Source organism: Gossypium raimondii, chromosome 7 (genome assembly GCF_025698545.1).
Source record: "Gossypium raimondii isolate GPD5lz chromosome 7, ASM2569854v1, whole genome shotgun sequence".
NCBI lineage: Eukaryota > Viridiplantae > Streptophyta > Magnoliopsida > Malvales > Malvaceae > Gossypium > Gossypium raimondii.
In genome coordinates, this window is record NC_068571.1 from 46,106,399 (window position 1) to 46,165,781 (window position 59,383).

The 59,383-nt window shown below is 31.6% G+C and overlaps 5 protein-coding genes and 1 long non-coding RNA gene across 14 annotated transcripts in view; 3 read left to right on the forward strand and 3 right to left on the reverse strand.

Annotated features, from left to right (window-relative positions):
* Positions 1-2,214, reverse strand: part of LOC105787700 (ribulose-phosphate 3-epimerase, chloroplastic) — a 5,001-nt gene extending 2,787 nt beyond the window's left edge. The window contains exons 1-4 of the mRNA XM_012614224.1: positions 1,934-2,214; positions 874-988; positions 314-454; positions 122-235 (exon numbers count right to left, since the gene is read on the reverse strand). Of these exons, the coding sequence (XP_012469678.1) occupies positions 122-235; positions 314-454; positions 874-988; positions 1,934-2,043 (480 nt within the window). The 5' untranslated portion in view covers positions 2,044-2,214. The remainder of the gene's footprint in view (positions 1-121; positions 236-313; positions 455-873; positions 989-1,933) is intronic.
* A 5,770-nt stretch (positions 2,215-7,984) lies between these two features.
* LOC105787689 (galactoside 2-alpha-L-fucosyltransferase) lies at positions 7,985-11,381 on the forward strand. Of its 2 annotated transcripts, none has more exons than XM_012614212.2 (2): positions 7,985-8,491; positions 9,807-11,381. In XM_012614212.2, exons 1-2 carry the CDS (start codon positions 8,197-8,199, stop codon positions 11,261-11,263), a joined length of 1,752 nt encoding a protein of 583 aa, XP_012469666.1. In that variant the 5' UTR covers positions 7,985-8,196; the 3' UTR covers positions 11,264-11,381. The 2 variants fall into 2 exon arrangements, with proteins under 2 accessions (XP_012469666.1, XP_012469659.1); XM_012614205.2 differs by having other exon boundaries at positions 7,987-8,491; positions 9,801-11,381.
* A 547-nt stretch (positions 11,382-11,928) lies between these two features.
* LOC105787682 (uncharacterized) lies at positions 11,929-15,002 on the reverse strand. Its single transcript, XM_012614191.2, has 5 exons — positions 14,836-15,002; positions 13,143-13,287; positions 12,932-13,041; positions 12,320-12,462; positions 11,929-12,230 (listed from the first exon to the last, which is right to left on the reverse strand). The coding sequence occupies exons 2-5, from the start codon at positions 13,276-13,278 to the stop codon at positions 12,188-12,190; spliced, it is 432 nt and encodes a 143-aa protein (XP_012469645.1). The 5' UTR covers positions 13,279-13,287; positions 14,836-15,002; the 3' UTR covers positions 11,929-12,187.
* Positions 15,003-17,537: 2,535 nt separating this feature from the next.
* On the forward strand, positions 17,538-24,478 carry LOC105787652 (protein IQ-DOMAIN 31). Of its 4 annotated transcripts, XR_008197862.1 has the most exons (9): positions 17,538-17,890; positions 18,006-18,045; positions 19,031-19,144; positions 20,737-21,033; positions 21,149-21,352; positions 21,679-21,759; positions 22,316-23,570; positions 23,637-23,721; positions 24,073-24,478. XR_008197862.1 is itself a non-coding variant. In XM_012614135.2 (8 exons), exons 3-8 carry the CDS (start codon positions 19,061-19,063, stop codon positions 24,102-24,104), a joined length of 1,953 nt encoding a protein of 650 aa, XP_012469589.1. In that variant the 5' UTR covers positions 17,538-17,890; positions 18,006-18,045; positions 19,031-19,060; the 3' UTR covers positions 24,105-24,478. The 4 variants fall into 4 exon arrangements, 3 of the variants coding, with proteins under 3 accessions (XP_012469589.1, XP_012469607.1, XP_012469616.1); XM_012614135.2 differs by lacking the exon at positions 23,637-23,721; XM_012614153.2 differs by lacking the exon at positions 23,637-23,721 and having other exon boundaries at positions 20,740-21,033.
* Positions 24,479-29,830: 5,352 nt separating this feature from the next.
* On the forward strand, positions 29,831-32,333 carry LOC128042612 (uncharacterized). Its single transcript, XR_008198115.1, has 3 exons — positions 29,831-30,187; positions 30,468-31,522; positions 31,645-32,333. It is a non-coding gene; the product is annotated as an uncharacterized LOC128042612 (long non-coding RNA).
* A 4,332-nt stretch (positions 32,334-36,665) lies between these two features.
* LOC105787642 (short-chain dehydrogenase TIC 32 B, chloroplastic) lies at positions 36,666-44,327 on the reverse strand. 5 transcript variants are annotated; one of them, XM_052634073.1, is made up of 8 exons: positions 44,051-44,327; positions 43,568-43,799; positions 43,386-43,465; positions 41,870-42,023; positions 38,418-38,496; positions 38,239-38,326; positions 38,108-38,154; positions 36,666-36,881 (listed from the first exon to the last, which is right to left on the reverse strand). In XM_052634073.1, exons 1-8 carry the CDS (start codon positions 44,256-44,258, stop codon positions 36,681-36,683), a joined length of 1,089 nt encoding a protein of 362 aa, XP_052490033.1. In that variant the 5' UTR covers positions 44,259-44,327; the 3' UTR covers positions 36,666-36,680. The 5 variants fall into 5 exon arrangements, with proteins under 5 accessions (XP_052490033.1, XP_052490031.1, XP_052490030.1 ...); XM_052634071.1 differs by lacking the exon at positions 38,418-38,496 and adding an exon at positions 41,003-41,081; XM_052634070.1 differs by lacking the exons at positions 38,108-38,154; positions 38,239-38,326; positions 38,418-38,496 and adding exons at positions 40,693-40,739; positions 40,824-40,911; positions 41,003-41,081.
* Between the last annotated feature and the right edge of the window lie 15,056 nt (positions 44,328-59,383).

Sequence of the window (59,383 nt, forward strand, 5' to 3'; positions counted from 1 at the left end):
ATATGGGTTAATAAACAGTAGGCTTTGATAAGCTGTGGTAATGACCAAGTAACTGCTAGTGGCAACCCCATTTTTATCATGGAAAATAAAGAAGGCAGGCTCAGAAAAAGAAAAATCTTACTTGATTAAGTGTCCGATGCAAATGGATGGTTGAAGATTGTTCACAGTGAACACTGACTATATCTGCTCCAGCCTTGATGAAATCTGGAACTCGTTGCTCAGGTTCCACAATCATCTGCAGACATCCATGTGAAGTTAGCAAATATTTAATACAGGCTAATTGATGATTAGGCATGAAAGAAAAGAAGCAGACCAAATGCACATCCAGCGGAAGATCCGTCACAGGTCGTAAAGCATCAACCACAAGAGGCCCAATTGTAATGTTTGGAACAAATCGGCCATCCATTACATCAACATGGATCCAATCACAGCCAGCAACTTCTACTGCTTTCACCTAGAAAATTGTGGAAGTCAAACTTTGAAAAGAAGCTCCAACTTGAGTTAAAAATATCATTGAGGTAAACAATGCAAGAGCAGCTAAAAAAGCTAACATGTTGCTACTGATATTGGCTTAAAGTCAAATACCAGAAGAATAATGCAGATTATAGTCCGTTGTCTGTGTTATAGAAATTATTGAACATTTGACAGTAATAATTTACAAGAAAATCAGAAAAAAAATTCATAGTACAAGAAATAAAAAGAGAAATAAATGACAAGGTTGACTTTGAGATCTCAAATTCAGGTTTTACCAGTGTTAACCATGTATAGGCGAGTTGGTTTGAGTTCAGTTAGTTCAATGCTTGTAATGGTTCATTCTGATGGTAACTAATGATATAATTGTAAGTTGTAACTTCAAAAAAAAGAATAACAAACCTGCTCCCCCAACTTTGCGAAATTAGCAGAGAGAATAGATGGAGAAACAATGATATCGCTTTTTGAGAATTTATCAACTCGAGATGTTGCCTTCACTACCGTAGAAATTCTCCTTCTAAAGGTTTCAGAGAAAAGGTAATATTAAAATATTGTATGAGAGTTGGAAGAACAAACTCAAATCCAATAGTTGGAAATGTGAGGGAGAATAGGAAAACATAAAGTTCCTCAAAATCATGCGAAAGTGAATTGGAACTAATGAAAACTGAATACTGTCAGTTAATTGACAATTTTCATAAGCATTAGTGTCCCTGTGAACCAATAGTTGCATTCTAAATCCTAAAACAAGATCAATAAAAAGGCGTTACAATGTCACCGGTGCACTTCCTACCATAGAAGACCAATTTTTAGGGATGAGATAACAATTTGCAATCTCTAAATCTTATGAAAAGTAAAGAATTTCAGCACTGCAAGGAAATAACTAATGACATAATTGAAGTTTTAACCATTTGGTACAAACTTTAATGGTCTTTGCTACTAATATCATGTGAATGCAACACCTTCACCTGTGTTTCAATCCGGAAAGAATAGAGGGAAACATATTAAAACATTGTAGTTTGAGAATGCAATGTCAAAATGCATAACTTGTACTGATGGTCACTATCCAAATCACAAGCCTAACTTTGAAATTAGCATAAATATGCAAACATAAGGCGAAAATCCGAAAATAAATCCACAGTTATGCTCCTAAGTAAGCACCAGACATACAAAATAAGTTTCAGCAAGTTGCATATTCAAATTTCTTATATCGAACATTAAGAAACTAATAATTTAACTATAAATAAAACCCCGAAGCTTATTTAATTCAATTGAGTTTAGCTACCTTATATTCTTGAGGTGTCCTTCACTTTCCACTGAAATTTCTAAACTGGGTTTTATTGCCAACATCCATAAATTTGCTTCTTTACCATATAAAATTCTATTTTTTTACAAAGTCTAATATAAGAATGAGCCAAAAAGAAAGGCAACCCAGAACAAGAACTCAAGAAAGAAAAAAGAATACCTTGTAAAAGAAAGTGTCTTGGGTTGAGAAACATGGGTTCTTAGAACCCCAAGTCCCCCTCCAAAGCCATTAATCTGAGTTGATGAACACAATGAAGAAGCAGTTGACATCTTTCACTTATCTTTTTTGTTTCCTAGTTGCCTATCTTTTGATCTTTAGTTTTCTAATCTACAAAGGAGGTGGGAGGGGGTTTTGAAGGTTAGGTAGTGAGAGCTTTTATTTGCTTGTTCAAAAATATCACCACCAACAAGGCTGGCAGCAAAGACTTGGAGCCCCATAGAATAAATAGTCGAGAAAAAAAGAAAGAAAAAAATCTGGGGAAAATTTAGGAATGGATTCATGTAATGAGGACACGTGTGAAGCTGGTTTGTGGGTTACTGTACTTATCCTCAACGGTTGGTTGGCGTTCTATATTGCTGATGTAAGGGAAAGAGTTAAGTTATGGGGAATTGGGTCAGCCTCTCAATTTCGTTTGCAACTCCAAATAGTGGGATGGGGCACTTAAGTTGGTAAAATATTTATTCAAAAAATAAATAAATTCATCGGTCTATCACATCATGATGTTGAACATTTTTTATCACGATATGATCAAGTTGTCATGTCAGGACGCGATCCTGAGTATTGAACGTTGCGACGAGGCCTACGTAGTATGTTGTGCCATGACATTAATCCAATGTTTTGAAACTTTTACAATTTGGTCTTGTTTTGAATCTAGGCTTAAAAAAAAGCTTTTGTAAGCTTGTATAAGACCCGAAATTAATATCATATTATATTATATGCATGATTTACCTATATTTAAATATATAGTGGCATTGGATTGAATATGATTGGTTATAGTTGCTCTGGCAATGAATGTGATAACTCATGACTAGGACCTAGCAACCGAGTCGAGAATTAGGGTGTTACATTTAGTAGTATCAGAGTTATAGGTTTACCCGATTCTCGGACTAAGTCGATATTAGAATTGAGTCTAGAGGTACATGTTAAAGTCGAGTCATGAGGTTGGTTAACCTTCTAATTAGGGATCTAAATCACTATTACTCCTAAATTAGTTCAAATTTACCTCTCGACCTCAACTTTACCAATTTCGACAAATTAGTTCGATTTATCTCTCGATCTCACCAAACTAACTCAAGATTATCAAATTGATGCTCGATAAGATCTCCTCTCGGCCTCACTTATCTTAATTTTCTCTTAGGGTTGTCAAGCATAAGTTTTTAAGTTTATTCAATTTAGTCTTTTTTTTACGATTTAGTCCTTGAACCCAAAATCAATTACTCATCACTTCCATCAACCAACCACTTGGGATTTAGCTACTCATGCTCATATTTGAACTCATTAACAATAAGAAATCAAATAAAAACTCCATTAACTTAACTTAAAAGAAAAGTGATAAAGACTCGAGCTCTTTTGCAAAAGCTTGAGGAACATAACAATAACAACAATGAAGGTAAATAAAAACACTCAAGATAAGATTTTTAACATAAGAAATGTCAAAAAATTGATTGATATTAAACTAATGATTAAAGTGCAACTACAAGGAAGTTTAAAGGGCTTAACAAGTAAATAAATCCTAACTATAGTAATAACCAACTTAACTACCAGCTAAGGAACTAAGAAAAAAATAAAACCAAAAAATGAACAATGAAAGTAAACCCTAAGCTATGGATTGGAGAAGAAAAACTAAACCGTAAAAGATGAAGAGAAAATGTAAAACTAGCTAATGATAAGTTTTTTTTCTTAGCCAATTATGACTTTTTTAGTAATTTTTCTAACCTAACATTTATATCCCAAATGCCCCTTAGCGTGTTTTTTTTTTTTTTGGTGTTGAAGTTGGATAAGTTCTGCCTCTGCGGTCATTTTTTGTCTCTTCACATAAGGGATATCACGGTACCCATGTTAGTCTTGACTTGGGGGAAACCCTTGGGAGTTGGGTATTGCGATACCACTATAGCTAGCCTTGATCCTCTTCAATTCAACACTGTCAGGGATATCACGACTTTCAAGTTTCAATATCGCGATACCCCTTCTAGATGATATTTTCGTTCACGTTTGGGCATCCAATGACTCCCTAGAACACTCAATTAACCATTATATTCTCTATAGCACATTTGGCCATTTCGGGTCAGAAACGTGGCATAAAACACATCATTTCACTTACTAAGACAAAGAATGAAAACTAAGTAAAAACACAAAAAAACATATAATTTGCTCGAAAACAAGCTCGTTAAAAGTAATGAAAAGCCTAATTTAACGTAACAAATTACGACAGATCAACTGAATGATAAACTAATTGATAGGGGGTTGCGCGCGGATCAAGATCGAGTTGCCAAGTCAAGGGAAACTCCTACGAAAACCCTAAACAATCAGATCTGAAACGAAACAGAAAATTAAAAAGATTAGAATTTTGAATTTCCAGATCTGAAATAAAATCCCCAAAACAACAAAGAATCAAATTGAGAATAGAAATAAGTGTTAATAAGGGTTCTTGAAACCCTAAAGGAGATTGCGATTCTGCCCAATTGAACACCAAGATAGTTTTCCCCAAATTTCGACAATCTAATTTCACCCAAAAATAGTATGGAAGAACCCTAGAAATTGGGGATTTTTGGGTTGATTTCTTAAGATAGAAAAAGGTGAAAACACAATAAGAACAGAAAATAAATTAGATAAAGATTCAAAGACAAGCGAAATAAAGAAAGAATTGACAAGAAGAAATTAAAAGATAAGTCCTAAGAAGCCTTGAAATCCCGAAGATCTCACAACTCCCTTCAAACGGCTCTAACTCCCTCCAAAGAATATCAATGGCAAGAAGAAGGTGAAGATGACTCCACAATCAAAAGATTGTTAAAACAACTTCTAAAGAAAACCTAAGAGAGAATTCTTGGAGAAAAAACTCAAAGAGAATTCTGCATTTAAACAAATCTGAAATTTTTGATATAATTGAGAAGTCGTTTACAAGGTGGCTAGCCATGCTTTTAAATAGGCCTTATAACTAGTCCTAATCTAATTAGAAAACTAAAATAAATAAAAAAACTCCTAATTATTTTAAAATGGAAATTCAGCCAAGGGTCTTTATTTGGGACTCTGGGACTGAATATTTACATAAAAATTAAACTAAGTAAAAATAAATAAATAAATAAATAAATAAAAATAAAACTTTACAACTTGGGCCACTTTGACAATTTGGCCTGATTTTCAACTAAGTATGGGTGGATTTCTTAATTGGGCTTGGAATCTTCTTATTGGGCCTTGCCTTTGTGACTCGTATCACTAATGAACCAAACTTGAGGGGAGATAAACTCACATGCCAAAACCACAAAATGAATATGATAAGAGAATGAAGGAAACTTGAGGTGAGTTAGCCATTATTTGACCATAATGTAATAAGTCACTAATACTAGTAATTATATGGTAATTTTCTAGTTTACCTTTTAGGTTCCTTTGGATTCCATCACCCCATGATGAGATGAGATCTTAAAGGGTATTTATTTAAACTAAGATTTTTTATTGTTTGGTTTGAAAAATTAAAAGTACTAATGATCAAAGTTTTGGATGAATGTTGAAGTTCAGGAATATAACCCTATAGTATGGGTAAAATCAAAATTATTTTTGAGAGTTCAAATTAAATTATATATACTTTCAAAGTTAAAAGGTAATTTGATCATTATATTTACTTATATCTTTATAATTTTTAAGGCTAAATTAAATAGTTTGAGAGGAGGTACAATTTCACCACTTAAAGAGTGATATTTTTCCATTTTGTTGCCCCTACTCTTGAGTGAAAGCTATTTTGACACTTTTATTCTTTATTTATATTTTAATTTCCCCTACTCTTGAGAGAAAGTTATTTTGACACTTTTATTCTTTATTTATATTTTAATTTCTAGTAAAAACATGAACATAATAAAGACACATTTCAAAATATATTTTAAAAACACATTTTATCTTAATTTTAATCGGTAAATAAAATATTATAAATTATTTTATTGCATAATGAATCTATAAAAATTATTTTTACAAAATAAATATATATTTATTATAAAATTGATATAAATTAATAAAATAAATAGGTGGCAAAAAAATTTAAAATGAGAACAGTGAGAATCAAAATGATACTAGTAATTAGATCAAAATAAATGGTTCTAAACATTAGATTTTGTATTTATTTTACTTTATTAAAATAAAACTAATAATACCCAATCTTCTCTCACCATGTAATTGAAGTTTTAGGGTGAAAAAATTTGGAGAATCTTAACTTTCAAATTTAAATTCATTTTTTAAGAAAAATATTGGAAGGAAAGCAAGAGATTGGGTTATTATAAGATTAATCAATTTGAGTATTAGGTATTTGTTTTTCTTGAATAAAAATTTAGGATTTTTTTCTTAACTAATTCAAGTACTCAAAAATTTCAAGCATAAAATTTAAAACTTACCTCGATTTTCTTGTGATTTGCTTGAAATCAATCAAGAAAAAATTCTCAAAGTTTTTAGAATAAAATAGTCGACCAAAATTTTCAATTAAGAAAACAAATGCCTAATACCCAAATTGATTAATCCCTAATCCCTAGCTTTCCATTCCAATTTGTTTGCTCCAAAAAAAGAATTTAGATCTAAAATCGTGTTACTTTAATTACACAGTGAAAAGAAGAAGAAAAAAGAGAGGAAAGATTGAATATTGTTGGTTTTATTTTAATAAGTACAAAATTTAAAATTTAGAATCATTTTTTTATCTCATTTTAAAAGGTTCTCACTATAATTGCAGCCTAATAAATATTACAAAAAGAGACTAAATAAGGCTTATAGGCTGATTTTAAAATTATTTAAGGAAATAGACTGATTTTGAAGCTGCGCGAACTTTCTATACACGTGTCAGGAAAACTCACATAGCTAGAAGTGCTTTCCCTTTAAGTTGTAATTTTTGACTTTTTTAATATAATTAATTTCTTTGGTCAGATGGTTAAATGTTGGTGATTTAATCTTTGAGTCATAGGTTTGATTCTTCTCCTGCTTATGTTTATATTTTTTTTATTTCATGTTATTTTAATAATTTCATCCTTGAAACTTAAGTTCAATTCTAATTTTCTAAGCACATTTGTAATTTTTATTTTATATTGTTTCAAGTTTGTCTCAATGATGAAATAATTATTATTTAATCATTTAACTAAGGAAGCTAAAACTAAGAAGTTTAAAACAACATAAAATAAAAAATATAAATGTGAAAAACAAAACCACCAACATTTATCCATCCGATCAAAATTAATTAAATTAAAAAAAGTAAAAAATTGCAACTTAGAGGAAAAGCTCGTCTAACTAGGTGAGTTATCCCGAGTGTATGGAAAGCTCACCCAATTGGACGTACTTTCCAAAAAACTCACCCAAGCTAGACGAGTTTTCCCTCGAAATCGACTTATTTCCCTAAATAATATTAAAATCAACCTAAAGACCTAAATAAATTTCAAAATCGGCCTATAGGCTTTATTTAGCCAAAAAAAAGTAAAATAATTTTATTAATAAAATTATTATATAAAATAAATATATTTTAATTATTTATTAATTTCATTTCAAATAATCTAAAATTTTCATTATATAAACATTAAAATTTTCATAATTAGACTGATGGTGGAACCAATAAATTATTAATTTGTTGATCTAATTGATTCAACCGTTTTGACCGATCTATCTGTTTTGATTAAATAAATTATTAAAAAAATTATAAAAATAAATAAATGTATATATACAAAAATTTTGGTTCAAACGATTTTTCTGAAATCAACTAATCTATATCGATTCTTAAATTAATCGATTTAATGAGGAACAAATTTCGATCCGATGGACGAATTCGAACCAATTCGAGCAATCTTGATACACCATTATTGCTGATTTGAATTTACGAAGATATACATCTAATCAATCTTACTGTTTTCAATTTTACGAAGTCAGTCTCAGTCATCCAAAGGGAGTCTCTAAATGGGACGATCACGATGAGGATGATGATGATGGATGACAGAGGATAGATCCATTGCCGCAAATTAATTAAAAAATTTACGTGCCAGTCAGTCACCGACAGATTTAGGTGAAAAGAAAAGACCACCTTGACAATTGCATGTGACACCACTGCACGTTTAATGTCATTCTTGTCTCAAAGTCTCTCTATTCCTATACCCTCCTATCGCACCTGATCCTAAACCCTGCCCAACTCCCCTCTTCAACTTTGCTGCTCCCCACTCTTCTTCTGCTTTCTATTACTTTGGGCTGATAATATGAAGCGGTTAAGGAGAAACCCGGATGAGAGTGACCCGGAAACCAACCCGGATCCTGACGGAGAAGGCTCTTTTTCGAAAGATCAACACGAAAGGAAATGTGGGTTGAGTTCAATGAAGATGATGGGTTTCTTTGTGGTGGCTTTAATGGTTGTGTCAGTTGTTTTCTCAGTATCTGTAGTGCTTCAAGACCCACCAAGTGATGGGGTTTTGGAATCTGGTAAAAATGTTAGATTTCTTGATGTTATGGAATCTAGTAAGGAAGAGCAAGTTCTTGAAGTCCAACCCCAGAAAGGTAACTCCAATTTTGTTTTCTTTTTCTTTGATTTAAGAAACTATCAACTTCTCTTTTTTTTGGGGGGGTAGGGGGTGGGGGGGTTATTTCTTCTGAATGAAACCCCAGAAATTAAGTTCATCTGATATGTTTGTTTTAACATTTAGGATCCCTGGAAAGTTTGAATTTTAGTGTTTCTGAATTATTTTTACTGAGACAATGTGGGAATGTTGCTATGGATTAGTTGTTAACTTTCTCGTCTAAGTGACTAGAATGGTAGGCTAATTGAACTGATTGACGGTAAAAATACCATCGCAAACCATTTTTACTATCAGAAACTAGTCTATGTACACGACATTTTAAGAGTATAAATGGATGAAATGAACCATTTGCTCTTTGATCTAACATAAAGGGACTAATTTGCCTATTTATTGAGTAAAGAGGCAAAATGCAATCTGACCCCTAGTACAGCGTCTCCGTGGTACTTTTTACCAACTTGCTTGAAGGTGCTTAATCTCATTATTTGATGATATTGGACCTGTGCAACTATTGTTGAGGAGGCTGAAATTTTAGATCCAATGTAAACTGATGCTTTAAACATGGATCATGTCTTTTGTATGCCTTGTAGGTCTACTTTACTGTTATTACCACATTGTGTTTTCCATCGCAAAGCAATGTTACCAATCACAAGTTCCTCTCTATATCAGTTTCTCTCACACAAAGTTGCTGATTGTTGTGTGTTTAGTTTGAGTTTTAGCGAAATTATTTAAGTTTGCTTGAACATCTGTTATTTCCATGCTTTTTAGCTATTGATTCTTTACATTTATGCTTGAATCTGTTGTTAGATCCCATTGTTGTTGTTCAGAGTGTTCCATGTTTCAGTGCACATTTCAAGGTTCGAGTCAAAACTTTATAATACAATGGTACTATGCTCTTTTGCCTCTTTATCCACGAAAGTAGTAGTAGGGTTCAAACCTCAGTTCTCTCAACTTACTTACTTTCTTGACCCAACCAGTCTCTCTCCCCCACAGGTCTTTTGATTGTCTTAGACAGCACGGTATTGATTGTCTAGATTATAGTTCTCAATCCATATACGCAAAATCTACTACTTTGTTTTGTAGTTTGTGCTCGCATCAAAAGTTATCACAACATTGCTGGTTTTTTAGTTAACTTTTGGCATAAGAATAGATGCATTGGCATTGCTTCCACATGGACCATGGTCCTCGGTTCTCGCCTATTTCTTTAGTTTGATTATGGCATTATTTGCTCAAATTTCAATTCCTGTTTTCTTAATTGAATTCAGATTGATCTTTGTTTTCCTCCTTTTAAGTTGTAGGTCCAGTTGATGATGATGCCCTGTCTATTGAGGTGCGAAAAGATAAACTGCTCGGTGGACTTCTTGCAGCTGGATTTGATGAAACATCTTGTGTCAGTAGGTACCAGTCGGTCTTATACCGCAAAGAATCGCAACATAAACCTTCACCTTATCTAATCTCGAGGTTACGGAGTTATGAAGCTCTCCATAAACGATGTGGGCCATATACAGAATCATATAACAAAACCTTGGAAAAGCTCAAGACCGGGCATCACCTTGAATCTACAGATTGTAATTATTTAGTATGGATTTCCTTTAGCGGATTAGGAAATAGGATACTGACCCTAGCCTCAGCATTTCTCTATGCTCTCCTTACAAATCGTGTTCTACTCGTTGACCCTGGAACTGATATGGTTGATCTTTTTTGCGAACCATTTCCAGAGGTCTCCTGGTTTCTCCCTCTGGATTTCCCCCTTAAAAATCAATTCAGCAGCTTTGATCAGAAATCTCCTCATTGTTATGGAAGAATGCTGAAGAACAACTCTTTTGCTAATTCAAGCAAATCGATATTGGCACCTTTTGTATATCTCCATCTGGTTCATAATTACGATGATCAGGATAAGCTTTTTTTCTGCGATGAAGACCAAACTTCTCTCCAGGAAGTACCGTGGTTGATCATGAAAACAGATAACTACTTTGTCCCATCGCTCTTCTTGATCCCGACTTTCGAGCAGCAACTGAGTAATCTCTTCCCAAGAAAAGAAGCAGTTTTCCACTTATTGGGTCGGTATATCTTCCACCCAACGAATCCAGTTTGGGGACTCATAACCCGATACTATCAAGCTTATTTAGCTAAAGCAGATGAAAGGATAGGCATCCAGATCAGGGTCTTTGACACTGGGACCGGTCCATTCCAACATGTTTTGGATCAGATCATTGCTTGTACCTTGAAGGAGAATCTACTGCCGGATATCAGCACGGAAAAGCCAATAATCAATCAATCTCAGAAGTCTAAAGCTGTGCTGGTTACATCTTTGAGTGGAGGTTACTTTGAGAGATTAAGGGACATGTACTGGGAACATCCAACCGTGACAGGGGAGGTCATCGGTTTTTACCAACCGAGCCACGAAGAGTATCAGCAAACAGAGAAGCAGTTTCACAATAGGAAAGCATGGGCCGAAATGTATTTATTGAGCTTGACAGATGTGCTGATCACAAGCTCATGGTCAACTTTCGGTTATGTTGCTCAAAGCCTTGGAGGATTGAAGCCGTGGATTCTGTACAAGCCGGAGAACCAGACGGCCCCAGATCCACCTTGTGGTAGAGTCATGTCAATGGAGCCATGTTTCCATGCCCCACCCTTTTATGACTGTAAAGCCAAAAGAGGCATTGACACAGGTGCAGTTGTTCCTCATGTAAGACACTGTGAGGACATGAGTTGGGGTCTTAAGCTTGTTGACAATGAGAGTGAGTTATAAGCATAGTTTCCTTTTTGTAGAAAGTAAAATATTAAATCAAATATCCCGTAAATTTTCACTCTGTAATTTTATTTTTCTTTTAGATTCGTTAATCATATTCATTCACTGGTTCAAGGGATGACTGCTATTTTTTTTTTAATAATAAATCGGGTTCACTGCCTCAGCTTGGGTAAAGGAGAAAAAAATTGGAAATTGTGGGATTGGATTGTTTAAAATTGGGTAAATAAATTTTCAAATTTCAATTTGATACTTAAATTCTTTTTTAGTCTTATTAACTACTTATATTTGGCTAACATTTATTTAGTACTAATTTGATTAAAATAATCAAGTTCAAGTAGTTAATTAAGCATCAAGTTATCACCAAAAAATATTTTTAGCTTTTAAAATTTCACCCGATGAGACACCTATAGGATTATTCGTTTTGCATCACTTTTTGGGACTTCCTGGGGAAAAAAGTTTGAATCATAAAAATAAAAAATTAAATACTTGAATTTACAATGCATCATTTTGATCAATATTAAAAATCAAATTAGTTAGATATATGATCTTCGATTTAATCAGTTGATTGGATATATTTTTTTATAGGCTACCAACTTTTGCCAAAAATCATGCAAATAATTGCCAACTAAAAGACACGAGCTATGTTCAACGCATTTTAATACCTATATATAAACTTTGTTTCTGCCTTTATTTCTCAAATCATCTTCCACCAAAAACCTTGAAATGTGAAAACATGTAAAATATCTTGGCATCAAACATTCCAAGATCAACTTACAGGCCATTTTTCAACAACAAGAAGCATTATCCCAGTTGCAAATCCGAAGAATAATCATTGGATAATATTTCAAACTGAACATACTTCATGTCTACATTAATATAGAACATAAAACTCATCTTCACTGCCTGACTGTATCTTGGCTCGCTTCAATTCTTCCTCCCTTCACATAGGATGATATGGTATCCATGTCTGCAATATTAAGAGCAAAAAAACCGAATAATAGTCAAGAGTTTGAAAATTTTTATGTATGAAGCTGAATGGATGATGAAAATACATACGTAGATTTGAAAGGTGCACTGGTAGCTCCAATGACTGTGTTAAAGGCAACTTCCTGAAACGGACCAGCCATCTTACCCCGCGGAAACCATCCTAAATCTCCACCTTTCTTCCCTGAAGGGCATTCAGAATATTCTTGAGCTACCTGGAAAAAGATATGGCACATTTTTTATGAACACCAGAAATGAGTATTTAGATAAAACGAACCTCAATGATTCGTAGCAAGGATGACAAAGTCCCAAGTAAAAGTACATAACAGCATGAACACATTTAATTGATACTACAAATGCAATCATATAAGCACATACATATGGACTTTTGTAGGCTCACTTGGTACATATCCCAAAGTTCTATCAGAAAATCAACTTCAAAGACTTTATCATGCATGTGTGCCACGTATGCCTGCATGCTCAGGCTAGAGAACGATATTAAAACAAAAATAGCACAACCTACAAACCCTTTTTCACTGATTTTCAATCAGTGATTTTCATGTGATTCGTTGATAAAATACTATGCTACTAATAACCACTTCCGATATTTAACTGTATTCCTGATAAGATGATCTGTTTTCTACCTAAGTATCTTCGAAAATTCCGAAATCCATATATGTTCACCTTTGCAAATTCAGCTGGTGGGACCTTATCACCGTTGCTAAGCCAACCATCTTGCAGTTTCTTGTACGCTTCATTGATCTTCCCTTGCTTCTCGCACAAGATGTGCCTTGCTGCACAATCAAAAGAAAATAAAGAACGAGAATTGTGTAAAAGATATGAAATGGAATAAAGTAACAATGCTTCTACGAAAAGGGTAACAGTAAAAAGAGACCTTTAACGTAAGTGCAGGTGCCAAGGCCATCTCCCTTCCCAGCTTTCCCTTTACCCTTTGAAGCACTTTCATCGCTTCCACCTCCAGCTTGTTTGCCCTTTCCCTTTGCTTCCTTTGATTTTGAGTCCTTCCCCATCACTCAAACCTAATTATAAAAGTACAAATTAGTGTAATTATTTGAGGGATCATGAACCACAAATAAAAAATCATAAGACTGAAAAAGCATTCAGCGCCAAGGAAGAAGTGACTTTCTTTAGTTCTCACTATGTTACTCCAACTCTTCATTTTCCTGAAGTAATTGTGTTAAACACACACATTCAACACTTACTAGGAAATTAGTAGTACCAATGTCCAACATGTACACCTGAGTCGAAGTAAAATAAATTTCTTGTGTTTGCTTCTTGATTATTTTTCTACTCACCGTTTTTGGACAAAAGGATTTTCTGTACTAAATTTGGCTTGTTTCTCTAGCAATTTTTAATATTACAAACAGTCCCAATACAAAAGCTTTTAAAAGTTACAAGGGACTATAATTCTATCTTCCTCTCTTGTAAAACTGTTGGCAATAAATTACATAAATTATATAATCAATGCCAGTGAACGAGAAGATCAATTTTTTGGTGAAGACGTGGAAATATTAATTCCACGAAATCAAATTGGCTAGGGTCTTCATAGATCTAACCATGTACAGTTATGTTATTTTTAATACTTAAATGGCATCAATATATAATAAATATATAGAAGTACGAGCTTGGAAAAACTTTTGAATTGAAAAAAAATAACTTCAGGGTGAGTGATAGTAACCCATAGGAGTCCGGTTCGACACACACGTGATCATTTATTCTAAAAGTTTTTAGATATATTGATCCTACCCTGGTATCTATGTTCAAATATAAGTCAAATACAAATATCGAACCAAAAGAAAATGAGTTCAAAAAACATGGTCCCGAAGAGGGGGATTCGGTGAAAAGGATAATTGTCTCCTATAATTTATCCCAAACAATAAGTTCCTATATCTTCACCCACTGTTTTCAGAACCAGCCTGGACCGGCTGATCGGACCGGGAATTGGTCCAGGTACCAGTATGGAATAAAGGGTTGGAAGGGTTGATCACAAACCAGTACAAGCCAGTTGAACCAGTTTTCTGTTTTTCTTAAATTTTATGTTTTTTCTATTAATTTATTCAATCGAACCGGACAAACCAGTTGAACGGGAACCGGTGATCTGACCAGTTCAACCACCGGTCCAGTTCTAAAAACCTTGTCTATACCTATTATATTACTTATTTTGTCCATCGGGAAAAAAACCATATGATTTTATACACTTCATTTCCAGCAAAACTCATCCAATATAAGTCATCCTAGTTATTGCGGTTAACTTCCTAATTCACTCTTACGAATCCAAAACTTTAGGGTACCCAATAACTCCAATTTCATCAACAATTTATTTACTTTTACCCTAACTCACTAACCTAATTCAATTCATCACAAGAGCAATTATATCAACATCAAAATTAAACAGTAAACAATAACAACACAAAAAACCCGCAAATTACCCAAAAAACATCTGAAGGTAAAGGAAAAGGAGAGAAATTAACAAAGGCGAAAGTTTTTATTGAAGAAGAAAGAATTAAAAATAAGAAGAAACTGAAAAGAGATAAAAGAGAGGGATGTGGGTGTTGGATATATTTTACCTTGTGTAGACTTTGAACACTATCAAAGAATCTAAGAGCACAAAAACACGAGATGATGCTTCAGATTAGTGTCTGCGCACTCAGGCTTTCATAAAGCCAGAAGGTATATGAGTTCTTTTGAGGAATTTGAGGTTGAGCCATTGGTTTTCTACGTAAATGACGTTATTACCCTCGTCAAATTTGGGCCTATGCCCAATAGGGAATCGGAAGTTCGGTTCAATTCCTTACCATTCCTACCATTTTCTTATCTCCGTCGTATTCGGTGTACAGAGCCTGTTTTATATGCGTGCACATGTTACAACTTGTAGATCAAAATTCGTAATCATTATTCACAAATTTTTTTGTAAAAGTCAAACTTATTAAATAAGATTCATTTTATCCATTTGAAATAACGAGATTCATGGAACATATGAATAAGTCTATTTGCTTGAACAGTGATCAAGTGAAATATTTCAGTAAAACTAAAATTATCAGGGTAATTAATATAAATATTAAGAGATAAAAATGTATAGAGTTTTAATTCTTTAAATCTCTATGTAAATAGGCACAAATTCTAATTGTTAATGTAACTCAATTTGTATGTTGGATTTGGAGAACATTTACTCAAACACCTTATGTGCATTGCTTTCTTGTGGTATACTTATGTTCTTTCGTTGTTCTTTTGTTTTTGAGTTGCTTTTATTTTATTTTCGATGCCTTAGAATAATTTCTGTTGAGAATTCTCACTTTCATAGGGTTAGGCTAATTTAGGCAAATTTAAACCTAAAAAATCGTCTAAGGTTACACAGATTGCGAGACTAAAGTTTTAGCCTTGTGACAGTGGACAAGTCTACAAGTCACAATGTGGGAAAGTAAGCACAGTTGTCTCTTGCAAACGAGATGTACCAAGGAGCAAAACAATTTAAATTAGGCAACGATGGAACCCGATAAAAATATACCGAGAGACGGAACTACCTGATAGAGAGATTAGTTGGGATAAATATGTATAGAGTTTAAGTCCATTAAGACTCTCATTTTGTAGATAAGTGCAAATCTTAATTGTCGATGTAACTTAATCTATACTATTAAATTTGGAGGAGCTCAACTATAGAAAATGGTCTTTCCTCTCATTTGTAATCATTCAGTTGCAATCCATTGTAATAATTGAATACTATTGAGAGCGTTTACTTAAACACATTGTGTGCAGTGTTTTTTTGTGGCATATTTCTGTTCTTTTGTTGCTATTGTGGCTTTGAGTTGCTTCCGCTTTATTTTCGGTGCTTTGAGAGAATTTCTATCGAGAATTCTCACTTTGTAAAAATTAGGCTGACTTAAGCAGATTTGAACCCAAGAATCGTCTAAGGTTATACGGATTGTGAGATTAAAGTGCTATGGCACATGCTTCTATGGATAAATTAGTTAATGTTTGAATATGTATGTATTTTTTTAAAGTAAAATTTAGTCATTATATTTTAATTTTGAGATATTGAGTTTTTATATTTTTTATTATTTGTCTAATTTTGTAATTATAAAAATATAGACTATCATTCAAAATTTTGATTCTTTGTCTAATTTTGTAATTATAAAAATATAGACTATCATTTTAGCCCTCAATGTTTACAATTTTTCGTCAAATTGATCATTATTTTTAAAATTACATAAATAATTTTAAAAATAAAATATTTCAATAAATATCCTAAAATTTTAAAAACTATACATTTTTAAAAATCATTTAAAAATTTCAAAACATTATAAAATAAAAAATTCAAAAATTATGTTCTTTACTTCTTGAATAGCAATATTTTTTTTCTAAAGTTTGAGCTATTCGTTTATTTAGAATTAAATCAATTTTAATATAATTTTCAAATTAAACTTGAGACTATAAAGTGAATTCTATAACAAGAACAATATAGTAAAATTTACTTTTAGATAATATTACATTTAAATCAACCAAACATTTAAGTATTATATTTCAACCAAATGAATCAAATAAAATAATATTATATTCCACCCACAATATTACATTTTCATACCTTCAACTTTTTGATTTAAAAGTTAAAAAAAAAAATTGATTGTTTAATGTTAGTTTTGCCATCAAAAAGCGGTTTAGACAACCAATGGCAACCAGGCCAACATTGTGTCGATTTAAGGGGGAGAAAAAGGTTGACATTTGTAATTTGTAAAATTGAGTTAATTATTTACATTAATTTAGATACTATTATCTGAATTTAAATTAATTATTTGTTGAATATTTAAATTATGAAATCCTCAAGTCAAAAATAAATATTTAAAAATAAAATCAAATATCTAAATCTCAATCCTAATCCAAACCCATTATCTTGAAATAAAGCAATTTCATATTCATTATCCAAGTTTGTATGTTGTATCTAAAAACAAAAGAGAAATCAATAATAAAGATATTAAAATTAATATATTTGCATATATTTTTGAGTTTGAGGTTAGTAATTAGTCTTGGGATTTGAAATTTTTAATCAAGTTAATCTTTAATCTGCTTTAATGTTAGAACAATTAGAAGTATAAATATTAATTGAATAAAAAATTTAAGTAATTAATTATCAAATTTAATAATTAACTTAAATATTAATTTAACCGGCAAGTATTTTAAATTTCTTGCCAGTTTCTGGTTGAAGGGTAGAAGCGTAATTTGAGTATGGGTCAGAAATGAATAAAGAAGGCTGGACACTTGTTCCCGACGTAACAGCACTTTGGGGCACCCCCAAACAACCACTGCCTCCCACAATCATTCCCTATTCCAACGTCCACATCTCCTCTCAATCCCAGCCGTCAAATTTCCACTGTCCGTCGCAATCTCAAATTTAGAATCCTTTACTAGTTAAGATCATCCTACTAAAAACCCATTACACTAAATTCGATTACACCGGATTAGATACCGTTGCTTTGATTCATAATTTCCAAATTTCTCACAGAGCAACAAAAGCAGAGAAAAAGGGAAAATCTCAGTTAGTTCATTTTTAAATTCAAATAAATAAATATTCTTCTTGATTTGCTTACAAGCCTACTCTCTCAGTCTCTCTCTTGTAGCTGCTTTCTTGTGGTACGTTTTGCTTTCTATTTTTTTCTCCATTTTCAATATAAGTTGGTGTTTCTTTCTCTAAACTTTAAAAAAAAATTCATGCTTCGGTCTTCCTTTTTGGTGGTTTTGGAAACAGGATTGCTAGATTTGAGCTGCGAAAGTATTGCATTTACAGGGTAACTATCAGATCTAGTTTAAATTTGTTAAATGTGAAATGTTTTCTTTTGTTTATTTTCCTTTTTGGCGCCATGCCTGTTACCTGTTGATTTCAATTTTCAGCAGATCAAGAAGTTTAGGGTTAATTACTTTATTTTCTTTAAGTTTTTGAAAATTGGTTTTGAATTCGTTGGGATTCTTCTTAGCTGATTCGGGTAATTCGCTTTGCTGATTTTTTTTCCTTCTTTTTTTGGGTGGGTGGGGTTGCAATTGTTTCTAAAATTTCTGTTTTACTTTTATGTTTCGCTTTTGTAATGATAATCATTTAATTTAGTATGAGATAAGTCTCAAAAACTCCACACGAATTTTGATCCGATCTGCAATTTGATACATCAACTTTGATTTGGTGCAATTATACGCATAGATTTGATTGTGGTTCAAATGTATAAAACTTTAATTTTGGTTCTACTCAGTGGGGATCTTGGCATTAAGTTTTGGGGGCCTAACTAAAATTTTAAAAACTTTGAGGGTTTTAGTGAGGATTTTCAAAAATTTTGGTAGGTCTAATTAGAACTTTCAATATTTTTAGAGGTTTTATGAATATTAAAAATTTTTTGAAGAGTCTAATTGAAATTTTTAAAAATTTCAAAGGTTTAATAACAATTTTCAAAAATTTTGGGGGGAGCCAAGACTCCCTAGGCCCTAATAAGGATCCGCCTGTGGTTCCATTGTTTAAAGGAATAAATGCCTCAATTTATTTTTATAATATAATTATTTGTATCGCAATATGTATACTTAAAATAGTGTTATATCGATGATTGTGTTAGTAATTTGCAAAAATTGAATGAAACTAATATTTTAGATGTAAAATTGCATAAAATCAAAGTTCATGTCTAGCATTTTACATTGAATCAAAGTTCATGTGTAGTTTTGAGATTTATCTCATTTAGTATTAAAGTATGCTTAAGCTATTACGACATAGAATGATGCTGAGGTCGATTACAGGTATTTGCAGTTTCGCGTGATCTTCATGTAATGGGAAAATCTCCCGGAAAATGGATTAAGACTGTGCTTTTTGGAAAGAAACCTTCCAAATCTAGTTATCCTAAAGGAAGGGAGGTAATATTTTACTGCTAATTACTACTAAACAGCAAATATAATGTTATTTATATTTGCAAGCAGTGGTAAATTCTTGTTTGCAATGCTGTTACTTAGAGTTTCCTATAAGCTAGATGGGGGACAGATCCAGAGTCGGTGCTGTTGCCACCATTGAGATCCTAATGGCCCTAGGAGAGTTGGAGTATATTTAATAAATAGCTAGATTTTACGTATACCCCACTGAAATTGAAAAGAAAAATGATATGCATATTACATGTTTATAAGTGTTGATTGATTTGCTTTGCAAAATAATAAGGTCTAATTAGAAATCCTATCACACGTATATGTATGTGGAAACCACGAAATTAAAACACAAATTACTATAAATAGTGAAAGGCATAATTTGGAACTAACTAAATTGATACAATTGTTTATCATGGATACAATTGTTAATAAATAACAAATATATAACAACTTTATATGACAAATATACTTATTAAAGTTTCATATAAAACTGAAAATTGCTTTAGTTTTGGTAAAAGAAAAGGTTTTATATGCATAGTGTTCTTGGTTCAAATTTCATTATGAACAAATTTTATTTTTTATAAAAATCAAAACACCAATAAAATCACTTAACTTACTTTGCATATAAAAGAGTTTTTTGATAAATCCCTAACCGAGTTGGTGGCGGTTGATGGGTGACACCAATTCAATAAAGGTCTTTATAAATAGTATAGATAAATAATTGATCGAGGTAATAAAATATGCCTAATACAATTAAAATGTAAATATTATATTAAAATAAAAGCTTTCGTTTAATGATAAAGTTAATATTTTATTAGGTTTTTTTTAAAGAAATAAAAAGATTAAAATACTCTCAAATACTATAACTTTTTTTAATTATGGAAGTGAATTTCCGTAATTTCATTGACTGAGTTGGTGTTTGGTTGACTCGTGGCACCAATTTAGTGAGGGACTTAAATAATAAAATAGATATACAAGTGATGGAGATAATAAATTGTGCATGTTAAAATAAAATGTATAAAATATATTAAAATGAAGCTTTGGTTGAGTGGTAAATTTTGTATTTTTGTTAATTCAATTGGATTTGGTTCAAATCTCACTATATACATATTTTATTGGTTTTGTTAAAATGAAAAGACTAAAATACTCTCGAATAATGTAATTTATTTTAATTATATAAGGGCATTTCCATAATTTCTCTAACTGAGTTAAGAGTGACACCAACTCAATAAAATACAAATAGTATAGATTTGTAAATAAATAGTTTTATAATAATTTTATTTTGAAAGACTATAAAGAATTTAGAAAATAACCAAGTAAAAATATGAGATTTAGTTTTAAACGGTGGGGTTGGGCAAACTAATACAAATTAGAAGATACATTATAAATTAATTCCCTTAAAAATATATATAAATTAATTCACTGCAAACAAAAGAAAAAAGTTTTGTTTCTACGTAAAATAACAAATTAAAAACTTGTTAACAAAAAAGGAGATAAAAAGATACTAATGGTTTGGTATCTTATTCCCATCCATCAATCAGAATATAATAACTATGCTCTATGTTTCTTCGTTGGACTGTTGTTTGCAGAAGGTTGCCAATGACAGCCAGGTATTGGTTGCAGCCAGGGCATCAGAAAGTGATTTGGCTGTGGCTCCTCCCTTCTCTTCACAGCTCAATCCTCATACTACTGAGAGAGATGAAAGGAGATTAGAATTGGAGAACAAGGAAACTGCAAATATCTCACATGATGATGAGACATCACTGCCAATGAGTCAAGACATAGATTCTCAGAAGTTCACTCTTCAGGATTCACCTTCTAATCCTGAAAGGATAAAGCAAGAACAATCGGCGACCCTGGTGCAGGCTGCTTTTAGGGGTTACCTGGTATTGTTATCCTATTCTTTGTGGATTTTTAGTATCAATTTTAAGAGTTTACATAACCAAGGAATAACCTTTAGCAGATATCATAGCCAAACTGACATCAGCTCTTTATGTGAAGGCTCGCCGAGCGTTCTGGGCACTCAAAGGGATTATAAGGCTGCAAGCACTTATTCGTGGCCACTTGGTTAGGAGACAAGCTATCTCTACTTTGTGCTGTATGATGGGAATTGTCAAGTTACAAGCTCGCGTTCGTGGACAAATGGTCAGACATTCTGATTGTGTCCACGAATTGCAGAAAAAATGCAATCAAATAAACCTTCTGGTAAATATGTTCGAGAACTCTTATCATCTGGGAACTTCTTTTAACAAATGCAGTCATCTTGGTTGCTAATCTTTTAAATTTAATTTACTATTGCTATTCTTGTCTTTCACATTTATTAGTTATACCTTATACCATTTTCGTTTACTTGGAATCTTCTACTTCCAGTAATCACTATATGCGTGATATGGTATATGTGAATTTTCAAGTGTAGATTGTTATTTCCACTTTTTTCACTCACTCTTTGTGCATTGAATTTGTATATACATTCAAAAAATAAGTAGGCTAGCTTCTTTTAATAGTTTAATCTTTTTATGGTTCTCTGGCAGGAGAGCAAGCTTGTAGTTTCTCTTGGATTTAATATGCCCTCACACATTGGAAAGTTGTCAGCACATGCTTTTGTTCGTAAGGTATCTAAGTATTTCTAATATATGAACCGGAAATAAATAGAATTATTAATACATGCATTCATATTGTCATGTTTTCTAATATTAATTTTGGGGTCAATGTCGTTTTGCTACTTGGAATCAAATTGAATGATGGAAATACATAAAACTACTATTTTGTTCCAGTTCAGCAAGCTTCAACATGCTAAATTGCCTTCTTGCTCAGACAGTTTTCCATTGCATTAATTTTAGGCAGGCACAAAAGTACTGCCTACCTTCCATAGTACCTTTAGGAAATTGGAATCTGTGCACCCAGAAATATTGTTCATAGGAGACATTTGGCAGTATGCCTGCATCTACTTTATTCAAACGTAAATCTATCATCCTTTTCTTTTCCTTTGTTTCTCCATGGCACCTACAAATGTGGGTTTTAAGAAGGGTTTGGCAAGTTGACCAATAGTTAGCTACCACCTATTGCTAGACATGATTTCTTAAATTGGAATATCATTTGAGTTGTCCCTGTCCTTTCACCTTCTTTTTCCCTATTAATTTGGGCATGTGCTTCTGTCTGTTTCTTTAGCTCATTGCTTCATCACCAACTGTAATGCCTTTGCGCCTCCGTTATGATGTTGGGGAACCAAATTCTGTCTGGATCTGGTTAGAGCGTTGGTCAGCATCCTGCTTCTGGAAACCAGTTCCTCAACCAAAGAAAACCTCCAACACTAAATTCGAGAAGAAGCGGGTTAATGGTCAAACTGTTGAAATGGATACAGGTCGAGCAAAACGTAGTGTCCGCAGGATTCCTCCCGCAAATATGGATACGTCTGTTCAAGCAACTTCTGAATTTGATAAGCCCAAGTGTAACCCGAGGAAAATTTCCGGCCACCCAGCTGAGCCCGTGCAGGAAAACCCACAAAATGAGCTTGAAAAGGTTAAACGCAATTTGAGAAAGGTTCATAATCCTGTAGTAGAACATTCATTGCAGTCAGAGTTTGAATTTGAAAAGCTAAAGAGTTTGGAAAAGGTCTCAAGTACTCCGGACCTTGATATGGTAGAAGAGAGCCTGAATAGGTCAGCTGAGAAGACTAGCAAAGAGGCGGCCATGGCAGCTAATAATTCAGCTAATAAAATGAAGAAAGAGACGGCGCTGACAGTAAATAGCTCAGTTGAGAAGAGGAAGAAAGAAATGGCAGTGGCAGTAAATAGCTCAACTGAGAAGATGAGTCGAGAGATGACAACTGTAAATATCTCAGCTGAGGGGCTGAACAAGGAGATGGCTGTGACAGTGAATGGGTCATCCGAGATCATAAAGAAACAGGTTACCACAGCAGCTTCAGAATCACCCGAGATTGAAACTATGCCGTGGCCATTAGGGATGAATGAGACAGCGGATTCATTACATGCTGATTGTGCTGCTGTTGACTCAAAGCCTTCGATAGGTATAGCTATTAAAGATGAGAATTCTCCCATAACAAATGTGGAGTTAAAGAGGAAGGACGGATCCATGAATAATGAGCCGCAGCTCCAGAAGTCCGGCAAGAAAGCTTCTAATCCTGCAAAACAAGTTGGCACAGAAAATGGACATCAGAACAGTCCTGTACTGCCAAGCTACATGGCAGCTACTGAATCTGCCAAGGCTAAGCTGAGACTACAAGGCTCTCCTCGCTCTGGCCAGGATGGAGATGACAAAAGTAACCTCAGTCGTCGCCAGTCTTTCCCATCCCCAGCCAATAGTAAACTCAGCTCACATTCACCAAGGACACAGAGACTGGTTCATTCAGGGAAAGTGGAGAACAAAAGAGACAGATCCGCTTTATCATCCCGAGATGGAAATGGTATAAACTGCTAATTATTGGTTAGAACTTATCAGTTCTACTCATAAGTTGTCTGAAATTTCACAGGTCTCAATCACTGAGTTCATAGTAAAAGTACTATGGAGCCCTTTTACTAGGAGCCAATTGCATTGTCACCTCCACCTAAAAATGGGTAAATTAATCTTTATATATTAAACCAAAGAGCAAATTGGTATTTTTGATAAAAATTCTATCCATTTTGACTGTTAAAAATTGGTCCCTTTACGTTAGCATAAGAGACACGTAATTCTCTAGTTATTTCGTTAGCTAGTTCAGTTTTTAATAGTAGAAATGGATGAAACTTTTAACAGAAAGAAATAGTTTACTTTTTAATTTAACATATTAAGATTAATTTATTCAATTTTTAAATATATAATTCCTAGTGAAAGAGTCTCCATAATAATTTTACTTTTATACTTGAGCAAGGCCAGGTATTACAATTTTTATTTTCCCAATGACATCTTTTTTATGTTGGATTTTGCAGCAAAAGCAACACAAGTGGAGTGGAGGAGGTGATCTTGTGTTGCGTTAAGGGGTTGAAGATTCATATGCTTTGCGGATATTTATATATATATATATTCTTTGATGTAGGATAAAAGAAGTATGCTATGAAACTGAAACCGGGTATTATACCCGAAGGTGTGTGCTGGCCGATTGCCTCTAAAGTTTTCCTTTTCTGGGTGTTTGTGTATAGAAATAGAATACGGTTTGAACTTTCAGCTATTAAATTTTGGGTAAAGTACCTAAGTTGTCTGTATCTGTTTTTGTGGGTTTGTTTTTACAAAACTCTAATATTCAATCAAACAAAATCAAATCAAGATTTTGTTTTTATTGAAATCTTCTAGTGCGATTTGTTGGTATTTTCGAGAATATATTATTAGCTTTGTTGATATGTTTTACAATAATTTATTTTGTATCTATATTAGCTCAATTGTTAGCCACTTGGTACGATCAAATTTGCATCACTTCTTAATTCTAATTTCATTTGCCCGGAATATCTGAAAGAAATATTTTTTTCAAATATATTACGAAATTAAAATTTACAAATAAGAGCCCAATGTTCTTAAACTTGTTGAGAATTGAGAATCCAAGAAAATTTAGATGCTTATATTATAAATTTTAGTCTTACTTCTTTTTTCATATAAAGTAAATCAAATTCAGTAAAATAAATCATTGAGAAATCATGGGTCGGGTCCATACAAAATTTTAAGCCTAAATTCCGCTTGAAAAATGAGCTTAAAATTTTGCCTTAACTCGACCCAAATTAAAAATGTTAAACCCGAGTTCATATATGTGGACATCTATATATGTACCCATCTATAAAGGTCAAGCCTGCGGAGCACATAGCATCCATGTGGATGGTATGGATGTAGTTGCCATATTTTTTCCTTGAAAATTTTAGAAATTTATAACCCTTTTATATGGAGGAATATCGGATAAAAATGCATCGAAGAGCATGTGGATCCAATTTGCTCCTATTGTGAGAATGAACATGAACAAACGCAACACACCCAAAGATTCGGGGAATAAGATTGTTTGAAGCAAAGAAGTGTGGGAAAATTTTGTGAGAATATCAATTGGACTTTTGAACCCAAGGACACGTGTCGAAAGCCTATCAATAAGATGGATAGTGGTTAATACAGCTTCAACCTAGTATTGTTTGGGAACATTCTTGTGAAACATCAATGCTCTAGTCATCTCTAGGAGATGACCATTATTTTGCTCAACCATTCCGTTTTGTTGTGGGGTGGTAACACATGAGGATTCATAAATAGTCCTTGTTTTCTGAAAGAATGGAGAAAGGATTTGATTGAAATAATCCTTTGCATTGTTCGATTGAGATCTCTTAATTAGGGAAAACAATGCTTGTCAAAACCACCTTTTGATAAAGGGGTCGACTTTTAAAACAAAATAGGAGTCGCTACCGATCTTTTGTTAAGATACGATCGGATCACCTTGAAAACGATTTTGGTCTACGAAATTTAAGAAAACGGGTTCATGAGTCGATTACGCACGAGGAAGGGTTAGCACCCTCGTAACGCCCAAAATTGGTACCTAAGCGATTAATTCATATCTTGAACTCAAACGTTGAAAACTTGAAAATACAATTCCCCTTTGCTATATATATTTAAAACAACACTTGGATAAATTTGAACGAATATAAAAGGCTTTCTCATTCCGAGGCAACAAAAGGTCATATCCCGTAAGTTAGAATACGATATTTGAATCCTCGAAAATAAGTTAGCCTTTGATTTTATTGAAATTTCGTGTATTTGAAATCTGGAAATATTTGGTCATCTTGGTTCGATGAGAAAATCGAGACCTTGTAAGTTAGGGCACAATTTCTCGAAGTTCAAACATGACATACAACTCGCCTTTAATTTTATTTTGGAATTAGAATATTTGGCCATTTTTTGGTTCGACGAGAAGATCGAAACCCCGTAAGTTGGAGCACGATTCTCGAAGTCCCAAATACGGCATATTGCATCTATAAAATGAATTCCTTTTTTCGAGTTTAAGAAAAAAATAACGTAATACTAAAACGATGTGTATAAAAAGGTTAGGTATTTTAATTTTTAAAGGATATTTGGCTATTTAGATTTATCGAGAAAATTGAAACCCCGTAAGTTAGGATACAATTTCTCGAATATCTAAAATATGAAACATTGCCTTATTTTGAGAAATTTTGAATGATAAAATGTGTATTAATTAAACATGATGTGTTTTCTTAAAAAAAAGGATGATTTATTAATAAAATGTTGGACTATCGAATGGGGATAATATGAAAATACGAATAAATAGATTACAGTGCATATGATGGCAACAACTACGAATTACACACAACCTTAATACTAATTTTAGCAATCGAGTAATGAAATAAACATCAATAAAGAAACAATAATAATAATAATAATTGTAGAAGCCCAAATTTGTTGGGCCCAGTATCTAAACCAGAGACCCAATAACAATGGCCCAAAATAACTGTGCCCAAAAAATCAACTTTCAAGAAACCCTAGTGGCCTCCACGAGCCCTAGCGCCATCGCCCAAGTCCCTTGGCACCAAGACGTTCCTCGGTCGGCCTTGGCGCCACCACCGCTCGACTCACCAATTGACGACTTTGTGTTCGCCTCGTCACATCATCGCTTGCAAAAGCAGAGAACACACGCAGCAGAGAAACAACAAAAGGAAACAACAACATGCAAAACGACAAACGAACGATCCAAGGCACAAAACGTCAAAATAGAAATCTAGGGATTTTTTAAATCGGTTATATAAACCGAAATCGGAACTGTAATGCTTCTTCTTCGATTTTCCTTGTAACGAACACACATATATTGAAATCAAAAAATCGAGATTAAGAAAAAGGTTTTTTGAACTGCTTTTCTCTTCATTTTCTTAATTTTTTTTGTGTATATATTTATTTCTTTTATTTTTATTTTATTTTTTCGCGAATCGATTCTAAACAAAAATAATCAAAAAATAAAAGGAAAGAAACCACCTGAATCGGCTGAAGCCGTTGCCGCCGTCGCCGCCCTTCACCACCGTCGACGCGAGTTTAGATAGGGGCCAAGCTTTTCTTTTTTCCGTCGTTTCCCGTTCCTTGGCCTCAATCTCGAGTGCGCTTCAACGCTGACTGAAGGCGCCTTGCATGGCTCCGCCACGGGCGGGGAAGGCGTGATTGGCCATGGCTGGAACCCTAGCGTAAAAAAGGATTTCCTTTTCATTTTTTTTTTCTTGCGTTCTTTGCAGAGAATGAAGCGCAGAAAATAAAGCAAAATTTTAGCCTTTATTGTGATTGCAATACTGGGCGCCGTTTAAGGGGAGATTAGCATTTTTGCCCGATGGGTAATTTATGCATTTAGTCCTCCGTTTTCTTGAAGCGCAATCCAACTTCGCTTCTTTTAGATTTGGGTGCAATTTTGTTTTTGTTTCAATCGGGTCCTTTGACGTGTACAAGCCTTCTTGCGCTGAAACGCTGCGTCTTGGACTGGGGAATATTTCCTGAAGGTCCTTGAGCCTTGAGCGCGTTTCATTTCGATCCGAACCATCATCTTTCATATATTTGCGATTTAAACCTCGAATTTTGGGTCCGATTTTAATTTCGTCCTATTTTGTTTAATTAATTTATTATTCTTTTTTAAAATTATTAATAATTAATTCATTCGTTATTTAAGAACTCTTCTTTATTGTTATGCATTTTAAGTTTTACATATATTATTTATTTTAAATGTTTCACCTAATATTTATTTAAAATTTTTATTTGCATTATTTGTTTTAAACTATTATATATATATATATATTGTCCTTTAACCTTTTAATTATTTTTATCTTTTATTTTTATAAAGAAAATGATACTGTTTTGTGTTTTTAGTTATTGTAGTTTATTTATTTTAAACTATATTAGTATTTTTCATTTTAGTTTCATATTTTGTTTGCTTGAGATATTTGCCATTCATTTGAATTGATCTCATATTTATTTGTTTTATAATATTAGCTATGTAAAATTGTTCTCGATTATTTCGTTTACTCGGATTATTAATATTGGCATGTAAAGTGATGCATGTGATATGATTATTATCATTATGCACGCGTAATTTGTTCATTTGTTTTCACATTATTGTCATTTACTAACGTGATATTTTATTCGTGAATTATCATTTCATGTGCTATATTATCGTTTCGTTTCATTTCATTTCATTGCTTCAAGTTATGTTTGATTTGTATATACCCATAATAATAAACCGGTTTATCTTATCACGAACAAAACAAATTCACCTCGTACAAGTGTTGCGCTTGTCATTATTCAAAAAGAAAATTTTAAAATAAGGCAATATTTCGCGTTTGGAAAATCAAGAAAACGTGCCCTAACGTGCTGGGTTTCGATTTCTTGTTCGACCAAATAGCCAAATATCCTTTTTAAACTTTTAAAATAAGGCAATATTTCGCGTTTGGAAAATCGAGGAAACGTGCCCTAACGTGTTGGGTTTCGACTTCTCGTTTGACCAAATGGCCAAATACCCTTTTAAACTTTCAATAATGAAGGCAATATTCCGTATTTAGAAATTCGAGAAGTCGTGCCCTAACTTACTGGGTTTCGATCTTTTTTCGCGTTAAACCTAAATAACCGAATATCCTTTTAAATTAAAATAAATGAGGTTTAAATAAGAAAATAAAAGGCAAACTTACTCTCAAAAATACGAGGTGTCGTGTCCTAACTTACTGGATGTGACATCTTGTTAATTTGAGAAGAATGCATTTTTCATTTTGATTTCTTCAAGTAATATTTAAAATAACACAATATAAAGAGGGATCGTATTTTTAATTCTTTTCGAGTTTTTAGTTTTCGACACCAAGACATTAAGTAATCAATTAGGTACCAATTTTGGGCGTATCGAGGGTGCTAATCCTTCCTCGTGCGTAATCGACTCCCGAACCCATTTTTCTAAATTTCGTGGACCAAAATCGTTGTTTTAATAAAAATTAAATTGTTTATTAAAAACAGCCGTTTTACGAGGTGACCCGATCACACCTCATCAAAAAAGGATTGGTGGCGACTCCCATTTTCGTTTTTATTTTCAAAACCCAAGTCGACCCCGTTTTTATCAAAAAATGGTGTCAACAATAATAACACATAGCAATAAGGTACTAAATTTAAAAGGATAACGAGATTAACAAATAAGCTCACAAGCAAAGGTTTAATTGAAAGAATTCATGAGATATTAAAAGAACAAAACAAAAAAAAGAAGATGAAATTAGGGTTATTATAATAATAATGATAATAATAATATACGAATGCAATAATAAAATAGCACCAAGTGTTCATGCAAATAGCTTCATGGATCATAATAGCAAAGAAAATGAAACAAACAATTTAATAAAAGAAATATTAAGGCCGAAAGAAGATATAAAAATAAAAAAATAAAAAAAAAGAAAGATAGAAAGACTAATAGATAGAAAATAAAATAAGTTAGTCAAAGGGTTACATTGAAAACAGAAGGAAATTCGGGGCGAAATTTATGATAAAATTAAAGATTTAAATCAAAATAGGACCAAAGTAACTTACGTGTAAATAACAGACGGTCAAATGGGAAATTTTCCCACGCTATCTAAATGGCGTCGTTCACTTCGGGATCGAATTGAAGTAAAATAAAATGCAGGGGTAAAAAAAAAAAAACTGAATCGCTAAATAATTAAAAAGGCGGAAGGGTCTAACGCACAAATAGACCCTTCCATAGAAAGCACGCGGACCTGAGGTAGAAGCGGGTCGGCTCGCGGGTTATAGGAGTGAAACGGCGTCGTTTTGGCCACTGAGGTTAAGGCCCAAAACGGCGCCGTCTAGGTCCTCTATAAAAACCAAAATTTAAAAAAAAACCCTCAATTCTTCCTTTGTTCTCCAAAAATATCAGAAAAACCTCTCCCCCATCTCCTTCAATTCCCAGAATCCAGCCTGCCCCGACGCCGGACCACCGTGGCGGCCGCCGTACACGGTGGCCGAAAACTGAAAAGGCCCCACTTTTTTTGGGGTTTTCGATTCCAAGGCCAAAAAAACACCGATTTTCATCGGAATCGGTACCTCAATCTCGCGATGGCGCAAAAGGTAAGTTTTTGAACTTTTCTCTTTTTTATTCTGTTTCTTACTTTTGGATCAAGAGGAAAAAGAAAGAAAAAAAGAAAAAAGAGACTATAAACAAAATAATCGAGAGACTACCTTCAAAAAAAAAAATTCTGAACTCGTTGTATTTTTTGATTTCTATTTTTTAATTGTATATTCGTAAAAGGAAAAAATCCTCTACACTGTTTTTTTAGGGCTCTTATAGCCACCATTTTACAACTGTTATTATCTTCATTGTTTGCTCATGTTTGGTTCATCCTTATAGGTACGGAGGGACTGTACGGCGGTGACGTGGAGGGGACGCGTGGGAGAGCAGGTGGCGGCAGAAGCTAGGGCAAGAGCGGCGGCTAGCTAGGGTTTTTTCTCTCTTTTTTTTTTTGGGGCTGTTTGGGTTTGGAATTTTAGGCCTGTTACTTTATTTTGTAATTTGGGGTAGGGTAATATGGGCTTGTAAAAAGAATTGAGTTTTGGCATTAATTATTTTTTGTGTTTTATTATTTGGGTTTGGGTCAGGCCCAAAAATGGCCTATTACAATGCTAACATCAGATTTATTTTTCAAGAGGTAAAGTCATTTCACTCGACTACAATCATCAATAAATGAAACACCAGGAATATTTGAACTGGTAGAAAAAGGAACAAAAGGTTTTTTTATTATTATTTTTTATTACTTATTGGAAAGGAAACATGTTTGTACTTGGCAAGTTCACAATCATTAAAATGAAAGGCTTCAGAAGTAAGACCTTTAAATGAAGAAGAAAACATCAACATGAACTCTAAAAGATGGATGACCTAAACAATGATGATGAAGCTAAATTTTATTTTGGTTTGACATGACAGACTCGGAAAAAAATGATATAGATATAAGATTTTCAACACGTTATACTGCTTTCTTTTTCCAGGAAGTAGAGACTGTCTCTCTAACTAGCACGTCCAATCATCTTCTTCGTGTCCAGTGGAAAAATGTTACACTGCAATTTGAATCTGTGGTTAATTGTTGAATGAAAATAAGGCTTGCAAATAGCTTTGGAACATGGAGGACATTTCTTAGTGTAAGGTTCTTGTTTATGTAAACATCCCCTTGGCCAGCTATGATGGTGATGGATTCGTCGACTATTGTGATATTTTTATGGCTACAATTTGGAGTATAAGAGATAAAATGTTTGGAGGAACAAGTCATATAGTCAGTGGCTTTGGAATCAATCACCCACATGGGAGGAGAATTTCTTTTTGAGACATTAGTACAAGAGGAAGAAGAAATACCTGAAAACATCAATGAACAAGTACCTGTCGAGGTTGACTTCTCAAACGATCCCAAAAAGGTTTTTAATTTTTCAATTTCTTCGATGTTAAATTCAGAAGCAGATTTTTTAGAATCTTCTTTGCTAGTTGACGAAGTACTCACCATATGTGCCCCGACTTCAATCATTCACACTTCGATTAGGTTTTTCATTGGGCTTGCCATGAAGTTTACAGCATCTCTCCTTGGTGTGACGATGCTTCTCGCAATATGTGCAGAATAGAAAATTTTGATTGAATGGTTTGGTTGAGTCCCCTTGAGTAACTAATGAAGGAATGTCCGTCTCTTTCAATTCTGTGGCTTTGGTAACAAGTGTAGAACCATTTCCCTGACGTCCCTTTTCAGCACGTATAATAGAGATTGTCCCATTCAAAGATGGTAAGTCCAAATTTTCCAAAATCTGCACTCTTATAGCATCAAATTCAACATTTAATCCTGCAAGAAAATCATAAATACGATTTTTCTCCACAAATCGCTTCAGAATTGCTGCATCTTCATTGTAGCGCATTTGGATGCATTGATGATGGTCCATCTTTTGCCACAAGCCTTGTAAGAAACTCGAATATTCAATGACAGTTTGTGTCCCTTGTTTAGTTGTTGAAATTTTTGTCTTAATTTCGTAGATTTTTGTAGCATCATTAACCTTGGAATATGCTTGTCAAATAGCTTCCCAAATCTCCTTGGCAGTTCTGAGAAACATGCATGCATCACTAATTTCTGGCAGCATCGAGTTCCATAACCATGACATCAGCATGGAGTCTTGTTCGTCCCACGCGCAAATTTGGGATCGTCCTGCAAAAGACCTGTGCCCATTAAATGGCTTAATGTTTCTCTGCCCTTTAGAAAAGTGCAGACCAATTGTGAGCACTTCAAGTAATTCTTCCCATTCAATTGATATGCGGCTTGCATGTTCTACAAACCTTCAATTGTAATAGTGACAATATTCTCAAATGTAGGGGCACTTATGACAGGACTGGTGATTTCGACATGATTGATTGAATGGAGAAATAGATACAAACAAGGCAATTATGAGAGCGAATGCAACAAGGAGTGAGAGGAACAGAAAAGATGGAGCTCAGTTGGGTATGACCAGAGAAAAGAACAGAAAAAATTCAGAGTTTATCAAGAAAGAGCCAATAGCTCTGATATCATGACCAAAATCATAAGAGAAGAATGAAATTTATCATCACTAAATCAGGTTACAACCTGAGTTTATATACACAATTGTGTAGCTTAAAAATAGTAATTAACTCTCTAAGAATAGGAAACTCTTAAAAATATGAAACTTCATAAGAAAATCTGTATCTAACTCTAATTCCTAGATATCAAGAAATTGAACTGCATAATCTTTCCAAATAAAGCTACATAGTTACTCTTTTGGTTTTACTTAATTTCTTATAAATTCCTTAAGGATTTGAGTAACCTTTTACAAATTAAATAACATTCCTATATATATTTTACAAATTACCTAGTTGTTTTGTTTTAATCAGCACTATAAGATTTTTGAACTTTGTTTTGGAAGCATAAAGTTATTTTGAATAGAATTTAAATATTTTTATATTATTTTATAAAAAAAGTGATTTATCATTTATTTTTGTAAATAAAATATTAATTTTGCTTCGAAAATGTCATGTTAGCGTCTCATGTTCGTACCAGCTATTAAGACGAGCGAAGGGCGTTACACGTTTCTAGTCAATTTTATAATTTATTTTAATAATTTGGTTGAATATAATTTAAGGAGCTTTGTATTTTGGGAAAGTACTAGTTGCATTAAGGATTTTGGAGCTTTTAAATAGTAGAAATGACAAGGTTTTAGGAAATCATTATCATTTGGGCGGTCAGAAATGGTAGGAAATGTGGGGTTTCTAAAAATGTTGGAAGAGCCCATGTTATACTAAATAGTTCACAAAATTTTTGCATCCAAAGCATAACCTAAAAAAATTGGAGGCAAAAAAATATTTATAAAATTTGAGTTACAACCGATACAATGTCTTGAATTTAAAGGAGTTCCTTTTATTCTCTTCTTCCATGAAGCTTCAATCGAAGGATTATCAAAGCCGTGATATTGGATGGATGTAGTCCACTTTAAAGGCCGTGAAGACTTGATCTTAAATAACAGGTCTGATTTCTTTTGTGTTGACCTAATCAGATTGGGGAGAACTTTGACATGAAGGTCTTCAATGGGTGGTTTCGCTTCAAGGACATTCTAGACTTGATATTGAAGAGGGCTTAACATCATATTTTGTTGATTGAACAAGACCCAAGAGTAACTTTTGAGAATTCTTAGGAACTATAGTAGAGTTTTTCATAATATTTCTAGTGCTTGTTCCTCTCCAAACTTCATTCTATTTTGGATAGAGTTCAGTTTACAAAATCTTCTCCTCATATGAACCTTTGAACTTGTGCTAAATGATTTATAAGTGCCATTTTTCATAGTACTAATGAGAGAGTTCTTGTAGAATATGCTCTCTTTAGATAAATGGTATACAAGGATCACCTCTTCTATTTAATCTCATGATTAATTTAAATGAATTAGGGATTGGATAATCATTGTTATTTACCTCTTGGTTCATTTAATTGGATTATAGATAATATAAACCTCAATGAACATGATCTCTTTATAAAAGGTTTCTAAAGGTTTATTTTTTATTTATATCTTAATTAATTTAATGTAATTATATATAAATAATGATGACACATTACAAAATTTGATTGGTTCGAAATTTTCATCTTTTATAAATATCAATATTTTATCTTTAAGTTAAGAATAATATATTTTTCTTATCAAGTAATAAAATCGAAATAAACAAAATTAAAAAAGAAAGAAAAACTTATCCAATGCCTCAACATTTTGACATGTCTATATATACGGGAAATGTTGCTACTTATAGTTGTTGTTTGCTTAAATATGAAAATGGTTAATGGAAGTGCTTGACTATAATGACTACCATGGCTTGGTACTGCTAAAAACTATGCAAATAAAAATACAAAAAACCAAGAATTTGTTTATGCAATTCAGTTTCCCTATGTTTGCGGAGCCTAGCTTAGTGAGTAATTCCATTATCTTTAATCCATAATACAATAAGTGAATCATGTTGGAAAAATTGTAATTTATGGAACCTTTGAGACATATTCTCAATAGGTAAAGGTGGAGAGTTGAATCATAAAATTATGGTTTCATATTCTACTCCATGAGACCTTTACAACGGTATATCATATGCTCAAAATGGTTGAGTGATGAATGAGAAATTGATGCTCAAAGTAAGCTACTTGGAAATATTTGTTGAGAAAAAGTAAAAGCTTAGATCCCACATTGGTTAAATACCAAGTGTGAGATGTGTATATATATGGGAACTCTCTTATAAAATAATTAAATGACTAAACTTGGATTCTTGCCTCGCGTGCAAGAGGGATGAAGGTTCAAACCCATTTGGGTTGGGGTGTAATTTTTTCTTTGTGGAAATTTCCAAAATTCCACCATACTGAATGCCTATAAAAGGCTATGAATTCTGTAGAATTTTTTCCTACACTCACTCTCTCACACCGAATTTATTTTACTATCAAAATTCTTCTTTTCCTCTCCATATTTTCCAATGTTCCGGTGATAGAAAAAGGAAACATTTGTTTGTTGATCGCTGCAGAGGTGCCACTGCTTTGATTATTATGTTGTTGTATCCTAGGAGACATTCGACCAACGTTTCTCCAAGTACCGTAGGAGCGGCCAAATCTGTATTAAGAAAACTATGTTAAACAGGCCTCAACGTTTAGTAAATCTCTATTTTTCTTTTCGATTTCAACTTTTTGTTACGATTTTTATTGGTTCACGTATTTGACAATTTAAATATAAATTATTCTGTTTATATTTTATTATATATAAATAATTGTTTATTTATATTTATATATTTTGTTCGCTAACGTGTTTTGTCCAACAAATCGCACTCTATCACTCCCCAAGGATAAATATCCCACATTTGCACCTAAAAACTAGAACACTCACCTTCAATCCTCTCCGTGAGAACTTGAGTAGTAAACACTCAATGTTTACAAATCAATTTGCACTTACTAAACAATTTCTCAATGAACAGATTCCAGTGCTCTTAATATGCTCTCATACATAACCTAGATAAGCCTCAAAACATATATCAATTGCGGCTTGCTAACATTGAATCTAAGTGAATACAAAATAACTCATTGGAAATAGCAATTACAACATAAACATTCAAAGCATAATTAATAGAAGATATGATCTTCAAGAATCAACAACACAATCTTGATCAAACCTCCACATTTTAATGGTTGAATTGATTCACTTGAACCAAATCCAATCTTCAATAGTCACAAATCAGTTTCCACATATAGACCATTGTATCTTCAAAATATCAACATATTTACTACTCCAAAGAGTTTGCTTCATTAAATTGCTAACACAAATATGACAAGAAATCTACACAAATATGACAAGAAATCTGATTGCCTTAGTGGCAATCTGCAGAGGACACTTACCAAGTGCCACTTAACACATTTAGATCACTTTGCCTCAATTGGAAAGAATATGAACGATGTTCATGAGAATACCAAATTATACCATCTACTACATCTAAGCATCAAAGAGCAACCTAGGTAAATCCACAACCTCCCTCCCTTTCATATTTTCTTTAGAATTTTTTTTTATTTTTTATACTTTGCTCGTAACTTATACAAAGTTTTGGTCTTTCAAGAATGTGTTCATGAATGGTACCATTTCCAACATTTGGCATTTTTCAAAGCATTATTGGTAGGAGAATGTATGTTCAAACCTGAAGATGACATTGTTGGGAGAGATAGTCATGAACCCAGAATATAAATCGTAAAACGAAAATAAAGAATACCAAAAAAAGAGAGAGGATAAGATTAAAGGTTCAACCTTCATCTATATATAGTAAAAAAACAATGTAAAAGTTATTACACAAATTTTATTAATGTTTAAGAAGATTTAAGCTGAAACATGAATACAACCTAAATTAGGGGTAAAATTAAAAAAAAACCCTTTTATCCGATATCCAAAATAATCCTACAATATATGTCATGTTCATTTTCCGGTACAAAATGCTTTTATATAAATGTAGATGAAGATAAATAAATTGGGGTATATGTACAAAGCTTCCTAATTAATCTAATTATGTTGGGTGAAACATGAGTAATTAGAATGTTCTAAGATGGTGTAGGAATTGATATTGCAATCTTCTGTGAATTAGAGCTCGAGTTTGCCTCCATAATCTTTGAGCCTCCAATTCGTCGTTGGCTAAGGCTGAGCAATTGCACTCATTGCAATCTGCAAAGTATTTCCCACTTAACCCTTGTGCTTGTGGGCTCAATGCGACATAGCAGCTAGTTGATGCACCCTGCATTTGAAATTTTGTTTTGCAATATTAGCACTAATGCTTGCCCCTACTCTATAGTTTAACATTATTCTAAAATGCAGAGAATTCGTATTAGTAATTGTTTCTGTATTGGAGTTTTTTTTTTATTCCTTTACAATTGTTTTCACATTGAGGTTTGAAATTTTTTTAAGGAAATATTATGGACAAAAGAAATTTAGTCATTAATGTGAAAACAATTGTCGCCTGACTTAAACCAAAACTAAATTTAAACCCTAATGTGAGAATAATTACTAAATCCAAACATATATTAGCCCAAATCAAAATTGTGGATAAAGGCGAGATTTTGAGGATTACTATCATTCACAAAATTAAAATAAATTTATGTCAAACAAAAGAAACAGAGCTAAATTATGTAAAATATTTTTAACTTTCCTCAAGGTATTACGAGTTTCCAGAAAGGGTGAAGAACAATGGAGGGCAGATTTAAGAAATTGAGGGGATCCATTTTGTGACCCGTGGATCTAGCAAACTCTAAATTGAATTTTAGTTTACTTAGTATTATTACTATTACAACAATTTTGAAAATGTGAGTTAAACTATATTTTATTTATTTATTTTGGGGTTAGCTAATTTCATTATACACTCATTTTAATAACTAAACTTTAGTAAATTTCATTTTGGCCGCTTAATTTTTTAAAAAAAAATGAAAACTTGAGTTTATGAGAAATTGAGTTATTTAGTTGCAAAGATGAAATTGGAGTTTTTTCCTATAACTTAATCCCTATAAACATTCAAGTTTTTCCTTGTAAAAACTCAAGTTTTCTCTTATTTATTAGAAAAACTAAAATTAATTCTAAAAAGAAAATAAAAGAAATAAAAAATAAAAATGATTTTTCGAAGTAAAAACCATGTTGTTCCTGTAAAACACAAGTTTTATACATAAAACCTACGTTTTTCCTTTTACTGAAAAAAAAATAAAATTAATTCTTTAAAAATAAAAATATATAAAGGAAATCAAAAAGATAAAATGAATGATGAAGATGAAAACGTACTAAAGCTGAGGGGACTAAAATGAAAATGGTTTGCAACGGAGATGTACCCATTTACAAATTCTAAAACTTAGGAAAGTTGCTGTGTTGTTTACTGAAATGGCATTTGCGGTTTCTGTTAACCTAAACTGAGACATTCTCCTAAATTCTTAAAATTAAGCAGGCAGGATGAAGATGTAGACAAAGACAAAGGCATACCTGAGAGGTAGACTTGAGCAACTTTGAAGCAATAAAAAATAGGGAATCTGCATTCAGATTATACACATTAATTGGCCAGCTGTTAAATTATATTTAATTGTTTTTAACATAGAAAAAGAAAAAAGAAATGCCTGTAATAAAGCCCTTGTGTGCTCTGATAATTCCAGTCTTTACAATTCCTGGATGCACTGCATTGATGGTTACTTTTGCACTTCTTGCCTGCAAAAATTTTAATGGTTGTTTGCAGATTAAAACAATAATATTTTTTAAATATATGATAAATGTTAATGAAGAAGAGAAAGTTTCAGACCTTTAGCTGTCTGGCTACTTCTTTGGCATGCAATATGTTTGCTAGTTTGGATTGAGCATAAGCACGAGTAGCATTATAACTGCACCGTCATTTCCAACAAATAAGCTGTTTTACTCTTATGTATAGCAGTCCATGTTAATTATTACTATTCTTACCTATATTCACGTTAGTTCTTGAACTTGATAATTGTTTACACATTAGAGTTTGAGTTTTTTTTAATCCAAATTAGTCTTTGAACTTAACAATTGTTCTTTGTTGGGGCTAGTTTTTTTGTCTAAGTTAATTAATCATGTTTCTTTGAAAATTCTAAAATTTAGGCCCTAACATGGGAATAATTACCAAGTTCAAGAACTATTTTTATACTTTGCTCAGTAACTTATACAAAGTTTTGGTCTTTCAAGAATGTGTTCATGAATGGTACCATTTCCAACATTTGGCATTTTCAAAGCATTATTGGTAGGAGAATGTATGTTCAAAACGAAGATGACATTGTTGGGAGAGATAGTCATGAACCTGAATATAAATCGAAACGAAAATAAAGAATACCAAAAAAGAGAGGATAAGATTAAAGGTTCAACCTTCATCTATATATAGTAAAAAACAATGTAAAAGTTATTACACAAATTTTATTAATGTTTAAGAAGATTTAAGCTGAAACATGAATACAACCTAAATTAGGGTAAAATTAAAAAAAAAACCCTTTTATCCGATATCCAAAATAATCCTACAATATATGTCATGTTCATTTTCCGGTACAAAATGCTTTTATATAAATGTAGATGAAGATAAATAAATTGGGGGTATATGTACAAAGCTTCCTAATTAATCTAATTATGTTGGGTGAAACATGAGTAATTAGAATGTTCTAAGATGGTGTAGGGAATTGATATTGCAATCTTCTGTGAATTAGAGCTCGAGTTTGCCTCCATAATCTTTGAGCCTCCAATTCGTCGTTGGCTAAGGCTGAGCAATTGCACTCATTGCAATCTGCAAAGTATTTCCCACTTAACCCTTGTGCTTGTGGGCTCAATGCGACATAGCAGCTAGTTGATGCACCCTGCATTTGAAATTTTGTTTTGCAATATTAGCACTAATGCTTGCCCCTACTCTATAGTTTAACATTATTCTAAAAATGCAGAGAATTCGTATTAGTAATTGTTTCTGTATTGGAGTTTTTTTTTTTATTCCTTTACAATTGTTTTCACATTGAGGTTTGAAATTTTTAAGGAAATATTATGGACAAAAGAAATTTAGTCATTAATGTGAAAACAATTGTCCTGACTTAAACCAAAACTAAATTTAAACCCTAATGTGAGAATAATTACTAAATCCAAACATATATTAGCCCAAATCAAAATTGTGGATAAAGGCGAGATTTTGAGGATTACTATCATTCACAAAATTAAAATAAATTTATGTCAAACAAAAGAAACAGAGCTAAATTATGTAAAATATTTTAACTTTCCTCAAGGTATTACGAGTTTCAGAAAGGGTGAAGAACAATGGAGGGCAGATTTAAGAAATTGAGGGGATCCATTTTGTGACCCGTGGATCTAGCAAACTCTAAATTGAATTTTAGTTTACTTAGTATTATTACTATTACAACAATTTTGAAAATGTGAGTTAAACTATATTTTATTTATTTATTTTGGGGTTAGCTAATTTCATTATACACTCATTTTAATAACTAAACTTTAGTAAATTTCATTTTGGCCGCTTAATTTTTTAAAAAAAATGAAAACTTGAGTTTATGAGAAATTGAGTTATTTAGTTGCAAAGATGAAATTGGAGTTTTTTCCTATAACTTAATCCCTATAAACATTCAAGTTTTTCCTTGTAAAAACTCAAGTTTTCTCTTATTTATTAGAAAAACTAAAATTAATTCTAAAAAGAAAATAAAAGAAATAAAAAATAAAAATGATTTTTCGAAGTAAAAACCATGTTGTTCCTGTAAAACACAAGTTTTTATACATAAAACCTACGTTTTCCTTTTACTGAAAAAAATAAAATTAATTCTTTAAAAATAAAAATATATAAAGGAAATCAAAAGATAAAATGAATGATGAAGATGAAAACGTACTAAAGCTGAGGGGACTAAAATGAAAATGGTTTGCAACGGAGATGTACCCATTTACAAATTCTAAAACTTAGGAAAGTTGCTGTGTTGTTTACTGAAATGGCATTTGCGGTTTCTGTTAACCTAAACTGAGACATTCTCCTAAATTCTTAAAATTAAGCAGGCAGGATGAAGATGTAGACAAAGACAAAGGCATACCTGAGAGGTAGACTTGAGCAACTTTGAAGCAATAAAAAATAGGGAATCTGCATTCAGATTATACACATTAATTGGCCAGCTGTTAAATTATATTTAATTGTTTTTAACATAGAAAAAGAAAAAAGAAATGCCTGTAATAAAGCCCTTGTGTGCTCTGATAATTCCAGTCTTTACAATTCCTGGATGCACTGCATTGATGGTTACTTTTGCACTTCTTGCCTGCAAAAATTTTAATGGTTGTTTGCAGATTAAAACAATAATATTTTTTAAATATATGATAAATGTTAATGAAGAAGAGAAAGTTTCAGACCTTTAGCTGTCTGGCTACTTCTTTGGCATGCAATATGTTTGCTAGTTTGGATTGAGCATAAGCACGAGTAGCATTATAACTGCACCGTCATTTCCAACAAATAAGCTGTTTTACTCTTATGTATAGCAGTCCATGTTAATTATTACTATTCTTACCTATATTCACGTTAGTTCTTGAACTTGATAATTGTTTACACATTAGAGTTTGAGTTTTTTTTAATCCAAATTAGTCTTTGAACTTAACAATTGTTCTTTGTTGGGGCTAGTTTTTTTTTGTCTAAGTTAATTAATCATGTTTCTTTGAAAATTCTAAAATTTAGGCCCTAACATGGGAATAATTACCAAGTTCAAGAACTAATTTAGACAAAAAAAAGTGCAAACTCCAATATGGGAACAATTATCTCGTTCAAGTCTCAATATGGGAAAAATTGCCTAATTCAATGACTAATTTGGGCCAAAAGAAAGTTCAAACCCTAATATGGAAACAATTAGCTAGTTCACACTCCAATGTGGGAACAATTGTCAAACTAAGGGATTAACTTGAACAAAAAGAAGTTCAGACCTTAATATGAGAACAATTGGCTAGTTCAGACACCAATGTGGAAACAATTGCCAAATTTAAGGGTTAGCTTGAACAAAAAAAATCAAGTCTCAATGTAGGAGTAGTTGTCAAGTTTAGACCCCAATATAGGAATAATTGCCTAATTTAAGTCCCAACATGAGAAGAATTATCAAATTCAAAGATTAATCTAGATAAAAAAAAGGTTCAACTTAAGTTTAGGTGATTTAACCTATTTTTCTATATATAGCATTATAGGGGTATGTATAAAAGAGAGATAAGTGTTGGTTAGGAGAGTGAAATAATTACTTGTTGGGGTTGAGCATTTGGGTGAAGCTGAAACATTCCCTTTTGACCCAGCTGTGAATTACTGAAGACAGGTTTATGATTCTTCCTTGGATGCCTGTTTCCTCTGCTGTTTCTACCATCTTTTCTATTAACATTTCTGTCATCAAATAATGTCCTGCCAACACAACAAAAAATACATACATGATTTGATGGAACTCTCGCTGTTGTTCTAAACAACAAGATGGTTAAGTTTTCTATCAGTCCCTGTATTATGCATAAGTTATAAATTTAAGCCTTTACTTTAATTTAATTATTTTCAGTCCTTGTACATTTAAAATTTTAATCCTGATCAAATGTTAGCTATTAAATTCATTGAGTTTAATTATGCTATTTTTAAAATTTGATGCAACAAATATATTATTACATGTGTAATGTCATATCACTATAATTTTCACATAAGAAAAACACATCAATATATCAAATGACTGTCGTTTGCATAAAGGGTAAAGTTTAGAAATTAGAAAAATATAGCAACTAAGAATAGTCCGGTTGAAGAACATGGACTAAATCTATAACTTTACGGATAATACAAAAATAATAGCATAATTTAACTAAACAAATTTACTTATTACCGTTTGATCATGACTAAAATGACCAATCCAAAGAATATAGAGACTAAAATTGACTAATTCCAAAATGTAAAATTTAAAATTAATTAAATTAAAACTAGGAATTACCTCTCATTCCATGCCATGCATGAGCTTTAGATTATTATTATATTTTCTCAACTACAGCATTAATAAAACAATTTCTCACGATCTCAAATATTATTAAAAAAGAGCAATAATGGGAAATATTTATATAAAGTGCAATCACAACATTTGATACATGTTTTTTAAAAAAAATAATAATAGTGAGAAAGAAAATCATAAACTAGACAAAATGGACCAAATCAGATGAATTTGGGGGTGAGGCTTGAAATTTTAGTTTTGAAGAATTGTGTTAGGTAGGTCCACAGGAAAAAGTTGACTTTACTCTTGAGTAAATATTTATAATTAAAGTTAAAATAAATTAATATTTTATTATTAAAATTTTAATTTAAGTCAAATTGGATCAAATACAATCTAGATTTTTTTAAAATTTTTACTCAAATTTATTCGGATCCAACCTGGTTGATACATTAAATTTATTTTATTATTTAAAATAATAAAATATTTTATACTAATATTATTCTATCTTTATATAATTAATTATATATAAGAGCGTTTAATCTTACAAATAAACTTAAGAGATTATCCCATGTTCTATTTTTAAATTAGTTTTTATTTTTCAAATATACTAACAGCCATGCATCATCCTACTAAACTTTCAATTAATAAGATAATTTTAGTAAAAGCTTCATCAACGTTCTTGTATTAGGAGTTAATTTTCAACGGAAAAATCGATTTACTTTTTGATCTAATGTGATATTTTTTGTGTAGAGAGAACAACTTTTCCTCCAAATTATGGTAATGAACAAAAAGGAGTGTGCATGTACCCAAGTAATTTGTTGCAAATGTCATCTCAATTTTGTCCTCAGAGAACTCCAAATTCTGAGAGAATATCCCAGCATTGTTTCTGCAAAATTTGATGTTAATATTTTTCATCATTCTATATTTTGTTTTGAGAAAAGAAGAAAAAAGAAAATGTAAATGGTGGATTTAATGTATGAGAACCTACATGAGGATGTTAAGGGGTAATCCAAGAGCCAAGAACTGAGTACAAAATCTCTTGACAGAAGCCAATGAACTAAGATCAATCTCAAACAACATAATTTCAACATTTGGATTCTCATTTTCAATCCCTTCCTTCAATTCAGCTGCCTTCTTTATATCTCTCGCTGGTATCACCACTCTCACTCCTCTCTTAGCCAATACCCTTGCTGTCTCTGCTCCAATACCAGACGTCGCTCCTTCAAAAATTGGTACAATGGATTTAAAAAAAAATTAATATTAAAAAAAAAAAAAAAGGAATCCCTATTAAGCTAGTACCAATATACTATCTGTAGATGAGACAAAACCATATCCTTGTACAAACAAAAACAACTACTTGTTTAAGATATACATATATATACATATGTGCTTCAGGTTTATCCTGTAGAAATCTCAAATATTCTCTCGGAATCCGGGGGAAAAAAAGAAAAAGTTGATAACGGAGACTTACCGGTGATAATGGCAGTTAGACGGTGAAGAGGGGAAGAAGAATTGTCTGCAACTTGTTGAGCAGTAGTTTTTGAACCATAACCACTAGGGCCTGCAATGCCTGCTAAGTACCTAAGTGTATCTTTCATGACGGTGGAGCAGCTTAAGCTTAGAATCTCAAAGAAACAAGGGAGTAGTATGGCTAGAAGCAAGAAATATATACTACACATTGTAGGAGTACCATATAAAAAAGAAACCCTTTATACTAGTGTGGCCTCAAGTCCAATTAAACTATGCTGAATTTTGCTGATATTATCATTGGAATGATTGGTTTTTGTTCAAGTTTGAGGGTAGAGAGCACCTAGGATTTGGTGGTCCATTCAGTAGCTGATCTTTTTAGAAACGGGTACTGTAATTGGGAAAGAAAAAACCCACTATTATCTGGGTAAAATTACCATGTATGTCCCTGCATTAGAAGTTATATTGCATTTTTGTCCCATTAAAAAAAATGAGCAAATTAACTCTATTAAAGAGAAAACTAGTCTTTTCTATTAAAAATTCCATCTATTTCTACTATTAAAAATTAACGTAGATATTAATGTCACACGTACTTCTTGTTGATGTAATTAATGAAAATTTTAACAGAAAAGACCGTTACTCTTTGATCTAACGTACAGAGATTAATTTATCCATTTTTTAGTATACATAATCAATTGTCTCTCCGTCCTTCATGGGTGGGGGTTGGATTTTGCTGATTACAAAAGCAAGTGACATTTTTAAGTAAACTTTGCTTTGTAGAGGTGTAACAATCTAGTGAAAGTAGCAAAATTTGACCTTTTTTCTTTTTCCCTTTCTATTGAAATCTTTGGATATCTGACAAGATTTGCAATTTGCCTATTAAGTTAGGATATCATGGATTTTGTGGTAAAGGAATATATTTTTGTATTCGAATATGATTAAATAATTGAAAATCTTGAGATTATTATAATAGTGCATGTAATTAGTGAGGCATAGAAAAAGTGATGGAAAACAAAAAAAAAAAAAGGAAAAAGGGATGACTGGAAAACCAATGAAACCATCTATAGAACTTCCATTGAATAAAATTCCCCCGGCCACTTTATTTTTTAATAAAATATTATCGTTATAAAAACAATCATCAACAATAAGAATATAAAGACACGATATATAGCATAAACTATAAATAAGATATTACAAATTGATGCACAAATATTGTATCTATAGAATAATTCTAAAATAAGAGAAAAATAAATTGATAGCGATTGCAATACTGGAAGAGTTTAGAAATAAATAAGAGATATCAAATGGCTGAAAATTACATTCTAGCCTTGCTTTCATCCGACCAAACTAATGATGAAATCTGGTCAATCAAGAAACCACTACTAAGAGCTCTAAGAAACCTGCCGCATTAGTGATGCACAAAGGGTTCTGTCTTAGATGGTCTATCTTTCTCATCATCTCGGATTTTAATTTTATGAACACCATTATTGTGTTTTATCATGATAAGACTTTTCGAAAACAGTTCCAATATACTGTCTTGGCACCTTTAATTTGGAAATTCTTATATATACGCCAGAGCATGAATAAAGAGGGTTTAACAACTAAAATTATCACTACTTTAAGAGAAAACAAAGTGAAAAAAAAAAAAAACAATAGAGTAAATTGAAATTTGAAAGAATAGAAAAAAAAAAAGAGCATACTATTGAAGAAGTTGTAACTAGTAAACAATCCGAAGATCTTTGTTGTTAGCAAAGTTAAAACCTAATTTGAAAACATCGAGTGGTTTTGATTTTTCTCTTAAAGAAAAAAAAAATAACAATGCTCAGTTTTGTAAATGCTGCATTTCCTTCCAATCAATTTTCATAAGTTCTGATCATATCTGGTTTTTTTTTCACAGAATACCTAAAATTATCCATAGCCTTTCCCTAATTTTGAAATAAGAAGATAATGCACTTCAACGCACTCGAAGCCACATTCTCTTACATTGATAATAATACCCATACCAATCGAGTTAAGCCTTAATCGACAGTATTAATTTAATTAAATAATTTTAGTAATATTCATAATAGTCCACATAGAATTAATTCAATAAAAAAAAAAGTAGGAATTAGTTTACTTTGGCCCAAAGAAATAGAAAAGGGGAATAATGTAGCATGTTTTCCACTAAGGGGAAGAAGTTGGTATATCTATGATTTCAAGGTTGAAAGATTAAAAGTTAAAACGGTGTTTTTGATTGGCATGGCCAAAGTTAGTGTGGTGTTGATTGGATTGGTTAAAAGTTTTTGCCCTCAATTTTCAGCTGAACACAGATGCAGCACGATTGGTTTGCATGTTATTCACACGTGCACACCTCTTTCATAATAAGTAGCAATAATCTTGACCCATTTGCAATTTCAGACCAAATCCATTGCGTTTATTTCTTTTTTGCAATATCAGGCGACATGATCATGCGGCATCAAATATCAATTCAAATCCCATATACGCCAACACAATTAACATATTTTGTTATACCATTCCACAAGCATTTTCGTACCTTTTTCTTATATATTGTTTACCTATTGTCACTGTCGAAGATACTGCATTGACAAGATATCTATCATCCCTCAACTTTTAACATTGCATTATGATCGATCGGTAAAAGTATCATAGGGGAGTCGAATTTCATTTTGCACCCTCTACGTAAAAATGGGCAAACTAGTCCCTATATGTTAAATCAAAGAGTAAAGTAGTCATTCTGTTGAAAATTTCATCCATTTTTAATGTTAAAAACTGATCTATGTACATAGAATGAGGTACACCTTGCACACCACATGTAATTGTCTAGTTATTTTGTTAGCCACGTTAGTTTTTAACAGTAAAAATAGATGTAATTTTTAACAGAAATAACCAGTTTGTTCTTTAATTTAATATGTAATTACTAATTTGTCTATTTTTTAATAAAATGGGCAAAATGTAATTCGACTCCTAGTACATGCTTTCATGTTACTTTTACCCATTACGGTCCTACGTGGTTATGTCATTGCCTTCACTAAGAGACAATGAGATGACTTGTTTACCAATACAATGCTTTCACATGGTATCTCAATCCTCCATATACCCCCCTATTTCTCTATTACGACTTTCTGTCTACTTGGGTGAACCGACACCACATCTCCATCCATCTCCCTCTTTTGTTGAAATGGCATCGCAATAGACATTTACATATTTATTTGATATATAATATTTTAAATGTGAAAATAATTTTTTTTTTCTTCTTCTTTAGTTTGAAACCGTGGCAATCACGTCTTCTTTTGGAGGACAATGGGCAAAAATTTTCTATCCTTCACTTTAAGAAATGATGGGCAATGCTGGGGAGTTGATGGAGTAAAAGAGAGCAATGAAGTTGACTCCTCAACGATGGTGGTTGTGAAATGGCAAACCAAAGGGTCCCAATGGTTTCCCAACATGAATACATCTATCATCACATTGCCACTCGTTTGAGAAGCACTTATCTTTGTAGCTTCACATGCCCTTCTTTCCCATCATTCTTCCACACATGTTATGCCCAAAGCCATCAGCTTTAAAGGGGGTCAATGGATCGCTGTAGCAGGCAGACAAAATTAAAGTTTGATTGGGGGCTATGCTATTTTTGTACTGCTCCTCTCTGCCTATTTTACACGCTTGATGCAACAATTTTATAGGCAATCTTGCCATGATTCGAACATTAGATGTGTAGCAAGTAATGGTTTCTTTTCCTTTCTTCTCTTTTCAAATGATTATTTCGTTTTCGTATCCACATAATTTTACAGGGATCGTAATGCCTATTATAAAAGCTGACCCCAAATGCACGTAAGGCTTGAATTATAAACTTTGGTTAATTTTGTCGTGAGACAATTAAGAAAAGAAATCGATAAATGCATAGGGAGATCTTCGGGTCATATTTTGTCTCTTTGCTTAAGAAACGAGTAAACTAATTTCTGTACATTAAATTAAAGAGCAAATTGATTATTTGTGTTAAAACTTCCATCCATTTTTATTGTTAAAATTTGATGTAGTTACATATATATGGGTACTTTTTATTGACGTACAAGACTAGTTTTATAATAGAAATGAATGAAATTTTAACAAAAGGGACCCATTTGCTCTTTGATGTAATGCACAGTGACTAAATTATCATTTTTTGAATAGAAAAAATAAAATATAATTTAACTCTTAATATAAAGACCTCTATAATGCTTGACAAATGTGTGAGAATTAATTAAATCTTTTTAACATATACCGTAATTGGTATCACATTTATTTTAATTTTCAAAGTTAATATTATTTCATGTCTCAATTCATTACACTAGTATGCTTTGGTGTGTTTGCATATATTTTTGTGTCATGCATTCATGGAGTGTTCATTTTATTTTCCATATCATTTTCGTGCTTGTGTTATTTTTCATATGTTTGGAGTGTTATATAAATTTATAACACATTAATAATTTCTTTTACATATATTTTGACATGCTCACATATGTGTCATATTCATATTATTTTATATACTTTATTTATGTTCATGTTGTGTCTCAATTAATTTAATAATTTTCATAATTTCACATAGTAATCCCATTTACTGAAATATATATATATATATTACATCCAAAATTAATTATTTTTCTAAAGTGAAGCGAGGGTATCTTCTAATAGATTTAATTTAAAATAAATAAAATCATAAAATGTGATGAAATATTTCATCACTAAAAAATATAATTATAGAGAATGAAAAAGGTTTATGTTTTCGTATGCTATATATGTATATAAATACATGTAGATATTATATAAAATGATCTCATCCAAATCAGTTGCCTGAACTAAAAAGGAGTTTGTCCAACTCATAACTGAAGGATCACCATGCTTAAATGAGACTACTTCAAAAAAATAGTAGACAATATTTGAGGAAATCTTTTAAAACTCTAGGTGTCTAGTCAGTTTAGAACTCTTGTTATTTCAAAGAGTTTTTATATTTAATTAGAGAGATATACTGTAAATAAAACTCCTTAATTATGGTTGGTTAGGATAGTTTAATTAGAGTTTTCTGATATTTACAAAGTTTATTTAAGAGATTAAATATTTATTTACTTAGAGATTTAATTATATAGGACTTGTAAAATTGAATTTTCAATTGGTCTTTAGGAATTTATATTTTTTTTTGAACTTTGGCAAATACTTGGATTGGCCGACCATTGAAAACATGGATATTTGAGCTTAATAAAATTTGGCCATTATTCTTTCTTTTTGAGGTTGAATGGTTCACCTTGTTAATTTTTTTGTTATCTTTGTTTTTAGGTACACGTTATCTAAGGGTGGCATAGGGTGTTGCTCGATTATCGTTGTTTCTAGTTACAACTTTATTAGAGATGGTATTGTAAGATAGACTATCCGAATATCATTGTTTCTAGTAACAAGTTAATAAGAGGTGACATAGACTAAATTATCTTATTGTTTTAACACAAACATATTTTTTTCAATTTGCTAAACTTGGAGATTTGAGGTTTTCTCGAATCATGGGTTCTGCATCATCTAAGTCTACATTTTTTATGGAAGTAGGAAAGTTCCCTGTTTTTATGGTTTCTATAGGGCTATTGAGGTGAACCTAGAAAAAATTCACACAATATTGAATATGAATTATCATAAGAATACTAAGGAAATGCATCGCTTAACTGAAAAGGTTGTAACATTGATAGATTTGTATCAGAGCCAGCATACAAGTGCTTGCCATTTTTCAAAGTTTTATGATCCTTAACTTGTTATTAATTGAATGATGATCGTCAAAAAGCATTTGAAACAATTGAATGTGTACCTGAGTTTTCTTCATTACTAGCATCACCGCTATTAGGAGACTAATTGAAAGTTTATTAGGTCACATTAGAGGAGGCAATAGCAACTGTAATCAAGGAAGATGAAGGTTGCCAATTGTGGTCTACTATGTGAATAGAGCTGTAGAGAATGATGAGCTCAATTACATTGGATTGGAAAAGATAGAATTCACATTGGATGTAGCTACCAGGATGCTTCGACAATACTTTCAAGCACGTGCTATTTTAATTTTATCATATCAACTCCTTAAATAGATTTTTAATAAAGTTGATACTTCAAGAAGAATGTGCTAATGGAGTACCAAATGTTGTGAATTTGGCCTAGAATTCTATTTTCTGAAAAAAAAAAAGCATAGTTTTTGGTTATATATAGAGAGAATTAGCTTTCCCATTGAAAGTTAAGAAAAATTTTCATTTTGTGTTCTTGCTTTGATTTGTTTAAACTATTTAAGTTTGAAAATGTCATTCGGTTGAAAAGATTGACTTAGACTACCTCATAAAAAGCACATGTATAATTTCGGTTAAGAGTTTATTGCTATAAATATCACGAGACTTTATTAAAAAAAAAAAAACTTCCATTGTGCCCAAAAACCTTGTTTATTTACGTAAAACAAGTTTATTTGGGAGTTAATGATTCTTCTCTTGTTTACGGGCGAATCCTTGGCTCAAATGTTTCATAATCATCCAAGTCCATAAATTAATTAGGTATGTATTTAATTTTGTTGTCATTCTTCTCTTTCAAATTATTTATCTCATTTGTTTTTGTTTTTATTCATAAAATTTTCTTTTTTGTTTTGTTTGTCACGTGGGTTTTTACGGCATGATTTGTTTGGCCAAATTTTCATTTTACTCTCTTCTCAATTTGATCCTTTAGTCTCATTCAAAAACCCTAGAATTTCCACGTCAGTTGATCTTTCATCAGTTTCCATCTTGTATGACTGTAAGTGGAGGAACAGCTCCTTCATCTTAATTTCAAGAAAATGAAAGAACCAATAAATGTTTAGTTAATGAAGAACAATATAAAGTTCAGTTGGATTATGCTGATCTGATCCGTAGTTAATCTACAAATGACCACTTTCCATCTTTCTCTCATCCCATCCATCTCCGGTACCTTTAATTTGTCCCTCACCGGCATGCTTTGTATGACCAGATGTTAATTGAGAAATTTTAAAAAATAAAATATTATAATTTGTCCACATTTAATATTATTTTATAAGAGCTTAAAAAGTTAAATTAACGATTCAATCATCTCTATAAAAGAAATTAACAAGGTTAAAATTTAAGAGAATGTTTAAATGTTTGAGTTTTAAATTCTAAAGTTATATTAATTAGGTTATTATATTACTAAAATTATTAATTTAACTTTCTAAACTTATTTAAGTAGTAATGCAGAGGAAAAGTTTTGTTTTTGTAAAAGGAAAATTTTAATTCAAATGTAAATTTTTTATTAGTTGATATACTATTTAACAGTTGAACTACTAATTTTAATAACAAAAAAAAAAACCTAACTGATATAACACGATAGTGTAATGATGCAAGAAGGGATACTAAATTTAAACATTTCCTAATAATATAGAGAAATGGTAGGTTGATTTTGAATGGACACATCACATGGAAAAATGGGTTGACTTGTTGATCCCTCACTTGCCTAAATTATTAGCTCAATCAAATCAGCAACAACTTCACCAAATTAGTGTAAATGACTGATTTGAAACCTTAAGCAAATTCCTTTACTAAGCCGCACCTAACTAATTAAATTCTCCTCTTCTATTTTTTCTTTAATTACAAAAGGGGATAAAGCCTTCAACAACAACATGATTAGCGCAATTTGAACCGAAGCCATATCTGAGGCGGTGAACACCCTAACCATCAGGTTAATACATGGGGTTTTCCTCTTCTATCTTTTGCTACACTATATTTCATTGGTTTCATCCATTTGGTTTTTATTTATAATTTTTTTAATAAATTGATTGAATCACTTAAGCAACTAAATTGAATTATGGATTTAATTCATCGGTTTAGTCATTTTTTTAATCGACTTGATCAATATTAATATGAGAAAATCAATCCAATCAACTTTAGTTGAGAAAACCGACCAAACGAATTGACTTTGATTCGACCGGTTTAGTTGGTTCTTCGGTTAATTGATCTTGGATTATTGGATTTGGTTTATATGGTTATATATTATAAATATAAATATAAATATATTCTAAATAATTTAAAAATAATATAAATTAAATTAATTTTTTTTGCCGGTTCGATTCCGCAATTCAAAAACCGATAATCAAACAATTAAACCGAGGTCAAAACGGATCAACCTACCTGACCCGAGCTAGTTTTCAATTAAAGCCAAAAATTGCACTCCCGAATTTAGATCCAAAAGCAAATTAACCGAACCAAAAGATTTTGGTTTGGTTGGGTTGTTTTTGTTCTTTTAAGGTTTTTAAGATGTATTTGTAGAATTAATTAATTAGTTGAATTAGGTTGGGCTGAGCTATTTTATATTTGAGTGTTTAATTTTATATTTGAATGATTAATTGAATTGGGTTATTTATATTTAATTATTTAATTTTACATTTATATTTAATTAATTGAGCTATTTTGTATTTGAGTAATTAATTGGGTTGAATTATTTTATATTTGAGTTGATTTATATATAAGTAAGTGGGTGTATTTGAATAATGGATTGAGTTTAATGTTTAATCAATAAGTCACGAAATAATTAAATAAACCAAATTATTTTAGTCAGTTTAACTGATATGTTACACCCATAACTACTCATCCATAAATTTATAAATTTGTACCATCATTCCCTTAATTCAAGGTTGTCCTTCAAGCCATAAAAATTAAGAAGTACTTTGGATTGAGATGGTTTAATTTGGAGACAACTAATTAAGAAAATATATTTTAGCATTTTATTTAATTTTTCAGTCTTTTTTTAATTATTGATTTTTTTTATTTATTAAATCACCTCAAAATAGATGGTAAAGTTAACAAATATTAACTTTGTTAGTATGAACATATATCATGGGTTGCGCATGGGAGCCCGCAGCCATGGCACACTTGTGTGATTCATCATTCGGCCCAACTGGACTGATATGTTGCTTGGAGAAATTGAAAGCCCATTTACAATGCATGACAAATATGGAACGTAATCTTTCAATATATGCAATTTTAGAAGATAGTATTCTATAATATTAGATATTTGATTTTATAGATAGCTTTTAATCTTAACTGTTGATATATTTTAATCTGTACCGTTAAGTTTGGGGAGACTCAAATATAAATAGAGGTCTCTCCCCTTTATTGTAAACCACTTTAGTTTTGAGTAATAGAATTCTTGGGAGCATTCACTCAAATATCCTCTCTAGTGCTTTTTGCTTTTATGTGGTTTTGTTCATCTTTAAGTTGCTTTTGCTTTGTGTTGGTGCCTTGGAGGAATTTTGTTTGAATCCTCAATTGTTGGGAGTTAGATTGACTTAGGTGTTTTTGAAGCGAAAAAATTATCTAAGGCCGCATAGATTGTGAGACTGAAGTTCTAGTCTCGTGACACATACATGTGGATACCACATTAGCAATTAATTTTTTTTATTTTTTTAAAAAAATTATAATATTTTTATTTTTTAGTCAAAATTTTTAAAATAATTTTATAAATTCTTTTTTTCGAATTTTTTTTAAAAATAATTAATTACTGATGTGGCATGCACGTTAGCAAAGTAAGCGATTTAACAAAATGCATAAATTCAATAATTAAAAGAGACAAATATATATATATATATATATATATATATATATGGAAGATGGGCATATTCAATTTTTTCCATCACGAGATAGAGCAGTTTGATAGCTCACAAGGCTCATAACCTTCAGATCATAGGTTCTTTAACCTCATTTTAAATACATTGTTTTAGGCAGATATCGAGAATTTGAAAGGTAATCCTGATATTAATTATTAAGATACTAATTTTTATTTTTATTTAATTTATAGCCATAAATAAAAACAATTTCGACCGCATGATGTGTTATTAAAATTTTTGATAGATAAATATGGTATTTTATTATTTTAAATATTTTGTAATTCTTTTTATCATTTTGTTTGAGTAAGATAAAGTTCACATATTTTATTATTTTAAGATATGTGTTATGTTATTTTTAAAATACTATTTCAGTTTTTTTGTGTATTTAAAACATAAAAATAAAATATATTAAGTATTTGTCTCGTATGATTTATAAGTTTGATTATATATATAAATTAAGATCTATTATTTTAATTTCTTAAAATTTTAGTTAAGATTTAAAATAGATTAAAATATCTTGTAAAAAAGGTTAAAATATACTATTCATACTTTTAAAATTTAATTATCTTACTTTTATTTAAATAATTTAATCCACTATTTTAAAAAATTAAAAATATAAGTTGGATGGGTAATCTTATTAAAAATTAAAATTGGTAGAACATGACAATATATATATATATATATATATATATATTATGGATTACAATAACAGGTAAAACCTGAATAACTAACGCAACTAGCGTGACTCGAATCTAGGCCACACCTGGGACGATGAACACCCTTGACCATTAGGCCATCACATGGGTTCACTTGAAATATAATTTTAATTTATATAACCATTAATATAATGATTTAAAAAATTATATTCAATAAAATTACTATTATTAGATACAGGAAATCATAGATTCTTGAAATCAACTGAGGTCATTAACTTTAGTAAATTACCCTAAATTTATTGTAATTAAATCTCACATACATTTCATCCTTTTGGTCATTGAGTCCCTAATTAATTGGTAGTCAATTCAATCTTTAACTATATATATATACATATTATAAGTCACATGTTTCGGTACAAAATATTTTATACTTAATTACAATATTTCTTAATATATATATTTTTATTTCACCCATAAACAAAGGAGATGTACATATAACAATTTTTACATTCTAAATTTTTTTCATCAACATTTATACCTTAAGGATGTGTTCAATTGGGTGGAAAAATAGAGGGATAGGAGGAGGGAGGGAAAAAATAGAAAAAGAAAATGAATTTTGAGTGTGCTTGATTGAAAAAAACAAGTGAGAGGAAAAAAATAGGAAAGATGATCATTTTCCATCCTAATGCATAAAAATCAATCATTTCAAATTGGAATGGTAAGCGAGATGTGCATGTTAATTCAAAAGTATGCATTTTCAAATGTTTTACTTTCTTTCCTTCTATTTTTCAACTCTACAAAGTAATTTCTTTTCATTTTTCTATCTCTCCTACCAAGCATACTTACGAAAAAAATTTTGTTTTCCATCCTTCTAGTTTTCTAACCCTTCAATTGTTTTTCCACTCTACTAAGCAAACCCTAAAATCCTAATTACTCTTTTCTTTTGTATTTTATCTTAATTGCTTTGTTTTGATTTTACCTTGCAATGTTTCAAATTATAATTAACTTATTGATTAATATAAGGTAACTAATCGCAATATTCGAATAGCAAGAAAGAATAGTTTCAAAATTGTTATGAATAAAAGTTGTAATTTACCTTAAAATTGTATAACAATAGCATGTTGTTGATAGGTTTGAAGGTAAGGTGAATTTTGTGACAATTTTTGTGGCTGAAACAGAGGCTACAATTTGATGCACTATTTTATTGTCGTACAAAAAAAAAAGTATTGGACTATTTGTTTTGAAAATATTTGGACAAGTTAAAGCCCAAAATATGAAAAAATCAATTGAGTTGAAGTTGAAGACTTGAAGATTAGTTTCTTGCGGAACAAATTAAGTTGAAGACTTCGGATTACACCGAGGCTCTTATAGAATTATTATCCTATGCTTATTTTTAGCTTTATTTTATAGACAAATGATTAGAATATATAGGACTCTTATGTAAACAAAACTTAAGTACTATATAAGCTAAGTTTTGTCCAAGTTAAAGGTGACCGAGAGAAATTGAGAGATTAAGAGAGCACAAATTTGTTCAAATGAGGAATGTTTTATGTGTGCATTGCTTCTATATGCAATCAAGAGAGTCTCTAGATTGCAAAACAGAGGGAAACTTAGTGGGAGAGTGATCTAGTCTTTGTACAACAGTGAGATCTCTAAATTTGTGAGTGTTAGACCGATACTAGGATGTAAATAATTGGTCGTACTGTGAGGAAGACAGTGAATCATTGCTCTGGACAAGGACCTGCATATGTAGATTGAGGTCGAATTGCATAATTTTGATGTTTATGTAACAGCCCGATTTTGGGTCTAGTCGGAATAGTGGTTTCGGGACTACAAATCCGACGAGGAAAAAAAAATGTAATGGCCTGAATTTTCAAAGGTGTCGGAATGGTGATTCGAGATCACTAAATTCGACAAATGAGTAGAAAATATTATTAATTTAGTGAGTATAAGTTAAATGTGAAGTTAGGAAAAATTTTGAAATAGTGAATAGTGCACTAGAAATAAATATTAAAATAATTAGAATCGAAAATGAGGTATTGAGACCTCAGAGATTTTAAACCGAACCATAAATATTTATGAAAATATTTATGGAGTGTTAAAAAGTTAGTATTAAAGTTTCGTCAAGAAATTTTAAAGTTCCGATAATTAATTGAACAAAAAGGACTAAATTGTAACAAATGCAAAATTATAGTAAATGATTAAATAGCTTAAATGATAAAAGGAAGAGGGCTTAAAAGGAAAATAGACCCAAGGTGTATTTGGGCTGGACGGCAAAGGGCAGAAAATCAGGAGAATTAAGGGTAAATTGGAATATTGCAAAATTTACTTAATAAAGTTAGGACCAAAGTGGAATTATCTAGATTTCTCTTCATTTTTTCTGTATTCTCATCAGCTAAAACACCATGGCAGGGTTTCTTCAAGCTGGTTCTTCATATTTTTACTGCAAGGAAGTTCAATTCTTGATCATTTCTTGAAATTTTTGTATTTTTATGACTTTTACAACTAGGCCCACTTGTTGAATTCATTAGTTTTTGATTTTATGGAAGAAGTTGAAAGTTGATATGAATATGTGCTGGAAGTATATGATGATTTAGCATGAAATTAGAGCTTTAAATTGTTCATATGCTGATTTTATTGAAAGAATTGAATAGAAAGTGAATGTTTGGGACCTAATAGTAAAAGAGTTTGAAGTTAGAGCTATATGTGGAAATTATGAATTTCAATAGTTGTGAAATAACTTATAATGTCTAGGTAAATTATTAATTGAGAGAATTAGATCAATTGAGGGGTTAATTGAGAAAGGACTGAATTGTATAAACTGTGAAATTTGGGGCAAAAATAGAAATCAACATTTAAAACAGTTTTAGACAGCAGCAGTAGTCTAACTTTGAAAAATCACCAAAAATTTTAGAGATTGAATTAGAGGATGAATAAAATATGAAATTAAAGTTTATTGAGTCTAGTTTCTTGTAAAAGAAACGGTGTAAGCAATGGAATTGTAAATCATGAGATATAATGGATTTTGTGAGACAAGATCAGAATGAATTCGGGTTCCCCTGTTCTTACTTTGGAAAATCATTAAAAATTGTACAAAAATGATTATGAGTTAAAATTTATATGGTTAGAATCCTTAGTGAGTCTATTTTCAGAAGAAATAAATGGAAACATTATCCGAATTCTGTACAGTGAGACAATTAATTTTTAGTGAAGAGTGGTCGGAACTGTCAGACAGCAAAACAGGGGAAACTTTAAAGAATAAACTGTACTATTTTGATAAACCAAAAATTCTGAAAATTTTATGGTAAGAAGATATGTGAATATAGTTTCGGGTAAAATTTACGGATCTTAATTTGGAGCTCTGTAGCTCCAGATAAAAATAATTTAGTGACTCTGACTCGAATAAACAGTTTTGAATATACATGTGAGTGAATAGTAAAATTATAGTTAATGTTGTTTAAGTGTATTATACACATTAAGGATGTGGAATGGAGAGGAGGAGGAGGAAAATTGGGAAATGTATGAATGATTTGTGTATAATTGGTCATATGCTTGATTATAATTGACAAATGATAAAATATAAATGATGCTTATATTTGTGCATTATTGGATATGATTTAAGCTCATGTGTGAAAATAAAGTTTCATCGTACGTGTGAATAGTATATTTGGTATATGATTGGGCAGGAAGTAATGCCATGAATGGTTTATGACTTAACATCTGTTGGTAAATGTGGCACTTTAATAAATGTTGTGCTCATCCATGCTTATAATACTTATGTTATATGTGTATTTGGCTAACATATTTGGTATACATGCATTGAAATGTGATTATTGAATAGAAGTTGAAATTGTTTGAATTGAATTATTGAATTAAACTGGAATATTGAAATTGGTGATTGATATGTATTTTATTGGAATTGAAACTGAGAAAGTGGAAATTGATATGTGAAACCGATCATCGAATCAATTACGGAATCTTGAATATTGTTATGTATCTTGCATTGAACTGTGAAAATCTTGAAATAATGAATTACTGCAATACTGTGAAATTGATTGAAATAAGAAATTATAATTGATACTGAACTAAGATGGAAATTTATACTGGAAAGTGAATTAAATACCCTAGTAACTAGTCGGGCTAGTCGGATATAGTTGGCATGCCATAGGATATGGAAGAGCACGGGAATTTGCGACATCGATTAGGCACTTATGTGCCGACTCATCGTTATCGTTATTGATTCGCACTTTGTGTGTCGAATCGTTATCTTACCGACTCAACACTTTGTGTGTCGAATCGTTATCTTATTATCATTATCGATTCGCACTTTGTGTGTCGAATCATTATTATATCTTATCTGATTCAGCACTTTGTGTGTTGAATACTATTACTGCTACTGTTACTAATTACTGTATACTGGTGTGTTTGGTTGGAATACGTGTATCCGTCGAGTCCGAGTCAAGTTAATAGGGGCAAATGAAATAAAGTTACTGATAAAACTAAATCTGAATGATAAGACATATGTGAAAAGTGAAATTTGAAATAAAGAAATAAGAATGATAATTATATATAATTAGTTGATAATATTAAAAGATTGAATTGTTTATTATTAGTGATAATTGTAATGAAAAGTATGTGTGTGATTTAATGTCAGATTGTTGACACCATTTTTTGGATGGAAAACGGGGTCGACTTGGGTTTTAAAAAATGAAACGAAAACGGGAGTCGCCACCAATCCTTTTTTATAAGGTGTGATTGGATCACCTCGAAAAGTGGTTGTTTTTAATAAAAGGTTTGATTTTATTAAAACAACAAGTTTGGTCCACGAAATTCAGAAAAAATGGGTTCGGGAGTCGGTTACGCACGAGGAAGGATTAGCACCCTCGATACGCCCAAAATTGGTACCTAGTTGATTACTTAATGTCTTAGTGTCGAAAAGCTGAAAACTTTAAAGAAATTCAAAATACGATCCTTAAAAAAAATTTCGAATGGCATGGATTAAAATTCAAGAGGATATTTAGCAATTTGGCTAAATGTGAAATCGAAA

Coding starts and splice junctions, on each gene's coding strand:
- LOC105787689 (XM_012614205.2), top strand. CDS start 8,197: ATGAAGCGGTTAAGGAGAAACCCGGATGAGAGTGACCCGGAAACCAAC. Junction 8,492..9,800: donor TGAAGTCCAACCCCAGAAAG/GTAACTCCAATT, acceptor CCTCCTTTTAAG/TTGTAGGTCCAGTTGATGAT.
- LOC105787682 (XM_012614191.2), bottom strand. CDS start 13,278: ATGGGGAAGGACTCAAAATCAAAGGAAGCAAAGGGAAAGGGCAAACAA. Junction 12,463..12,931: donor CACCAGCTGAATTTGCAAAG/GTGAACATATAT, acceptor ATCTTTTTCCAG/GTAGCTCAAGAATATTCTGA. Junction 12,231..12,319: donor AGTGCACCTTTCAAATCTAC/GTATGTATTTTC, acceptor TTAATATTGCAG/ACATGGATACCATATCATCC.
- LOC105787652 (XM_012614135.2), top strand. CDS start 19,061: ATGGGAAAATCTCCCGGAAAATGGATTAAGACTGTGCTTTTTGGAAAG. Junction 19,145..20,736: donor GTTATCCTAAAGGAAGGGAG/GTAATATTTTAC, acceptor TGTTGTTTGCAG/AAGGTTGCCAATGACAGCCA. Junction 21,760..22,315: donor CACATGCTTTTGTTCGTAAG/GTATCTAAGTAT, acceptor CTGTTTCTTTAG/CTCATTGCTTCATCACCAAC.
- LOC105787642 (XM_052634073.1), bottom strand. CDS start 44,258: ATGTGTAGTATATATTTCTTGCTTCTAGCCATACTACTCCCTTGTTTC. Junction 43,466..43,567: donor TTACCCCTTAACATCCTCAT/GTAGGTTCTCAT, acceptor CAAATTTTGCAG/AAACAATGCTGGGATATTCT. Junction 38,155..38,238: donor ACACAAGGGCTTTATTACAG/GCATTTCTTTTT, acceptor ATCTGAATGCAG/ATTCCCTATTTTTTATTGCT.